Here is a 72,089-nt window from a genome sequence, read left to right on the forward strand (position 1 = left end):
TTTATTTGGGATGTTCTTGATTCCTGTCTCCTGTACAATGTCACGAACCTCCATCTATAATTCATCAGGCACTTTGTCTATCAGATCTAGCCCCTTAAATCTATTTCTTACTTCCACTGTATAGTCTAAGGGATTTGATTTAGGTCACACCTGAATGGTCTAGTGGTTTTCTCTACTTTCTTCAATTTCAGTCTGAATTTGGCAATAAGTCAGGCTTCAGCAATACGTGAACCATGAACTTCCAGATGCTCAAGCTGGTTTTAGAAAAGGCAGAGGAATCAGAGATCAAATTGCCAACATCTGCTGGGTCATCGAAAAAGCAAGAGAGTTCCAGAAAATCATTTATTTCTTCTTTCTTGATTATGCCAAAGCTTTTGACTGTGTAGATCACAATAAACTGTGGAAAATTCTGAACGAGATGGGCATACTAGACCACCTGACCTGCCTATTGAGAAACCTGCATGTAGGTCAGGAAACAACAGTTAGAACTGGACATGGAACAACAGACTGGTTCCAAATAGAAAAAGGAATATGTCAAGGCTGTATATTGTCACCCTGCTTATTTAATTTATATGCAGAGTACATCATGAGAAACGCTGGGCTGGAAGAAGCACAGGCGGGCATCAAGATTGCCAGGAGAAACATCAATAACCTCAGATATGCATATGACATCACCCTTATGGCAGAAAGTGAAGAGGAACTAAAAAGCCTCTTGATGAAAGTGAAAGAGGAGAGCGAAAAAGTTGGCTTAAAGCTCAACATTCAGAAAACTAAGATCATGGCATCTGGTCCCATCACTTAATGGGAAATAGATGGGGAAACAGTGGAAGCAGTGTCAGTCTTTATTTTTGGGGGGCTCCAAAATCACTACAGATGGTGATTGCAGCCATGAAATTAAAGGATACCTACTCCCTGGAAGGAAAGTTATTACCAACCTAAATAGCATATTAAAAAGCAGAGACATTACTTTACCAACAAACGTTCAGTTAGTCAAGGCCATGGTTTTTCCAGTGGTCATGTATGAATGTGAGAGTTGGACTGTGAAGAAAGCTGAGTGCCAAAAAATTGATGCTTTTGAACTATGGTGTTGGAGAAGACTCTTGAGAATAGCTTGGACTGCAAGGAGATCTAGCCAGTCAATCCTAAAGGAGATCAGTCCTGGGTGTTCATTGGAAGGACTGATGCTGAAGCTGAAATTCCAATACTTTGGCCACTTCATCCGAAGTGTTGACTCATTGGAAATGACCCTGATGCTGGGAGGGATTGAGGGCAGGAGGAGAAGGGGGCAGCAGAGGATGAGATGGATGGATGGCATCATCAACTCAATGGACATGAGTTTGTGTAAACCCTGGCAGTTGGCGATTGACAGGGAGGCCTGGCGTGCTGCAATTCACGTGGTCGCAAAGAGTTCGACACAACTGAGTGACTGAACTGAACTTAACTGAACTGAGTTCATGACCTGAGCCACAGTCAGCTCCCGGTCTTGTTTTTGCTGACTGTATAAAGATTTTCCATCTTTGGCTGCAAAGAATATAATCAATCCTATTAACTGGGCAAATTAATCTATTCTCAGTTATTTACATTAACATGCCACTGTTGGCATCTGAGATTTGTCAGCAGTTACAGGATTTTAAGAAAATGTGGGAGTGAGTTGTGGACAATTGAGATTGTCATTGTACCTTTTGAACAAATTGCATCACTCAGTGGCCCTTGAATTAATCAGTGCTTTTGTGCATCTATGTGATGTAATATCTAGGAGAAGGATCTATGTTACAGCCATTGCCAATCTTTTGCTATTCACCACACTTAGGTGTGAGGGGGTGCCCCCTCCTAAGGAGCCCATGAATAATACAGAAGATGTCTTCTAAATTGCTTTACCATGAAGATGACAAGTAGGAGATACATGTTAATTATTTGTTTGCTGGCTCAGTATAACCCTACATGCAGCTTGTGAAGTACTATTACATGCTGGCATTAATCTATTTCTTTTGTAAGCCTTTCTCAGTAACTGATCTGAATGCCTGGGGCACAGATTTCTGTTTTAATGCTAGCAGATGCAGGTATAGAACTGTTTTCCTCCAGACTTTTTGTCTCTTGTATGACTAATCCTGTATTTCAAACCAAGCAAAAGTGGCTTTTGGCATGGCTTAAATTTTTTACTGAAATGTGCCGCTGTGGAATGGAATTAGAAACGTGTGCATCCATTCATTCCGACACCACATATTTGTTTAGTAGGTATTGTGTAAATTCCTAAAGTTATATTGATAATTAAATTTCCTTGATCTCTGCCTTCAAGGAATTAGGGGTCTAATATGTAAACAGATGATTAAAGGAAGTTATAAAAACTGTCATTAAAAGAATGAACAAGATGTTGGACAGATGCAGTAACTTCTAAATTTGATCTATCAGTCAAATTCACACCAGGAAACAGGATGCATTCAAAGAATTAACTGAAAAGAACTTAGTGAAATGACTCTTTTACAGAGATGTGGGCTGCATTTGGAGAAGCAGAATAGAATGGCACATCCAGGGATAGCAACAGTGGAAGCCATGGGGCTTGAAGATGCAGGAGGAGAATGCTGCTAGAACTCACAGACATTGCTGACAAAGGAAAGAGACTTCCCACAGCATCTGAGGTCTTGGGTAGAAGAACAAAAGGAAGGCAACACTGTCCAAACTACGGTCCTGGAGTGGCAGCAAGCAATCTGCAGAATAAATAACCTGACCTTCCCCACTTGCTACATTTGGTTTTGTGTTGCTACTTCTCTTTGACTGTTTTCTAACTAGAAAAGAAAGTATGGTGATATGTTCTCTAGAAATCAGGTTCTTGGTAAACAGGGAAGGAAATAAAGGGAAAGAATGGTGCATCCATTACCTACCAGCAGGATGAGATGAGTGGAGAGGCTGCTGCTGGTTGGGCACAGGCAGCTGAAAGCATTCTGAGAAGGGCTTTGGGCTTTCATCTCACTTCATTTGGTAGAGCTGAGAAGTCACTGGCAAGGTGAAGACAACTGAGTTTCTTCCTTTAATGTTTCCCATTATATAAGGAATTTCAGTGAAAGACCCTGTATATGTGTGTGTGTGCATCTGTATGTGAGTGTGGTTCTGCATTTTGCTTTCTCATTTGCATACAGCAAGAGTTTTCAAAAGTTAAGCTGATCTTAGAAAGTATTTTTAAAGGAAACTTTTAATATTCTATATTAGAAGCAATCATTATAACTAACAAGAAAATATTTTTAATAGGAAAAAATGTAGTTAACCAGGATAAACAAATTCATAGTCATACAGAAAGGCAAAGTATTGCAGTTCTGTTGATCTTGAGGTACCTAGAGAACTCAGAGGAGATTAGTAAGCCTAATATCAATGCAGATCTTAGGTTTTAGTTCCTAACATCACACGTCAGGTTGATCAGAGATGCCCAGACTTTTCAAGTCATCATTAAAATAGAGGTGGCTTACAGTGCTTTGAGATATGCTATTTTGTTCCCACTCATTTCATCTAGGCACCAGACAACTGAGGATTTTTAAAAAGATGCTTAGACTAATTGGCCAAGTACTTATGTATTTCCATCAGTTTTTATAGTTAGGGTAGCTTTTCCCTCAAAGTTTAGTTGGAAAAATCACAAAGGATGAGCTGTTTTTGTTTCATTAATCTGTATATCCTCGTTATCTTAAGTAAGATCTTTAGTCAACAGAACGACATTGGACTAATGATGGTTTCTGTCAGTGTGATTGTCTATCACTCTTTTTGTCATTTTTCACTCTCAACATTCCCTTTATTGAGCCAACTGTGAATATAAGCAATCGATAAAGCTCCAGGTGCCATCGTTCCACACTTCAGTTGCATTTATTATGAAGACAGGAAAAGTGAAACTGTATTTTAATCAATAAAGTTTTTAAGAAAAACAACCAAACCCTTGAATATTTTTAAGCTAACATAACACAGTTGTATTTTGTGGGTACATATTTGTACAGAATTATGACTAAAGTATAATTCATTTCAGAAGCATCAATTCTTCAGCACTCACCTTTCTTTATGGTTCATTTCTCACATCCATACATGACTACTGGAAAAACTATAGCTTTGATGAGTTGGACCTTTGTCAGAAGAATAATTTCTCAGCAATTTAATATTCTGTCTAGGTTGGTCATAGCTTTTCTTCCAAGGAGCAAGTGTCTTTTAATTTCGTGGCTGCAGTCACCATCTGAAGTGATTTTGGAACCCAAGAAAAGAAAGTCTGTCACTATTTCCATTGTTTCCCATCTATTTGCCATGAAGTGATGGGATCTGATGCCACGATCTTTGTTTTTTGAATGTTGAGTTTTATGCCAGGTTTTTCTCTCTACTCTTTCACTTTCATTAAGAGGCTCTTAGTTCCTCTTCTCTTTCTGCCATAAGGGTGGTGTTATTTGCATATCTGAGGTTATTGATATTTCTCCCAGCAATCTTGATTCCAGCTTGTGCTTCATCCAGTCCAGCATTTTGCATGATGTACTCTGCATATAAGTTAAATAAACAGGGTGACAATATACAGTCTTTACGTACTCCTTTCCTGATTTGGAACCAGTCTGTTTTTCCATGTCTGGTTCTAACTGTTGCTTCTTAACCTGCATACAGGTTTTTTAGGAGGTAGGTTAAGTGTCCTGGTATTCCAGTCTCTTGAAGAATTTTCCACAGTTTGTTGTGATCCACAGTTAAAGGCTTTAGCATAGTCAATGAAGAAGAAGTTGATGTTTTTGGAATTCTCTTGCTTTTTCTATGATGCGACAGATGTTGTCAACTTGATATCTGGTTCTTCTGCCTTTTCTAAAATCAGTTTGAACATCTGGAAGTTCTCTGTTCATGTACTTTTGACACATGGCTTGGAGAATTTTGAGAATTATTTTTCTAGCGGGTGAAATGAATGCAATTGTGCAGTACTTTGAACATTCTTTGGCATTGCTTTTCTTTGGGATTGGAATGAAAACTGACCTTTTCCAGTCCTATGGCTACTGCTAGTTTTCCAAATTTGCTGGCATATTGAGTGTTGCACTATAACAGCACTATCTTTTAGGATTTGAAAGAGCTCAGCTGATATTCCATCACCTCCACTAACTTTGTTTGTAGTGATGCTTCCTAAGGCCTACTTGACTTCACACTCCAGGATGTCTGGCTCTAGGTGTGTACTTAGTCACATACAGATTATATAGCCCAGTACATGGTCCATTAGCATCAATTTTGGCTTCCCTGATAGCTCAGTTGGTAAAGGATCTGCCTGCAATGCAGGAGACTCTGGTTTGATTCCTGGGTTGGGAAGATCAGCTGGAGAAGGGATAGGTTACCCACTACAGTACTCTGGGCTTACCTTGTGGCTCAGCTTGCAAAGAATCCACTTACAATGAGGGAGAACTGAGTTTGATCCCTGGGTTTGAAAGGTCCCCTGGAGAAGGGAATGGCTACTCACTCCAGTATTCTGGCCTTGATTGTGTCACAAAGAGTCAGACATGACTGAGTGACTTTCACTTCAGCATCATTTTTACCTATAAATCATGTGCATGTGGGAATTTTTTTCCAATTGACAATTTTTGAAGAATTTCTGTAGATCTTATCCTTTTTTATATATAAGGAGAAAAAAATGGTATTTTTGGTACCTAAGTTATCAATCATCCAGTAAACACTTGGTAGACATATTTTGCATTAGCTTATATGAGATAAAGAGTAATTTTCTAGCATAATTCTCACATCAAAGTAAAATGGATTACAAAGGAAACCTTAACCACTAGACCTATATAAATATATGTCTACTAAAAATTAAAATATATGTTTTAAGTTGTATGTTTTTAAGTTGGATAACATGATTCATATGTACATAGTGAAATGATTTCTTCTGTTAAGCTAATTTATCAATCTCATCAGGTAGGTGCCAATTTTTTGATGAGCTCTCCTGAAATCTACTCTCTTAGAAAATTTCAACATTCCACACAGTACCATTAATTACAGTCATCATATTGTACTTTAGTTCAGTCACTATGTTGTGTCCGACTCTTTGTGACCCCATGTACTGAAGCATGCCAGGCCTCCATGTCCATCACCAACTCCCAGAGTGTACTCAAACTCATGTCCATTGAGTCGGTGATGCCATCCAACCATCTCATCCTCTGTCATCCCCTTCTCCTCCTGCCTTCAATCTTTCCCAGCATCAGGGTCTTTTCAAATGAGTCAGCTCTTTGCATCAGGTGGCCAAAGTATGGGAGTTTCAGCTTCAGCATCAGTCCTTCCAATGAATATTCAGGACTGATTTCCTTAGGATGGACTGGTTGGATCTCCTTGCAGTCCAAGGGACTTGCAAGAGTATGTTGTACATTACTGTAGACCTATTCTTATCATAGTTCTGCAATTTTCTGTCCTATTACCAACATTTTCCCATTTCCTGCACCTCTCCGCCCTGGTAACCACCATTCTATTCTCTGCCTTTATGTATTCATTTTTTAAGATTATACACATGATATGCACTTTCATCCTTTTTGTCTGGTTTATTTTACTTATTATATTGTCTTTCATTTTCATCTATGTTGTTGCAAATGGTGAATATATACAGAGGAATATTTTTCAGCCTTAAAAAAGAAAATGAATTTTCTTAACTTCAAGTATAATACATGTTTTTAAGTATTTTTAAGTGAATGTTAATGAAAAATAATTAATAAAATAAGTGATAAGCCAATAAAAAGAAATTTGCCAAATTTACATAGTGTATGGTGACTATAACAGCTCTTATCCGGTAGTGATTAAATTTTCAGTTCAATTCAGTTCAGCCACTTAGTTGTGTCTGACTCTTTGCGACCCCATGAACCACAGCACGGTCTGGCCTCCCTGTCCATCACCAACTCCCAGAGTCCACCCAAACCCGTGTCCATTGAGTCGATGATGCCATCCAACCATCTCATCCTCTGTCATCCCCTTCTCCTCCTGCCCTCAATCTTGCCCAGCATCAGGGTCTTTTCAGATGAGTCAGCTCTTTGCATCAGGTGGCCATAGTATTGGAGTTGCAGCTTCAAAATCAGTCCTACAGCTCAGCAATTGAAAAACGTCACCAGGGATACCAAAGACATCCTAGACTTTAGATAATTAACAATTTTTCAACCAGTGTGCCTTCATTTTCAGGTATACCTCTTAGATTCAGCATGGAAAAAATTCTTCTGACTTCTTAAGTTAATTAAAAGCCTAAAGTCTGTAGCTGAGCTATGACATAGTCTAGAATAGGTATTTGGAGTCAGGAAGGTTGAGTTTGAGAATTTTTGCTAAATGTGGCCACTCCATGGCACCATGAGGACTTTCGTGCTCCTTTCCCCACCTCATGCTTCAGGGTAGAGTATTAGAATTGAAAGCTGGTATAGATTTTTTTTAGCAGCCCTATTAAACAGGAGCTCTGAGACCTGCTCCTGAGAAGTAACCCTGTCACCATGGCAATGACAAGCAAAATAGAGAGACTCTGAGAAAGCAGATACTGTTGCACTGTACTTGCTGTGTGACTTGGAAGCAGGGAAAACAGCTGAATAACAGTGTCCACTGAACATTTGGAGTCATCTTGCTGACTGTGCCTAAGAATCATTGGCTGATTCTCTCGTTGCTATAATAATTGTGATAGAACAAATCCAAGCAGCTCACTTCCCAGTCAGTTCTGCTTTAATGGGTTCAGTGGGGAGCCACCTGGAGTTTTGTTTCCTGTTTCTTATAGAACTCCAAATGTAGACTTGTCAAGATTGTGCAAAAAGCTTTTAATCATATGAATTCTTCCTTTCTTCCTTTCTCTCATTACCTTCTTGCTTTCTTCCCCCCTACCTTTCTTTCTTCTCTTTTTCCTTTCCTTTTCCTCCTTTCTTTATTCTTTATACATTCAAATTATGAATCATTCCCATGAATTACATAATGTTGAAGCATCAGGGATACAGTAGTGAATAAAAATAAGCAAACTCCCCTCCAGTCTGAAGCTAGTGAGAGGCAATAAAGTACATAACAAAAACAAGGTATAAAATATATTATAATATATGTACTAGGCACAAATAAAAGAGATGAGAAAATAGAAAGTACTATTTTATATAGGGTGGTTGTAACGGTTTCTTAAGGCTGCTATAACAAATAACCAAAATCTAGGTGGCTTACAACAACGTAAACTTATGCTATAGCAGTTCAAAGGCTAGAAATCCTAAATCAGAGTGTAGGTAAGGTTATGCTCTCTCAAAACGCTCTAGGGGGCTTCTCTGGCTATCCAGAGTTTAAGACTTCACCTTCCAATGCAAAGGGTACATGTTCAATACCTGGTTAGGGAGCTAAGATCTCACATGCCTCACAGATAAAAAACCCAAAATCTAAAACAGAAGTAATATTGTTACAAATTCAATGAAGACTTTAAAAGTGGTCCATATCCAAAAAGAAGAACAGATCTTTAAAAAAGACTCTACAGGAGCATCTTTCCCTGTTTATTTTGGTATCTGATGGTTCCATATATCCAAGGCTTGTCATTGAAAACCCCAGTCTCTATTTTCATCTCCTGTTTCTTATAAGTACATTGTAATTGGGCTCAACTGGGTCATTCAGAATGATGCCATCTCAATACTCTTAACTGAATTACATTTGCAAAGAATTTTTTCCAAATAAGTTCACATTTGTAGTTTCTGATGATTAGACCATTGGCTTGTCTTTTTTGGGGAGACAGATAGCATTCAATCCATTACAGTGGTTAAGAAGAACCTTTCTGATAACTTGGTCAAGAAAGGGCTTTCAGATGGAATAGTATTTGCACTGAGCCAAGGAAAATGTAAAGAAATGAGCCAAAATGGAAAATTAAGCAATTGAAAACATATTGTTTCCATAATTCCTCCCAATGCAATAATCAGTATGCCAAAAGTAAAGGGGAACTTTGGTTTCCTCCCATTTATTATGTTTTCTTTACCAGCTAACACAGACCATTAAAGCCAGAAGGCATCTTTTATATTATATATTGAAGAAAAACAAGCTATGCGTTCAAGAGTCAAAAAGCCTGATTTCTAAATGTCTTTCTGAAATTCCATTTTCTCATCTAAAATATAGCTAAAAGATTGTTTTCATAAGATATGCACAAATATTTTTCTTTTAAAATTCTAAATATTAAGTAGAATTAAGGATAACCATCTGAATAAACTTTAGCTTTCTTAAGAATCCACTATATGTTGAAATAAGTCCTCTCAACCCTTTTCTTTCATAATTTTTCTTTCTCCATAATTCCTGGATGCCACAAGCATAATTTGGGTTCTTTTTGATATATTCTAACTAAGTTAATATCCTTAATATTGATTGGAACCTGTGATTGCCAAGGTGAACTAGGTGGGTTGTAGATATAATGGTTATCACAAGGAAATGAGTTGTTGACACCTTTAATGCTGTTAAATCAACCACCAAAGGCATCCTGATGTTGAAGTCAGAGGGGCTATGTCCCTTGGAAGACTATTATAGTCAAATGAATACTATATAACATCATTAACTATAGTAAAGATGCTATACATTAACTCATTCATTTTAAAACTGAAAGTTTGTATTTGACCAATATTTCTCCATTTCCCCCAACCTCGAGATCTTGGGAACCACTGTTCTACACTATAACCACTTTGGCTGTTATTGTTAGATCCCACATATATTTGATACCTTACAGTATTTGTCTTTCTCTGTCTGATCTCATTTAACATAATACCCTTAAGATTCCTTCATACTGTCGCAAATGGATGAATTTCATTCTTTATTGTGGCTTAATAATATTCCATTATATATATATTTATATCATTCTATATCCATAAAATATATATTTACATCTGTATTATCTAGCTACATAATTCTATGTATCTATGTTAGATATCTACATCTACAGACCACATTCTATATCCATTTACCTGTTGACAGAAACTTAGGTTGTTTCCATGTCTTGGCTATTGTGAATGATGGTGAAATAAACATCATAGTATAGATATTGCTTTCAGATAGTGATTTCATTTACTCATGATACATATCAATACTAAGAAGCAAATTGCTAGGTCATATGGCAGTTATTTTTAATTTTTGTTTTTAATTGGAGGATAGTTACTTTAAAATATTGTGTTAGTTTCTTCTGTATAACAATATGAATCAGCTATAAGTGTATATATACTATATATATGTGTGTATATATATGTACATATTTCCTCCCTCTTGGCTCTCTCTCCCACTCATCCCCCCATTTCACCCCTTTAAGTCAATACAGAGAAGCAGGCTGAACTCTCTGTGTTATATGGCAACTACATCCCTGTTATGTATTTTACATGTGGTAGTATATATTTCAATGCTACTTTCTTAATTTTCCCCACTCTCCCTCCCCCTGCTGTGTCCAAAAGTCTGTTCTCTACATCTGTGTTTCTATTCCTGCCCTACTAATAGGGTCATCAGTACCATTTTTCTAGATTCCATATATATGTGTTAATATATGATATTTGTTTTTCTCTGTTTGACTTACTTTATATAACAGACTCTACCTCCATCCATGTCACTACAACTGACTCAAACTCATTCATTTTTATGGCTGAGTAAAATTCCATTGTATATCTATACCACTGTAAATTATTTATCCATTCATGTTGATGGACATCTAGGTTGCTTTCATGTCCTGGGTAGTGTAAATAGTGCTGCAATGGACATTGGGGTACATGTGTCTTTTTGAATTATGGTTTTCTCAGGGTATATGCCCAGTAGTGGGAGTGCTGGGTCATATGCTAGTTTTATTCTTAGTTTTTTAAGGAATCCCCATAATGTTCTCTATAGTGGCTATCTCAATTTACATTGCCACCAATAGTTCAAGAGCATTTCCTGTCTCCACATCCTCTCCAGCATTTGTTGTTTGTACATTTTTTGATGATGACCTTTCTGATTTTTGTATAAAGTGATACCTGATCATAGTTTTTATTTGCTTTTTTCTAATAATGACCAATGTTGAGCACCTTTCTATGTGTTTGTTGGCCATCTTCATGTGTTCTTTGGAGAAATGTCTGTTTAGGTCTTCTGCTCATTTTTTGATTAGCTTGCTTGTTTTTCTGACATTGAATGCATGAGCTGCTTATACATATCTTGGAAATTAATCCTTTGTCAGTTGCTTCATTTGCAACTATTTTCTCTAGAACAATTTTTCTTTCTTTCTTTTTTTCTTTTTCTTTTTTTACTATTTGAATGGAAACATTAAAAAAAAAAAAAAAAAGAGTATCCAAAGCAATCTTGAGAAAGAAAAATAAAGCTGGAGGAATCAATCTTTCTGACTTCAGACTGTACCACAAAGCTACAGTCATCAAGACAGTAGGGTACTGGCACAAAAACAGAAATATAGATCAATGGAACAAGCTAGAAAGCCCAGAGATAAGCTTACAGAACTATGGGCACCTTATCTTTGACAAAGAAAGCAAGAATACACAATGGGGGGAAAGAACAGCCTCTTCCATAAGAGGTGCTGGAAAATTGGACAGCTACATGTAAAATAATTAAATTAGAACACTTTCTAACACCATACACAAACTCACAGTGGATTAAAGACCTAAATGTAAGGCCAGAAACTATAAAACTCTTGGAGGAAAACATAGGCAGAACACTCTTTGACATAAATGGCAGTAAGATTCCCTTTGACCCACGTCCTAGAGTAATGCAATAAAAGTAAAAGTAAACAAATGAGACTTAATTAAACTTAAAAGCTTTTGCACAGCAAGCTATAAACAGCATGTGTCCATGCATGCTAAGTTTCTTCAGTCATGTCTGATTCTTTGTGACCCTGTAGACTGTAGCCTGCCACACTGCTCTATCCATGGTATTCTCCAGGCAAGAATACTGGAGTGGGTTGCCATGCCCTCCTCCATATTCCCAACACAGTGTTTGAACTTGTGTCTCCTGCAACTGCTGCATTGCAACTGGATTCTTTACTGCTGAGCCACCAGGGAAGCCCATAAACAACATATGGTAGATTTAAAAAAAAAATTGTTTTCATGGATTCTCCCTACTCTTTTCTATTGTTGCTATACCAATTTACATTCAAACCAACAATGCACAACTGTTTTATTTTCTCCATATCCTCATTAACACTTGTTACCTCTTGTCTTTTTTGGTAATGGACACTAAAAGGTATGAGGTAATATCTCATTATGGTTTTGATTTGCCTTTCCCTGATAATTACTGATGTTGAGCACCTTAGTCCATTTGATAACTTGTCAAATATTAGTTGATCATATATACATGAGTTTATATCTAGACTTCCTATTCTATTCAATCAGTCTATGTGTCTATTTCTATGTCAGGGCATACTGCTTTGATTACTAAAGCTTTGCAATACTTCCTGAAAGCATGGAGCATGACTGCCTCCAGCTTTGCTCTTCCTTTTCAAGACTGCTTTGGCTATTAAGGATCTTTTCTGAGGTCATATGAATTTTAACATTGTTTATTGTATTTTTTCTTTCTTTTTTTGTTTATTGTTTTATTTCTGTAAAAAGTCATTGAAATTTTTATGGAAATTGCATATAGTCTATAAATTGCTTTGAGTAGTATAGACATTTTAACAATAACAAAAATTATTAATTATTTCGGTACATGAACATGAGATATCTTTTCCTTTTATGTCTTCAGTTTGTTTCATCAATGTCTCATAGTCTTTATTGTATTGTATACTTGAGTTTAGTACAAGAGCAGATTTTGAATGCTCCCCACCAACATAAAACAGAGCTATGTACAAGGTGATTGATCTGTTAACTGACTTTATTGTGATAACCAATTCTTAATCATCATCCTTTATACCTTACATTTATATAATTTCATTTATATACCTTAATAAAATAGGGGGGAAAGTCAGATGTAAAAAATCATTGGTAAATAAACATAGCCATTAAGTTGAAAGGAACAGATGAAAGATAGGAGCTGAGTGAACAGTATAATACAACATGAGCAAGAGGCACAAAGAAACTTATATCATCATCAATGCAGCACTGGAATAGCTCTGCATGTGGGTGGGGATTCTGGCTAATATTCCCAATTTATAAAGAAAAAGAATATTTCACTCCCAATAGATGCTTATTTTACTTTCTCGGATTTACCTTAAATCAGCCATATTGATTATAAATTGATAAAGAGAAACTCAATTAAAATAGAGTTAGGAAGTCAGAAGGAGATGCTCTCATGACCTATACAATGGCAGAACCCAAAAGAAAAGAAATTTTTTTTCTTGCCTGACAACAGCTCAGTCAATAAGTCAAAATTACAATGAGGCATCATCTTAGACCAATCATAATTCAGTTCAGGCAGTTCAGTCACTCAGTCATGTCTGACTCTTTGCGAGCTCATGAACCGCAGCACACCAGGCCTCCCTGTCAATCACCAATTGCCGGAGTCTACCCAAACCCATGTCCATTGAGTCGGTGATGCCATCCAACCATCTTATACTCTGTCATTCACTTCTCCTCCTGCCCTCAATCTTTCCCAGCATCAGGGTCTTTTCAAATGAGTCAGCTCTTCCCATCATGTGGCCAAAGTATTGTAGTTTCAGCTTCAACATCAAGCCTTCCATTGAACACCCAAGACTGATCTTCTTTAGGATGAACTGGTTGGATCTCCTTGCAATCCAAGGGACTCTCAAGAGTCTTCTCCAACACCACAGTTTAAAAGCATCAATTTTTCAGTGCTCAACTTTCTTTATAGTCCAACTCTTACATCCATACATGACCACTGGAAAAACCATAGCCTTGACTAGATGGACCTTCGTTGACAAAGTTAATGTCTCTGCTAATTAATATGCTGTCTAGGTTGGTCATAACTTTCTTTCCAAGGAGTAAGCATCTTTTAATTTCATGGCGGCAATCACCATCTGCAGTGATTTTGGAGCCCCCCAAAATAAATCCAGCCACTGTTTCCACTGTTTCCCCATCTATTTGCCATGAAGTGATGGACCTGATACCATGATCTTAGTTTTCTGAATGTTGAGCTTTAAGCCAACTTTCTCACTCTCCTCTTTCACTTTCATCAAGAGGCTCTTCAGTTCTTCACTTTCTGGTGGTGACATCTGCATATCTGAGGTTATTGATATTTCTCCTGGTAATCTTGATTTCAGCTTGTGCTTCCTCCAGGCCAGAATTTCTCACGATGCACCCTGCATATAAGTTAAATAACCAGGGTGACCATATACAGCCTTGATGTATTCCTTATGACTACACAGTGGAAGTGAGAAATATATTTAAGGGACTAGATCTGACAGAGTGCCTGAAGAACTATGGACAGAGGTTCATGACATTGTACAGGAGACAGGAATCAAGACAAGAGAAAGAAATGCAAAAAAGCAAAATAGCTGTCTGAGAAGGCCTTACAAATAGCTGTGAAAAGAAGAGAAGCAAAAAGCAAAGGAGAAAAGGAAAGATACACCCACTTGAATGTAGAGTTCCAAAGAATAGAAAGAAGCCATATGAAAACCTTCCTCAGGGATCAATGCAAAGAAATAAAGGAAAACAATAGAATGGGAAAGGCTAGAGATCTCTTCAAGAAAATTAGAGATACCAAGGGAACATTTCATGCAAAAATGGGCACAGTAAAGGACAGAAATGGTAGGGACCTAACAGAAGTAGAAGATATAAGAAGAGTTGGAAAGAATACACAGATGAACTGTACAAAAAAGATCTTCAGGACCCAGATAATCATGATGGTGTGATCACTCACATTCACCTAGAGCCAGACATCCTGGAATGTGAAGTCAAGTGGGCCTTAGGAAGCATCACTATGAACAAAGTTAGTGGAGGTGGAATTCCAGTTGAGCTATTTCAAATCCTAAATGATGATGCTGTGAAAGTGCTGCAGTCAATATGTCAGCAAATTAGGAAAACTCAGCTGTGGCCACAGGACTGGAAAAGGTCAGTTTTCATTCTAATCCCAAAGAATGCTCAAACTACCGCACAATTGCACTCATCTCACACGCTAGTAAGGTAATGCTCAAAATTCTCCAAGCCAGGCTTCAGCAAAACATGAACTGTGAACTTCCAGAGGTACAAGCTGGATTTAGAAAAGACAGAGGAACCAGAGATCAATTTGCCAACTTTCACTGGATCATTGAAAAATCAAGAGAGTTCCAAAAAAACATCTATTTCTGCTTTATTGACTATGCCAAAGCCTTTGACTGTGTGGATCACAAGAAACTGTGGAAAATTCTGAAGGAGATGGGAATACCAGACCACCTGACTTACCTCTTGAGAAACCTGTATGCAGGTCAGGAAGCAAGAGTTAGAACTGGACATGGAACAACAGACTGGTTCCAGTCAGAATGGCCATCACCAAAAAACCTAAAAACAAACGGTGGAGAGAATTTGGAGAAAAGGAAATCCTCTTGCACTATTGGTAGGAATGTAAATTGCTACAGCCACTATGGAGAACAGTATGAATATCCCTTAAAAACTAGGAATAAAACTGCCATAAGCTCAGCAATCTCACCACTGGGCATATAGCCTGAAAAAAAAAATATGATTCAAAAAGACACACGTACCCCTATGTTCACTGCGGCACTATTTACAGAAGTTATGGTACATATATAAAATAGAATGGAATGGAATATTACATGTCTGCCTGTTCAGATGCTTAAGTCATAACTACCTCTTTGTAACCCTATCGACTGTAGCCCTCCAGGCTTTTCAGTCCATGGATTTCTCTAGGCAAGAATACTGGATTGGGTTGCCATGCTCTCCTCCAGGAGATCATTCTGACACAGGGACTGAATCTGTGTCTCCTGTGTCTCTGCATTGTAGGCAGATACTTTTCCACTGAGCCACCAGGGAAGCCCACAAGTAAATGTTACTTAGCCATAAAAATGAACATTGGAGTGAGGTGGCTGAACCTAGAGCAGGGTGAAGTAAGTCAGAAAGAGAAAAAGAAATATCATGTACTGATGCATACATATGTAATCTACAAGAAAGGTACTGATGAACCTGTTTACAGGACAGGAATGAGGATGCAGACATAGAAAATGTTCTTGAGGACACTGTGCGGGAAGGAGAGGGTGGATGAATTGAGAGACTAGCATTGATATATCTACACTACCATGTGTAAAACAGATAACTAGAAGTAAACTGTGGCATAACACAGGGAGCCCAGCTTCACGCTCAGTGAAGGCCTAAAGGGGTGGGATGGCGGGATAAGGAGGAGGCTCACAATGGAGGAGGTATATGTATACTTGTAGCTGATTCACTTTGCAGTATGGCAGAAACCAACACAACATAGTGGCAATTGTCTTCCAATTTAAAATTTTTCTTAAATTAAAATTTTTAAAAAGGCACTACTTTTTTTTGAATCTCTACTCTTTCAATGAGCTCTGTTTACTTCAGCCCTCCTAATTTCCTTTTCTCCTCTTTAAAAGAATTATTTTCTCCTTGCTGTGCTGGGACTTACACGTCGCTCACCATGGTTGCAGGCCCTGAATTGCAATTCTTTGCTGATACTGAAAAGCCTGTTTGTACTGGAGAAATAACTGGAAATATATTTATTTTCGGTAATTTCTGTGGCATGCATGGGGGTCCAGAGAAGACATTCAGTGACTCTGAGGCTGGTGAGTACAGAGGTCAACATTTAGTCCATTAGTGCACACTGCTTTTCTGTCAACCCTGGGGTTTGAAGGTAAGTCTTTTTTGAATCTGAGCTTCTGCCTTCTTTATGTTTTGAAGTTCTCCTAGGTTTTGTTTGGGATACATTTTAAGGCTCCATGTTTTTTGTTTAAGCTTTGTTCTGTCTGCAAGTAGTTGTTTGGCACTTCAGCCTGATAGTATTTTGAAACCAGGCTGTTTCAATTGGAACTCTGCTAGCTTTCGGGCCAATTTCTTTTGGAACAGGGGCTGTTTCACTGAAAGGGTGCCAGTGCAGGCTTTCGCTTGGTTCCTTTCAGAATAAGGGCTGTTCTATTGGAACTGCACTGTTAAGCCTTTGGCCTGACTCCCTGGGAACTGGGCTGTTCGTTATAGCTGTGCTGTCCTAATTGACACTGGATCCACTCTAAGAGCTCAACCCACTAACATAAAGCAGCCCTTGCCTCAGAGTACTGCAAGTTCAAATAGTGGGATCTTTAATGGACCTCAAAAGGTTTCTGTCTCTGAACCTAGCTCCTTTTATTAAACCCTTTGAAACATATGAATCCTTTTGTCTTTTGCTCCTCAGCCACTGTCCATTTATTAGGCAAAGACTTCTTAGGAAAGTATCATACTGGAATTTCTTATTCTTGAAAGGGGGATATAATTCTAAAATTTTGCAATGCACTTGACCCTTGAACAACACTGGTCTGTACTGCCTGGGCCCACTTACATGCTGAAGTTTTCCTAAATAAGCACTGTAGCGGTGATTCTGAGTTGGTTAACTCTGACTGTAAAGTTTGTCTCAATTTTTTAGCAGTTCAGAAATTCACAGCCCCTAGCCACTATGTTGTTCAAGGGTCAACTGTAGCAAAGCGACCAACCAGGTGCATCAAATGACCTTTCGACATCTTTTATTTTCTCTGTCCCTGAGTATAGTAGAGCTGATTCTGGAAACACTGATTATTTGGCTCTATTGATTCAGCCACCATCCTTCTTATGGATAAAATCTCCAACTGATATTGACAAAATTCAGTGTACTTCTCATCAGTGTTGAAATAGATCTCTCAAAATCTCTTCCTAGAACCAATCACTATCCCATAAATGAGGAAGAACTTCAAGATTTAAAGCCCGTAATAGATTATAAGGCTCAAGGACTTAATATCTGCAATAGTTTTATTTTAACAATGTCTGGTAAAATAGTCCTATTAAACCAGTAAGAAAACCTAAGGACTGAAGGTAGAGTTTGTTCAGGACCTCTGAGTAATAAACAACATTGTAATAACAACAACAAAAAAAAACATTGTTATCTCTCAATGCATTACTAGTGTCCACTTCTATCAGAAGTGAATTCTTTACTGCAATAGATTTATATGGTGCATTCTTCAGTATTCCAGTTGAGGAAGCTAACAGATGTTTTTTTTGCCTTCACTTGGGAAGAAAAATAATTCACTGGGACAATAATGACTCAAGATTTTACTTGGAGTTCTTATTTCTTATAAATCTTGAAGGCTGAGCTTGGTGTTAATAAGTGCCCTATAAGTTCTACTGTGTTGCAGTATGTGGATGATTTGCTTCTTTGCTCACCTCATCTCCTAACCTGAAGACAGCATCCACTTGCTAAAGCTTTTGGTCTTCAGTGGATACGATTGTCCCCAAAACTGCTGTTTTCCCAAAACCAAGTTCAATGTTTAGGGAATCTGATGTCAAAACAAGGGCTTCACCTAGGTTCAGATATACTTCATGGTGTCCTAAGTTTCTCCAAACCCCAAACAAAGCACCAACTCTTAGTTTTTCTCAGGTGAGTTGGTTATTGCAAAAAATAGATTCCAAATTTCTCTTGTAGCTAAATTTATGCATTTTTCACTAAATAATAACAATACCAATCCAATGTTTATAGAGAGAACTGGATGACACAGCCTATAACAACTTAAAGGAGAATTTAATGAACCCACCTGCCCTTGAGTATCCAAATTATCAGATTTCCTTTTGCCTTTCTATATATAAAAAAGTGTTTGTCCCCAGGATATTCACTCAAAAACAGAGGTCACCAATTACCTATATACGGTGTTATAGCCAAAAAGTTATTATAGCAACTGGACTCCGGCATGGATTTACTTGCCTTGTTAGAACCATTACTTCCACTGCCTTTTTGTTTAAAGCTATTGAGCAAATGATTGTGGGATTCCCATTTACCAAATCTGAACCAAATAACAACTCAGTCCTGCCACAGACTTTAAAAATTCCCACTCTCCTGCGGTCGTGCAGCCGGCGTCCGGGCAAAGGGGACGGTGCGGGGCCTGAGACGCTCGCTCAACACGCAGAACGACGCTGGTGAGTTCGTGGACCTGTATGTGCCGCGGAAATGCTCCACCAGCAACCGTATCATCGGAGCCAAGGACCACACGTCCATCCAGATGAACATGGCCAAGGTTGACAAGGTGACAGGCAGGTTCAACGGCCAGTTTAAAACCTACACTATCTGCGGGGCCATTCGCAGGATGGGCGAGTCAGATGACTCCATTTTCCGGCTGGCCAAGGCTGACGGCATCGTCTCAAAGAACTTCTGACTGAAGAGGATCCAGGACATGGAATATTTGTTATAAATAAAGAATGAAAACCTAAAAAAAAAAAAAAAAAAAAAAACCCACTCTTCCCCACTGTACATGCATTGAACTATTTGTCTATTGACAAAATGAAGGCATTCATGAGTCAAATTGGTGGGAAAATGTTAACAAGGTTGCAAAAAGTGCCTACCTTACTTGTCCCATTTGTTAAACAGACAAACCAAGGAAGTCTGTTACTACATTTACTGGGCATTTTAATGGCCTAATTTAAGTTCTGGCAGATAGATTTCATACAGTATTCTTTGTCTATATAAATATGTTTTTGGATATAAAAATCAAAGAATATTTATGTTTTTGTCATGGTCTGTGTTTCACATACAGAAATTTTTCTTTTGCACAGGCTACTGCCTCTTCTGTGGCTAAAGAGAAGTATCAACAACTTCAGATATGCAGGTGGTGTCACTCTGTTGGCAGAAAATGGAAAGGAACTGAAGAGCCTACTGATGAGGGTGAAAGGGGGAAGTGAAAAAGCTGACTTGAAACTCAGCATTAAAAAAAGTAAGATCATCACATCTGGTCTCATCAATTCATGGCAAATAGAAGGGGAAAAAATGGAAGGACTGACAGATTTTATTTTCTTGGTCTCTAAAATCACTGCAGACAGTGACTGTAGCCATAAAATTAAAAGACACTTGCTCCTTGGAAGAAAATCTATAACAAACGTAGACAGCATATTAAAAAGCAAAGACATCACTTTGCTGACAAAGGTTCAGAAAGTCAAAGCTACGGTTTTTCCAGTAGTTATGTATGGATGGACTATAAAGAAGAGTTGGACCATTAAGAAATTTGAATACCAAACAGTTGCTGCTTTCAAATTGTGATGCAAGAGAAGATTCTTAAGAGTCCCTTCAGACTGCAAGGACTCAAACCCATCAACCCTAAAGGAAATCAACCTTGAACATTCATTGGAAAGACTGTTGCTGAAGCTGAAGCTCCAACACTTTGGCCACCTGATGCGAAGAGATGTGTCATTGGAAAAGACTCTGATGCTGGGAAAGGTTGACAGCAAAAGGAGAAAGGGGCAGAAGAGGATTGGATGGTTAGATAGCATCACTGACTCAATGATCATGAATCTGAGCAAACTTTGGCAGTTAGTGGAGGACAGAGAAACTGTCATGCTGCAGTCCGTGGGGTTGCAGAGTCAGATATGACTTAACAACTAAATAACAACCACCTCCTTGTACCTTGCACCATGAAGATCTCATATATTAAAAAAAAAATTACATGTATATACAAAAGGATTCCCTTCAACCTTCCTGAAAAGGCCCCGTCTGGTACTGCTAACCAACATTTGTACCACCGCTTTCCAGGGAATAGACACTTTCTGGATTCATAGGACACTCCTAAATACCCATACCCAACACTGACTGTACCCTCACATCAACTGGTGATCTAAAGTAAAGACTTCCCAGAATTGAAGTGGCTGACATGTTGAGACAGCTTTCCTAAGACATCTGAGCCAGGTGCATTGGAAGTTTGCCTGCCAAACCTTTGATGACGACAAAGCTTTGAGTGATCTCCAATGTCTATAATTTAAAACATATGGACTTTAGATAGAAAGTGCTGTGAGTTCTTCTTCCTACTCCTCTTTGTTACTCAAGTATGATCTCAATAGTTTTCAGTGTGCTTTCCCTCTGACATGGGATACTACATCCAGAAAGGTTCTTCCTGACTTTGAGGGTAAAATAAGCTGCTGAAACCAGAAAACCTGACTCTTGATCAGAGGGACTTTCAGAGAAAGATCTTGATCAAAGATGGAGAAATATAAAGATTAATAAGTAGAAGTCATTAAAATAGTCAGGAGGCCAGAAAGGGGAACTCTCAGGCCATATGACAATAGCAAAGCCCAACAGGAAAGGACTTTCTTTTCTTTCTTGGCAGACTCAATCCATGAAAGACAGTGACAACTCAGACAATCAAAATGCTCTCAATTCTTCTAATGGACTCTTTGCTTACTATAGTCCTCCCAATATCCTTTACCCACCTTTAAAAGAGTTTTCCTGTCTTTGCTGTACTGAGACTTATACATAGCTGGCCATCATTGCAGACCCCAAATTGCAATCTGCTGCTGATACCAATAGACTTATTTTTATTGGAAAAATAATCAGCAGTCTATTTGTTTTAAGTCAACATGATCTCCCAGTTAGTGGTTCTTGTTAGAGGAAATAGCATCAGGAATTCTCCTATTAAAAGCACAGGTGCTTTTTTTTAAAGCAATCTATGAAGAAAATTATAAAGATCCTACTACTGTCTATAAAAACTATTACCAATAGAAGATTGTTCATAATGAATATGTTTATTAATACACTGCAGAATCACATCACCTGTACTTAACAAGGTTTAAAATTGCAGGCCCTTGTCATTTGTCAAATGTTTCTTTAAGAAACAATAATGCATATTTAATAATATGAAATAAGCATTTATTACTGAATTTAATGTAGAAAATATTCTTGAAATTTTCTAGGAAGTAAAAGGCTTAATAATACATATCTGACTGCCACCTCAGGCGTTAGTTCCTACTTAAGAAATGTGAAGATAAAGGGAAAAATCTATTTGTGATAGAAGCCAATTGAGAATGTTATCCAAACAGTGGCAACTTTCTGAAATTGTTTATTGTTGACATAAACAGATTTTAGAAGGTCTCTCATGGCTTTAAATGTGATTAATCTTCTTGAGAAGAAGTATAACTTTAAGCAAAGTAAATGGAAGCAATCTTGACCAGTGACTTGATCTTCACCCTAATCTCATCCATTTTAACCCCAAGAGTTTTATAAGATATGAGTCTAGAAAAAAGAAGTTGGATCATATTTCTCTTTTAAAATACTAGGGAATAAAAGGTAATGAACCATCAGAAAATTTGAAAAGAATTTGTGACTTCAGAATTCCACATCTTGCCAAGTTATCATTTACGTGTGAAGACAACTAAATGGAATTTTCAGATATTCAAGTCTCAAAGTATAAATAGCTGTCCTGTATTCTTTGAAAAACAAGTCTTATAATTACTCCAGTTAAGCAAGAGACTAATAAAAATAAAGAAAACAAAAATAAGAAAGTCATGTTATAAAAGCCCAAGTCCTGAGAAATAAGAATTTACATAAAAAATAATAACAAGCCTTGTGTGAGAGAAAATAAAAGCACTATTTTCCTCAAATTACATAGAAAATAAAACTTATAATTTCTTACTTGAACTTGACAAAAATTTATTCATTTTTTTTTGAACAATGATAAAAATAGAATTAATAACAGAAAGATAACAAATTCAATTTATTGATATTAGGTACAAACTATAATAAAGTTTTGGGATCCTTTGAATATTTTAAATAAAATTAAATGCATATATGAAAGATGTTTATAAGAACATTTGGAGATGGGTGATTTTAATGAAAACACTCATGTTCCATGAAAAAAAATCATCCTTGTGGAAATGTTTCCTTCATAATTTTTATATACCATATAAAAATATCAGAAAACATAAAGATTAATGGAGAATATAATAATAGAGGTAGAGGAAGAAACTGGGTAACTTTTATGCCATGTTTTTGTGGTTTAGTGGCTAAGCCATGTCCAAATCTTCTGCAACCCTATGGACTGTGGCCTGCCAGGCTTCTCTGTCCATGGAATCCTCCAGGCAAGAATACTAGAGTGGGTAGCCATTCTCTTCTCCAGGGGGTTTTCTTGACTCAGAAATAGAACCAAGATCTCCTGTATTGAGGTAGGTTTTTCTACCTTCAGCCACAAGGGAAGACCACAATAACATAAAAGGCCACAACTAAGCACATGAAAATACTCAAAGAAAATCTCATCAGTAAAGGCAAATATACAGTAAAAATAGTAAATCACCCATTTACAAAGGTAGTGAGAACATTAAAAGGCAAAGGTAATAAAATCATCTTTATTCACAATAAGCAGTTGAGGGATAGACAAAATAATTAGATGTAAAACATGGTGTCAGCATCAGTAACTACAAGAGGAAGAAGGTAAAAATGTAGGTGCATTAAAATATGTTTGAAATTAAGAGACCACCAATTGAAAATAACCCTGTATAGGTTGATCACCTATATAAACTTCATGATAGCCACAAATAAAAGAAAAACAGTAAATATACCCACAAAATACAGAAGGAATTCAAAGATGCTAATAAAGATAGACATCAAATCATAAGAGACAAAAAGAAGAAAAAGGAATAAAGAATAACCTCAAAACTAATCCAAAAGACAGCTAGCATAATGGCAATAAGTACATATATATCAATGATTACTTTAAATATAAATGTTCTAAATGCTCCAAACAAAAGACAGAGTGGCTGAATGGACTCAAAAACAAGATCCCGGGGTTTTCTTGGTGGCTCAGTGATAAAGAATCTGCTTACCAATGCAGGAGACATAGGTTTGATACCTGATCTGGAAGGATCCCACAAGCCATGGAACATCTAAGTCTGTGCACCACAACTATTGATCCTATGCCCTAGAGCCTGAAAGCTGCAACTACTTATCTCATGTGCCACACCTACTGAAGTCTGAGCACCCTAGAGCCTATGCTCTGCAACAAGAGACACCATGGCAACAGGATGCCCACTTGCTGCAACTAAACAGCAGCTCCCACTTGCCACAATAAGGGAAAAGCCTGTGTTGCAATGAAGACTCAGCACAGTCAAAAATAAATAAATAAAGTTTTAAAAAGAATTCCTACAATTGAATAATAAAGTCATAGTTTATTTGATACAAAATAGATAAACAAAAGACATATATATACTACCTACAGGAGACTCACTTTAGATCTAAAACAATGCAGACTGAAATAGATGGGATGGAAAAAGTTATTTCATTCAAATAGAGATTTTAAAGGCCAATTTATCAATAATTATACCAAATGAAATAGACTTTAAAATAGACTATTACAAAAGACAAGAAGGACATTATATAACGATCAAGGAATCATTCCAAGAAGAAGAAAGATCAATTGTAAATATCTGTGCACCCAACATAGAACCACCTAAGTACATAAAGAAAACATAAACAGACATAAAAAGAGAAGTTGGCTATAACACAAAAATAGTAGTAGACTTTAAAAGCCCACTTACATTAATAGATCGATCATCCAGTCAGAAAATTAATAAGGAAACACTGATCTTAAATGACACATTAGACCAGATGTACTTAATTGATATATAGAACACTGCCTTCAAAAGGAGAACACACATTATTTTTCAGGTGCACATGAAACATATTGCAGTATAAGTCACATGTGCTATGCTGTGCAGTACTAGGTTGTATCAGTCATGTCTGACTCTTTGCAACCGTATGAACCATAGTGCACCAGGCTTCTCTGTCCATGGGATTCTCTCATCCAAGTACTAACCAGGCACAACCCTGCTTAGCTTCCAAGATGAAGTCAGGTGTGTTCAGGGTGGTATGGCGATAGAATGTTCATGGGATTCTCTAGGCAAGAATACTGGAGTGGATAGCTGTGCTCTCCTCCAGGGGAATCTTCCTGACCCAGGGAACAACCTGCATTTCTAAAGTCTCCTGTGTTGGCACACAGGCTCTTTACCACAAGCTCCACCTGGGAAACCACATGAAGTCTTCAAAGTGAAAGTCAATCAATCATGTCTGACTGTGACCCCATGGACTACACAGTTCATGGAATTCTCCAGACCAGAATGCTGGAGTGGGTAGCCTTTCCCTTCTCCAGGGGATCTTCCCAACCCAGGAATTGAACCCAGATCTCCCGCATTGCAGGCAGATTCTTTACCAGCTGAGCCACAAGGGACAGCCCTGCTGCTGCTGCTGCTGCTGCTGAGTCGCTTCAGTCGTGTCCGACTCTGTGTGACCCCATAGACGGCAGCCCACCAGGCTCCCCCGTCCCTGGGATTCTCCAGGCAAGAACACTGGAGTGGGTTGCCATTTCCCTCTCCAAGGGAAGCCCTACTAGGCCACAAAACAAACATCTGTAAATTTAAGAAAATTGAAATAATATCAAGCTTCATTAGTGACTAGAACACTAAGAGACTAGAAACCAATTACAAAGAAACCTGCAAAAAATGCTAACACATGAAGGCTAAAAATAATATACTATACGTGATCAATGGTTCACTGAAGAAATCCAATAGAAAATCAAATATAAATGAAGACAACTGAAAACAAAACACCATGATCCAAAATCTATGGGACACAGCAAAACCAGATTTAAGAGGAAAGTTTAGAGTAATACAAGCTCACTTTAGGAAACAAGAAAAATCTCACATAACAACCTAACCTTACACCTAAAGATGTTAGAAAAACAAGAACAAAGCTAAGATTTAGTAGAAGAAAATAAATCATTAAGATCAGAGCTGAAATAAATGAAATAGAGACAAAGAAAACAGAAAAGATCAATGAAACTAACAGTTGGTTCATTAAAAAGAGAAACAAAATTGATAAAACTTTAGCCAGACTAATCAATCAATAGAGAGGGCCCATATCAATAAAATAAAAAATTACGAAGGAGAAAAGTACAAGTAACAACTGACGCTATAGGAAACAAAGGATCATGAGATTACTAGAAACAATTAAATATCAATACAATGGACTATCTAAAAGAAATAGACAAATTCTACAAATGAACAATCTCCCAATACTGAAACAGGAAGAAATAAAAAATATGAATGAACCATATGCCAGCAATGAAAATTAATCAGTAATTAAAAAAACTCCCAAGAAACAAAAGTTCAGAGCTAGATGGTTTCACAGGTGAATTCTACCAAATATTTAGAGTACAAATAATACCCATCATTCTCAAATTATTCCAGAAAATTACAGAGGAAGAAAGACTTCCACACTCATTCTATGAAAATAAAACTACCCTGATTACGAAACTGGAGAAAAATATCATAATAAAGATAATTGCTGGCCAGTATCACTGATGAACATAGACCCTCAACAAAATATTAACAAATTTAATTCAATAATACATTAAAATAATCATACATGATAATCAAGTGGGATTTATCCCAGGGACACAAAGATGGTTCACTATCTGAAGCTCAATCAATGTGATGCACCACATGAACAAATTGAAGAATGAAAACCATATGATCATCTCTGTAGATTCAGAAAAAGGTTTTGACAAAATTCAGCATTTATTTATGATAGAGACCTTCCAGAAAGTGGATATAGTGGGTATACTTCAACATGGTAAGGGCCAAATATGTTAATCCCACAGATAACTGTGAAAAAAACTGAAAGCATTTCCCCTAAGATCAGGAGCAAGACAAAGATGCCTATTCTGGCCACTTTTATTCAACACAGTATTGGATGTTCTAGTCAGAACAATTAGACAAGAAAAATAAATAAAATGCATCCAAATTGGGAAGGAAGAAATAAACCATTACTGTTTATAGATGACATGATACTATACTTAGAAAATCCTAAATACATCTCAAAAAATTATTACTGATTACCCAATTACTAACTAAGTAAAGTTACAGGATACAGAATTAATATACAGAACCCTGTTGTATTTCTATACACTAAAAATGAACTATCAGAAAGTGAAATAAAGAAGACAATTACAATTCCAATTATATAATAAAGGATAAAATACTCAGGAATAAACCTACCTGAGGAGATAAAAGATTCATACTCAAAAAACTATAAGTCACTGATGAAAGTAATTCAAGACAACACATATGGAAAGATATACTATTCACTAAATGGAAAAAATTATGTTGTTAAAATAGCCATACTACTTGAGGCAATACAGTCTCTATCAAAATACAAAAGGCATTTTCCAAAGAGCTTTAATAAGTCCTAAAATCTGTATGGAAACACAATTCCAAAGAGGGAACAACCTTGAACAAGAAGAACAGAATTGGAGGAATCTTACTCCCTGACCAGATTATGCTACAAAGGTACAATTAAAAATAAAAAAAAAGTATACACTGGCACAGAAATAGACATGTATATCATTGGAGAGCTCAGAAATAAAACCACACACAATTAATTACTGACAAAGGAAGCAAGATTATAAAACAGAAAAGATAGTGTCTTCAATAAGTGATACTGGGAAAACTTGACTGTTATATTTAAACCAATGATATTAGGGCATTTCCTCATAACCAATTCAAAAATTAAAATATTGATAGATTAAAGGCCTAAATGTAAGATGTGAAACATGAAAACTCCTAGAAGGAAACATAGGCAGAATGCATAAATCATACAAATTTGTTGTTGCTGTTGTTGTTGTTTGTTTGTTTTTTGGATCTGTGTAAGACAAAAGGAACAAAAGCAAAATTTAGCAAATGGGATTTAATTAAACTTAGAGATTTTCCAGAGCAAAGTAAACCATTGACATGAAAACACAAGCTACTGAATGGGAAAAAAATATTTAAAAGCAATATGACTGATAAGGAATTACATATCCAAAGTATATGAACAGTTCATACACCTCATGATATTGAGTAAAAATATCAAACAATTCATTAAAAAATTTGTCGAAGACCTGGAGAGGCATTTCTCCAAAGAAGACATGCAGATGGCCAATGGGCACTTTAAAAAATGCTCAACATTGCTAATCATCAGAGAAATGGAAATCAAAACCACAATGAGTTATCACATCACTCCTGTCAGAATAGCTATCATCAAAAAGACCACAAACAACAAATATTACAGAGGATGTGCAGAATAAGGGTCCCTTTTACACTGTTGATGGAAATGTAAATTGGTGCAACCACTGTGGAAAATTTATGAAGGATACTCAAAAGACTAAAATTAGAACTACTATAACATGCAGCAGTTCCACTCTTGAGAATATATCTAAAGAAAATGAAAGCACTGATTTGAAAATATATATATGTATATGTATATATATATATATATCCCAATATCCATATCAGTATTATTTACTATAGCCAAGGTGTGGAAGAAGGCTAGGTATACATCAATAAATGAATGGATAAAGAGAATGTGGTATGCGTGCACATATATACACATATGTGTATATGTGTATGGGGTTTCCCTGGTGGCTCAGATGGTAAAGAATCTGACAGCAATGCCACAGACCTGGGTTCAATCCCTGGATTGGGAAGATTCCCTGGAGAAGGGAATGGCAACCCACTCCAGTATTCTTTCCTAGAGAATTCCATGAGCAGAGGAGCCTGGTGAGTCACAGTCCATGAGGTCACAAAGAGTCAGACATGACTGAGCGACTAACACACACACACACACACACATGTGTATATATATATGAGTAGTATGAGAGTAGATGTATTATATATGCATATATAATAATATGATATATAATTGAATACAATATAGACATAATCAATAATACAATATTTATAATATAAATAATCTAATACTAATATATCTGAGAAGGCAATGGCAACCCACTCCAGTACTCTTGCCTGGAAAATCCCATGGATGGAGGAGCCTGGTGGGCTAAAGTCTATGGGGTTGCTACAAGGCGGACACAACTGAGGGACTTCACTTTCACTTTTCACTTGCATGCATTGGAGAGGGAAATGGCAACCCACTCCAGTGTTCTTGCCTGGAGAATCCCAGGGATGGGGGAGCCTGGTGGTCTGCCGTCTATGGGGTCACACAGAGTCGGACACGACTGAAGCGACTTAGCAGCAGCAGCAGCAATAATATATACATATACATATATACACATATATAGGGGAATAGGCTTATATACACCAGTACCACTAGTGGCTCAGACAGCAAAGAAACTCCCTGCAATGCAGGAAACATTAGTTCCATCACGGTGTCAGGAAGATCCCCTGTAGAAGGGAATGCTACCCACTCCAGTATTCTTGCCTGGAAAATTCCATGGACAGAGGAGAGGAGCCTGGCAGGCTACTGTCCATGTGGCCACAAAGTGTCAGACACAACTGACTAACCAGTACCAGTACCATACATACACACACACACACACACACACACACACACACACACACATAGGGGAATAATATATTATTATGTACATGCATATATACATATGTGATACACACATTATATGTGTGTGTAGATATATATATATGTATGTGTATATATATAGAGAGAGACAGAAGTATTAGCCTTAAAAAGATGACATTTTACTATTTGCAACAACATGGGTAAACCTAGAATATATTATGCTTAGTGAAATAAATCTGACAGAGAAAGAGAAATACTATATATTATCACTTATATGTGGAGCCTAAATAATAAAAAAGCTAGTGAAAGTAGAAAAATAAATAGACACAGATTTAGAGGATGAACTAGTGATTACCAGCAGGTAGAGGGAAAGAGGCAAGGGCAATAAAGGGATAGGGGAGTAAGAGTTAAAAACTACTGGGTATAAAATAAGCTACAAGGATGTATTGTATTACACAGGTAATAGAGCCAATGTTTTATAATAAATATACTTGAAATGTAACCTTTAAAAATTGTAAATCACTATATTGTTCACCTGTAGCATAATTGTGTAGCAATAATATCTCCTTAAAAATGAAAAATAATAAAAATTAGAAATATAATTACTCATTGATTTCTTAACATTTTCCTTCTTATGTTGCATTATCAATACCAACTTTCTGTTTCCCATATGTTCTTTATAAAATTATTTTTCACATCTGGATACCAAGTATTAAATACAAAAATTTACTTCTATATCCAGAATCATATGTACTACATGTTGTGTCCTCTGTTCTGTGATTTTTAGATATTTGATGTTTGAAATATGTCAGATTTATCAAAAGTAGTGGAAAACTTTTATGTATATTAATGGAGATTTTAAGTTAATAACATTTATTTAGTTTATATTTAAAGATTTAAAATTGAATAAGAGGAGGGTCTTCAACCCTGGTACTGGTCCATGGCCTGTTAGGAACTGGACCACACAGCAGGAGGTGAGCAGTGGGTGAGTGAGTGAAGCTTCAGCTGATATTCCCCATTGCTTGCATTACCACTTGAGCTCCACCTCCTGTCAGATCAGTGGTGGCATTAGATTCTCATAGGAGTGCAAACACTACTGTGAACTGAGCATGCTCAGGATCTAAGTTGTGCACTTCTTATGAAAATCTAAGGCCTGAGGAACTGCGTGGAGCTGAGGCAGTGATGCAAGAACTAGGGAGTGGCTGCAAAAACAAATCATCATTAGCAGAGAGGTTTGATTGCACAGAGGCAATAATAAATCAATTGTTTACAGACATATCAAAACTCTTATCAGTGAGGGCAAATGACAATAAAGCTGCATCCGGTGGCAGGCTTTAAGTTAGAATCTGACACCTTAATCTGCTCATGACCTGCCCATTATTTTATTGACCACTTCCATCTGTGCCTCTTTTTTGCACTGAGCACTTGTCTCGATCACATTTTTGTTAAGCCCACAAGTTAACCCTAACCAAAATGAGTAAAAAATAAATGTCACAGGAGAGCATTTTTGAAAAGGGGGAAAGGTTCAACAGGAAGAATACAGAAGACTCTGACTGCCAAATAAAAAAGAAAGCTGTATTTAAAATAAAATATCAAGAATCCCACTTTAATTATGGGTCCATTGCAAGAAGTGATTCACATTCTTCAAGTCTGCTTTGTAAAATATGTGGCAACTGGCTATCCAATGAAGCCATGAAACCTTCAAAACTGCTTTGCCATATGGAGACAAGCACCCTGTATTAAAAGACAAGTCTTTGGATTTTAAAAACAAAAATGTGAATGTGAAGAATAGAAGCGATTTTGAAGGCCACCACTTCATTAAATGTGTCTGCATTGACAGCGTTATTCTTAGCAGATAATCACATTGCTGAAACTAAGAAATCCTTTGCTATTGGTGAAGAGTTGATCCTGTCTGCTGCTAAGGAGATTTGCCATGAACTTTAAGGAGAGGCTGCAGTTCAAAAGATGGCATGGGTTCCTCTTTCAGCTAGGACCATAACTAGATGAACTGATGAAATAGCAGAGGATATTGAGACACAGTTGCTAGAGAGGATTGGGCCACTGTGGTGTGCAGTCCAGGCTGATGAGTCTACCAGTGTTGACAACAGCACAATAATGCTTTGTTTTGTGTGATGTATCTTCAGGAGAATGTGCAAAAGGATATGTCACGTGCATTTTTGTTGCCAACCAATACCACAGCTGCGGAACCATTCAAGTCTTGAATATTTACATATCAGGAAAACTGAAATGGTCATTCTATGTCGATATATGTATGAACAGAATGGTTGTGATGACTGGGTGGCTTTCTGGTTTTGCTACTCAGGTCAAAAAGGTAGCTTCTGAATGGGAATCGACACTCTGTGTCATCCATAGAGAAATGCTGGCTAACTGAAAAATGTCACCTGAACTTTACAATATTTTGTTGGATATGATTAAAATCATAAGCCACATTATGGTGCATGCTCAAAACTCATGTCTTTGTGCAGCTCTGTTAGGAGATGGACACAGAGCACATATGTCTTCTCATACATAGAAAGGCCAGAGTTTTTGAGTTATGAGAGCTGCTCCAGAGATTCCTTTTAGAAAAACAGTCACCATTGGCAGGGTATTTCAGTGACACAGAATGGATAGCAAAATTTACTTGTGTGACATATTCAACCTGTTCAACTAACTCAGTCTGTCACATCATGGGAAGATGACAACTGTATTCAAATCTGAGATAAAGTGGCTGCATTCAAAGCCAAACCAGAATTATGGGGGTGATAAGTGAACATTCTGAATTTTGACATGATTCAGACATTGGTGGAGATTTTAAAAGGGACTGAGCCAAGGGCCTTCTTTCTTCCAGCTGGTTCATGATCACCTACCTCAGCTTTCAAAAGAGTTTGAGCATTACTTCCCAATCACAAAAGATCCCCAAACTGGGAAGGAATGGATCCATGACCTATTTGTGAATAAGCCAGGTGAATCAACTTTGTCCATGCTAGAAGAGGATCAACTGCTTGAGGTCACAAATGACAGTATCCTTAAAAGTGTGTTTGAGACAACTTCAAATCTCCATATGTTCTAGATTAAAGCTAAGTCAGAATATCCTGAGACTGCCACAAAAGCACTAAGTCTACTTCCATTTCCAACATCCTATCTTTGAGAAGCAGAGCTTTCTGTAGTGACAGCAGCCAAATCCAGATAATATACTAGACCAACACACTCTGGGTGTCACTGTCTCCAGTCATTCCTGTTTGGGATTGTCTAGTTCCAGAAAAACAAGGTCAAGCCTGGCACTGACTCTGCATTATAGTGAGTTATATAATTAGTTCATTATATATCACAATGTAATAATAATAGAAAAAAGTACACAATGAAAGTAATGTGCTTGAATCATCCTGAAACCATCCCCCTCCTCCCCCAGGTCTGGGAAAAATTGTCATCCACAAAGTTGGTCCCTTGAGCCAGAAAGGTTAGAGACCACTGAAATAAGAGATTTGGGGTAAATAATAGCTTCTACTTGAAAAGAAACATAAGAAATGCATTTTGTTGTTGTTTTTCAGTCACTAAGTCATGTCTGACTCTTTGCAACCCCATGGACTCCACACGCCAGGCTCCTCTGTCCTCCACTATCTTCTGGAGTTTTCTCAAATCCATGTCCATCAAGTTGGCAATGCTATCTAACCATCTCATCCTCTGTCACTCTCTTCTTTTGCCTTCATTCTCTCCCAGCATCAGAGTCTTTTCTGAATATTCATATGACTAAAGAAATACAAGTACAAACACACAAAAATGTCACTAACATTTCCATTACTTGGAAGAGAAAACAAAGCTATTTTTATCATTATAGGAATATTTTTCTAGATGTTTCTTTTCTTTTTTTTTTTGCAAGTATGGATATGGTGTAGATGTAGAAATGGTGAGAGAAATTGCCTAAACAACAGAGAGAGAAATTGATGGAATTTTGTAGACATAGCTGTACTACAGTGAATATAGTATTACACACATTTCCATAAGTTACTTTAAATTCTCTGTTGTTTAAATTGTTCATAGTAAACAAATTGGAGTTAAATGAAAGAAGTACATATATATGTGTATATATATATACATATGCTTGGTAAATCTATGCAAATATTTCTAAAAATTATGAAAGTATTTAAAAGACATGAATCAATATGGTTTTAATTGTTCAACTTCACATTTCACAGTTACAGTATTATTAATCACCTTTTCCCACCCTTCTTCCCATCTAGCAATTTTGACTTTTGCATCATTTTTGTTTTTTAATGATTATACCTTTTTACATTCCACTCTGCAATCATAATTAAGACAGATATTTAGCCAACTAAATATTGAACTATATCTAATTATTTCTGATTATTTCCAGTTCTAGCTCTTCTGTTTTTAAGTTTATTACCTCAAGTTTTGATTCATTATTTGATTATCTGTATTTTATTGTTAATATTTTTGAGGAGTTTATAATTATTATATCCTTTATTACATGCTAAATAATTCCTATGTGGTACTTTACATAAGTAAGAAAAATCTCTTACTTTTCTTTATTTAAGCTTAAAGACATGGTTACAGTGACTCCTGTCATTAATTTTGTCCCCAGCTTGTCAGTTCATATTTCTATTGTTGAATTTTATTTGATGATTGGTTATATTAAGATGAATACTTTAATCACTGAATATTTATAATTTGCTTCTGTTTTTATTTAACTTAAAAAATAACTTGGCTTGTATAATATTGTTGATTACATTTTCTTTCCATCAGCACTTTGTATATAGCACTCTATTTTCATCTGACTTAGGAGTTGATCTGGAGAGGCCTGTGTTGCAATTATTCTCCTTGGATGATAACTTGATTTTCAGCCTAGATGCCTAATGCCTTTCATTTTTCCCTTTTGGTATTTTAATAAATTAACCAGGAATTCATCAGCACAAATTGATCTGTATTAAGTTTCATGATATTTGAAATGTCCTATTTAGCTGAATCTACTTTTATTTTTAATTTCTGGGAATTTTTTGCAGTTATATAGTAATACTTTTTAAGAGTCAATTGGGTATTAATTTATGCATACTTAATTTTCTTTTGCTGTTCTTATGCATATTAATGTAATTTCTCATGTCTTTCACTGTGATTTCATATCTATTATAATCTCAATTATAATGCTTACTCTACTGAGTAATTTCCATTCCTAAACCATGGCAAATCCATTCTCAAGTGATTATAATGTGTTTACTGTTTCCATTATGGTGTTATTGTGTCATTCAATTTAATTCTGTATTTTTGTAATCTCCCAGTCAACTCTTACTGTCGTTTTCTCACTTTAAATTTATTTATTAAAAATTATTCAGAATTTTATTACTTTCTACAAAAAAATGAAACTCTTGCAATGATATATCTCTTTCCCTTGGGCTATCATATATTCCAGAATGCATTATTTATCACATTATTTTACTGCTTCTTACTTATTTTCATCCTTTCTTCAATTTCCTAAATGCCTTCTCTTGTATAAATTCCAAATCTTAAATTTCCATATTTATTTCTTTTCTCTGTAAAAGATATGCTAAAACTCTGTTTTATTGATTTGATCAAAGTATTAGATCTTAGATATACTTACTTTTTTATCTCCCACTCCCAATCCCACCTGTGGTCATCTCTCTTTTCTATCTGATCTTTCACAATTTCAGACTTTGAAGACACTACAACTTCCTTATTCTCTTCATACTGTCTATTTTTCTTCCTTCCTTTCTTTCCATAAAAAGATTTATTGATTTCATGGGAAGTGAAATGAGTACCTTGAAGAGATTATTGCACTTCCATGTTCACTGTGGCATTGTTCATAATAGCCAGGGCTTGGAGACAACCTAAATATCAGTTGATAGATAAGTGGATAAAGAAATATATGTATATATATTATACATATAATATATATTATATTTATTACATACAATGCATGTTTATACAATATTTTATAATTATATATATGACAACACATTATATATATGATGTGATATATATATATATATATATATATATATATATATATAATGAAATAGCCTACACATCAGTTCAGTTCAGTTTAGTTGCTCAGTTGTGTCCGACTCTTTGCGACTCCATGAATTGCAGCACACCAGGCCTCCCTGTCCATCACCAACCCCTGGAGTTTACTCAAACTCATGTCCATCGAGTCAGTGATGCCATCCAGCCATCTTATCTTCTGTCGTCCCCTTCTCCTCCTGCCCCCAGTCCCTCCCAGCATCAGGGTCTTTTCCAATGAGTCAGCTCTTCATATCAGGTGGCCAAAATATTGGAACTTTCAGCTTCAGCATCAGTCCTTCCAATGAATACCCAGGACTGATCTCCTTTAGGATGGACTGGTTGGATCTCCTTGCAGTCCAAGGGACTCTCAAGAGTTTTCTCCAACACCACAGATACACACATAATAAATGAAATATGTATACATAAATAGAATATATTTATGAACATATCTGTAATGAAATATTATTCAGCCTTAAAGAAGAAGATTCTGACATTTGGAACACTGTCAAGATTTTGACATTTGGAACGTTTGCAAGATATTGTTGTTCAATCACTCAGTTGTGTCCGACTCTTTGCAGCCCCATGGACTGTAGCATAATGCTATATAAAATAAACCAGACACAAAGAAAATTACTGCATGATCTCACTTATATGTAGAATCTAAAAAAGTTGAATTGTAGACACAAAGAGTAGAAATGTGGTTACTAAGCATGGGGAAGTAGGGAAGATAAGAAGATGTTGGTCAAAGTGTACAAAATTACAGTTGTGTAAAATGAATAAGGTATCGAGATACAAACTATAGGATGATGACTGATAATGATACTATATTATATACTATTAATTTACTCAGAGTAGATTCAGGTGCTCTTAGCACCTGCAAATAAAGTAACTTTGTGAACATATGGATGTATTAATTAACTTGACCATAGTAATCATTTCACTGTGTATACATATATCAAAACATCATGTTGTACACTTTAAATATATAAATTTTATAAATAAATCAATAAAATATTTAAAAATTTCTTTTGTATATCACTCTCACTGTCATACAGAAGCTATCAGATGTGGAATGTTTCTTCTTTACATTGAGAAACAAACTTGCTTATATTTCTATTGCAATGGACTTGATGAGCTTTCATATATCTCTCCATTCTCTCACTGTTGTACCTCCCTATCATCTCAAATGTTTTCCTTATGCATCCTTGCTCTTACCTGTAGAGTAAACCACATTCTTTTTCTCCAAAATCTCTGTATTATCCTTGAAGAATGTTCTATTGATTTCCACCTTTAAAATAAAACAGAAACATTCATTGTATCAGTCACATTCTTCCCTTAACTTTATCATTTGACCCTGACTTTCTCTTCTAGTTTCAATCCTACCTACTTCTTTTAAAGTCAAATTTTCTTGAAAGAAATGTCTACATACATTACATATTTTTCACAATTTTCTGCCCATCATTAAGCAACAGGTATCTGACTTCTGCCTTCAATGATTCAACTGAAATTACCACTTTCAGTATTACCAACAATTTTCATGTTTCAAGTTCAACAGGAAGAATTTAAATCATTGTTCATTCTCCCTTTCCTAAAACATGTCCTTTGATTTCTCTGATATCATACCTCTTGTTCCTTACTGCCTCTCTTGGTCCTATTCCTCTAGTCATTATCTTTAACATCTTCCATTGAGTCCTTAAATAACAGAGTTTATCATTGCTTTGCCCTTGGCCTTCTTCTCTTTTAATTTTACAGTTGTCCTTGGACATTGCATTAATTCCCAAGTTGGAGGTTATTTGGGCCATGGTTCGAATTCTAAAACTTGAATTAGGCCCATTCATCTTTTCCTAACTTGAAGATCCTTAATCTAATCTCTACTGATGCCCCTAGTTTTATGAGAAAAGGTATCTCAAGTGCTACATAAGTAAAACAAATTTAATAACATATCTTTCTAAACCACATTTTTCTTTATGTTATTCATTAATGTTTTCTGTCATCTATTCAATTTCTTCCATTGATGTAGTAGTGACCATCCTCTGCCTGTCTGATACATAACAAAATCTTCTTGTCTCTAACTCTAGAATAATTCATCTCTGACTCTGGAATAACTCTAGACTGTATATATATATATATACATATATACATATATGTATATATATATATATAAATACACACTATCAAAACTCCAATTTAAGTCTGCATAATATTTTACCTGGAAAATTGCAATAGTCCCCTAATTTGATTCCCTTCAGACCCAATGTCTTTGTAAAGTTCATCCTCCTTATTGAAAATAGAGAGATGTTCCCAAAATGGAAGTTATGTCATATCTTATTTGGGTTTTCCTTTGGCCTTCAAGTAAAACCACAAGCCCTTAACAGGCCCACAAGATGTTGGCTGACCTGAACCATTAATTTGTCTCTGGAACTGCAACAATTACAACAAGTTCTTTCCCCTCTAGAGATCTTCACATAGATTCTCCTTTTTGCTTACAGGTCTCTTAAACCAGCTGCACCTAACACACAGCAAATCAAACCCCTTTGTCACTCCCATTCACCAAGTTAAGGTCAATACACTTGTCAAATCTTCAGCTGACCCTCACATATTCATACAGCACTTTTCTGACCATCCTAACTAGTGAGGTCTTCTCATTCATTATTTCCTTCCATAGAAGACACTGTGGCTCTGATAACATCACAATTCTACTTAGATGTAATGCAAATGTACTTATTTAGTGTCTGTTTCTCAATTTATACTATGAGCTACATAAAAGCAGAAAAAATGTTACCTTCCTGGATATACTCTCAGTACAAATAATAACATTTTGAAAACAGCCATGCCATATGAATTATAGAATGAAGAAATAAAAATCCAGTGGTTTGAGAGAGAGCCATCACTTTCTCACTTCTAGGAACTAGACATGCCAGCAGTATCTCTCTAACTTCTGGAAACTACGCTCTCCTCTTACCCCAGTAAAAGGTCTAGCTCGTCAATGAGTGTGAAATTCAATTATTAAGGTGAAAATCTTGTGTTCTTTATCATAACATTTTACTGTTATTTTAACAAATCAGTAGAGTTTGGTATTTATAAAAAGGAGCTCTGGATTAATTAATTTTCTGTATAGACTTAAACAGTACAAGAAGACAATGTCCTGTAGTTAAAAAATATCATCATGAATATGGAAAGCTAGAAATATGTCACTTCAACAGCTGAGTAGTTTAGTTTTAAGCAAATGAAAGCCTACTGCCTTGATTACTTAAAATACTTAGGCAATTTCATTACTTCTCTAATTCATTTATAATCAAGTTATTTTCAATCCAATTTTATTTAAAAGAAACAGATCCAGAATTTTTCTTCTATTTAGTTCTAAGCTTTATGAGATTTCATCTAGAGAAGATTCAGTGTTAGTAGATGTACATTTACATATTAAATCACAATTACTTCTACTTTCTCTCACTAATCATTTTTAGTTAAAAGCCACTTTTTGTTTTAATTTGATCAAATTGTTAACATTGGCTTCACCTTCTCCAAATAGATTAGTTTGGCATAAATAATATGTCTTGTAAATTGGTGTTGTTTCAGTTAAGGACAGAGACTTTCAACGGTTTCAGTTTCAAGAAAAGCCATTAGATAATGAATTGATCTTTTTCATGGTTTTATAAACAGCCTTGGGAAGGCTTATCATAATGAAGTCAGTGATATCCTCTTATAATGAGAATTGAAAAAGTGGTGACAATCTTTAATAAGAATAAAAATACAGAAAAGAATTTACTTATAGAGATATTAGAAATGTGAAGAACAGCAGAAACCCCAAATGGTATACAGTCATAAGAAAGTGCAACAATAGGTATATTAGAGGAAAAAAATCAGAGTGTTTCTCAGGGCCTTTTAGTATATCATTTAAGCTGAACTTAAGACACCCTAGACTCCACTACATACTTTTTAGAAGACAGAGTAGTTTTCTTATTAAATTTGGGGCAAATTTGCATTTTTCAAAGTTTAAATTTAAATTTGTTTTCTCCTCTGACTTTTGTTTAACTAATAAAGGTAAAGATAAGTAAATTGTCAATTTGTCCAACCTTATATATACAAATTCTTAAGGATGTGAATGTACTAGATTTCATATGGCTTTTCCATCTGAATATGATACTACTTATTCAAATAAGCACTAATTAATCTATGAAAGATAACTGTATTATTGTATGCTAATTTGCTTTAGTCGTGTCCGACTCTGGGCGACCCTATGGACAGCAGCCCACCAGGCTCCACTGTCCACAGGATTCTCTAAGCAAGAACACTGGAGTGGTTTGCCATTTCCTTCTCTATTAGGATGATAATAATATTAACCTTTAATAAGCACATACTGATATTAAATCACTTAATTTTCATAACTCCTCTATGGTGAAGGTACCATTATTATGCTCTTTTAGGATAAACACAAAATTTCAGTGACTTGCCATGGGACAAGCAGTTGGTAAATATACTTGCAAAGCATTCATGCTCAAGTATTTGGAGTACCTATGTTGTGTCAGGCAACATGCCATAAAAGTTCACACACCATTTCATTTTGCTACAGCAATACAAAAAAGAGGGAAATAACATTCCATTGTGAATTTTCTAAAGAAGAGACTGAGATACAGAAACACTTAAACACCTTATCTAAGAAAGATTAGAACATGAACACAGCATCCAGTTTCCAAATCTGAATTCCTGTTACTATGCTATGTTTGCTCCCTGAATATCTTAACAGTACTGAGATTTCCAAAGTGATGAAACAATAATTTCCATATTATTGTTATTCTGAGGTCATAGTCAGCAGTATTTAAAGGCCAAAAGCAGTATTTAAAGGTGATCTTCTGTTCAACAAATGCTGAAAAAAGAAAGCAAAGATTTTAGTTCTCTTCATCGGGAAGACTCATTGCTATATGAACTAAAGTTTAAGAAGAAAAACAAAACCTCAAACTGTGGTTTGTGCATTTTATTTTTCAATATGCCAAGTGAATCGGCCTTATTAAATCTTAGTTTTACAGAAAAAAGTCAAAATGCTTTCTATTAATATTTTGTTCATTTTTCATTTAGGCTTCAGATAGCTTTTGCTATGTAGCCAGATAAGAGAATGGTGCTACCTCAGAATAAAGTTACTGAGATGTGCAAACTACAACCCTGTTTTACTGATGAGCTATATAGTCCCAAGTGAGCCTAATATTTTTTGGAATTAAAAAGGCCAGTTAACGGGATCATGTACTGATAGAGTCATGGAGCAGAACAAACACTTGACTGAGAATTCCGTTCTCAATCATTCTCCCTCTAAGACAGTTTTGTGACCTCTCCAGTCTAAAGTTTCTCAAATGCTCACATACAGGAATCAGAGCAGACTATATTTAAGGTCACTTCCTGTTTAAAAGATTATGTTTCAACAGTTAAGATGAAATGGCTAATTTCTTTCCCTCCAGCTTTAAATAAAAGTGAACCAGTAACTGAATAAATCTATTCCTCAGTTTTCTTGTATGGAACATGAGAATTAAACCCATTTTTTCCTCATGCTTCTAAATCAATGCTGTCCAGTAGAAATATGAGTTATACACATGAGTTGAAATTTTCTAGAGATTACATTTAAACAGGTGAAATTAATTCTTATTAGCTGCTGAATTCAATATTGTAATTTCAGCATATAATCACCATAAAATATTTCTATATATTTCATGTTATTTTTGTGATACTAAGTCTTTGAAATCTGATATATATTTTACCTTTCAACACATCATAATGCAGATCAGCCACATCTGAAATGTTCATTAGCTACATGTATCTAGTGGCTACTAGAGGAAGAGTTAATTACATATATCTATTATAGGATGTTACACAGATAATACAGATAATGTTACACAGATAACACAGATAATCCTATATTATAGGATGTTACACATATAATACTGCAGTCAGCATTATACTTATTTTTATTATCTATCTCACTTTGTTTATACCATATACTATTGCAGTGGCACAGTGACTTCCCAGGTGGTGTCGTGGTAAAGAATCCACCTGCCAAGGCAGGAGGTGCGAAAGATGCAAATTCAATCTCTGGGTCAGAAACATACCTTGGAGTAGGAAATGGCAACTCTCTCCAGTATTCTTGCCTGGAGAATTCCATGGACAGAGGAGCCTTCTCAGCTACAATCCACAGTCAGACACTACTTAGTGACTAAAACTACATATGTATGATGTCATTTCCTGAAAGTGAGAACCAATATGGCAGAGATGATGGAAGTTAGGCTTTACAATCTGAAAAACTTGAATCAAGGCCAGCATTCCTTACATAGGTTTGTGTATGCATTTGCAATGCATGTATGTTTCCTTTCATACAATGTTCGCTCTCTGAACTACATTTCTCTCATATATATGATGAGAAAAACAATACTTCACAGGCTAATAGCTATGGTGATTGCCTGGCATATAAGTTTCTCAACTATGATCCCCTTTGCTCACCAAACTCTCCCATCTCTTGCATTTGAAAGATGATCTTTGCCACTCTCCAGGATCTTATAGCTGAATATAGAAATGTTGAGCATGGTTACATAAGTATTATATCTCATAATTTAAATACATTGAAAACTTGTTTCATAGAATTTAAGAGCTGATTGCTATCATTTATTTATAAATAAAATCCATATAACTCCTTTAGCCAGATAATTTCATGAACTGCCATAGAATTAATCATATCAATATTGACGTTGAGTTCAGTTCAGTATCTCAGTCATGTCCGACTCCTTGCGACCCCATGAATCGCAGCACGCCAGGCCTCCCTGTCCATCACCGACTCCTGGAGTTTACCCAAACTCATGTCCATCGAGTCAGTGATGCCATCCAGCAATCTCATCCTCTGTTGTCCCCTTCTCCTCCTGCCCTCAATCCTTCCCAGCATCAGGGTCTTTTCCAATGAGTCAACTCTTTGCATGAGGTGGCCAAAGTATTGGAGTTTCAGTTTCAGCATCAGTTCTTCCAGTGAACACCCAGGACTGATCTCCTTTAGGATGGACTGGTTGGATCTCCTTGCAGTCCAAGGGGCTCTCAAGAGTCTTCTCCAACACCACAGTTCAAAAGCATCAATTTTTCGGGACCCAGCTTTCTTCACAGTCCAACTCTCACATCCATACATGACCACTGGAAAAACAATAGCCTTGACTAGATGGACCTTTGTTGGCAAAGTAATGTTTCTGCTTTTTAATTTGCTATCTAGGTTGGTCATAACTTTCCTTCCAAGGAGCAAGTGTCTTTTAATTTCATGGAGGCAATCCCCATCTGCAGTGACTTTGGAGCCCCCCCAAAATAAGTCTGATACTGCTTCCACTGTTTCCCCATCTATTTCCCAGAAGTGATGGGACCAGATGCCATGATTTTAGTTTTCTGAATGTTGAGCTTTAAGCCAACTTTTTCACTCTTCTCTTTCACTTTCATCAAGTTTTTTTAGTTCCTCTTCACTTTCTGCCATAGACATTAATCATTACTAATTATTCAAGGTGTACATCTATATCCATTTGTGATTCCATACTTGGAATTTTGTAGACACTGCATTTGATTCATAAAAATCATTTGCTAGTATGACTATTGCTTTTACATTTTATTTAGATCTTTGCACACATATTGTGAATTAAGTATAAAATCCTTGGACCTCTAACCTTGTGAAGTTTAAATATTGTCACATAGCCTCTCACTGTCTAGAGAAGAATTGCATCAAAGTATCCTACTTCTTCCTAGAATCATAAATTGCCTGGGGGAAATGGTACCAAACTTGCTCTTCCTTTAATGACTTATTCAAAAGTAGCATCTACTCTTCAACATTCTGGATATTTGGTGATCTAAGAATAGACTAAAAATATTTTGAAAACAAATAGGTATACACATATATAATGGTTATAATCGTTTAAATACTATGCTTGACAGTGATACATAGAAACATTTTTAATATAATTAATAACCAAGAAACAAGCCCAAGGAATCTATGAATTTAATATTATATATCTTGAAGTTGAGCCTATGAGAATAAAAATGAATTTTTGATACCTGTCATCTCTTGCTGGAATAGCGAGCATTATTTAGACACTCATGCTCAGTTCCTGGTATTTTCTATGTATTGTCTCATTCTATTATCACTCTGATGATAAGATTTAGATACAAATATTATTTAAAATTTATGGCTCAGGAGAAAAGCTGAGAGAGGTTTAGTGACTCCCTCATTCTCAGACAGAAAATTGCAGAGCCCAAATCTCTTTGATGCTAACTTTTTTTCACAAAAGTCAGTAAGATATTTTCGTAATGTCTTGAAGAGACAGACCTTTTTAAAGGCCACTTAATTTTCTGCTCCTTTTTTAAGATATCATTTTGCTTCCTCTTCCCTTGTCACTCCATCTGCCTTCTTTTGTTTCTTCTCCTCCTCCTTGACCGCCTCCTGCTGGATCTCCTTCCTGAACAAGACTGACTCCCACAGACAGCATCATTCTGTTTCTTTTATGGAATTTAGGGGTTTGGGGGAGGGGAAGAATGTTAGCTGGTGTCCATTCCTGATGACCTGGATGTGCTTTTCCTTTGTGAAAGAAAGTGAAAGTGAAAAGATATGCAGACCCTATTTACCAAAAATGGCCACATTTTATTTTCTGGTTCACATGCACTTTAAGAGTATTGGTTATCCCTCTAAAGGGGGGTAGTTTATTTCCCTCCCAGCAAATCTGGTTGGGTTTTTATGATCTTTGAATAAAATGGGGCAGAAGTGATTCTGTGTGAAAAATGAGCTTTAGTTACAAAATGTGATAAAGTTTCTGCTAGGCTCTCTCTCTATTGGGTTATTAGCCTCTGAAGCCTTGAACCACCACATAAAAGTCCAGCTGCTCCAAAGCTGCTGTCCTGAGAGGAACATGTGAAAAGAAAATCTCCGTGGAAGGATGTTTCTGAAGGTCCCCAGCTTTTCCAGTTTAACCAGCTGATTGCCTTCCCAGCCCAAGTGCCAGATGCATGTGTGAGGGAGCCTTCAAATGAGTCCATCTGACAGTTTATCATAACTATCACATAATCTAATGTTCCGTGAGTATTGTTTGACAATACTCTGTATTTACCAAAAAATGGTCACATGTTATTTTCTGATTCACTGCACTTCCAGAGTATTGGCTATCTCCCTAAAGGGGAGTAGTTTATTTCCCTCCCAGCAAATCTGGATGGGTTTGACAGCAAACATATGAAACCCTGTGTGGGAACTATCTAGCTGAGTTCAGTCCACTCCAGACATATGAGCAATAAAAATGGTTGGTATTGCTTTGAACCATGAAGTTTGGAGTTGATATTTTATTAACTAATAGGTAACTGGAATATACGGTAACTTCTTAATGTTTGCATAGGAATACAATTTCCTTTTATAAATTTATTTATTTATTTATATTTGGCTGGGCTGGGCCTCATTGGTGCGCTGGCTTTTCTCTAATTTCAGCAAATGGGGGCTACCCTCTAGTCGCAGTGGGCAGGTTTCTCATTGTGGTGGCTCCTCGTGTTGCTGAGCTTGGGCTCTAGGGTGCACGAACTTCAGTACTCATGTCATAGGCTGAATAGTTGTGGTTCTCTGATCCTGGAGCACAGACGCAATAGTTGTGGCCCACAGGGTTAGTTGCTCTGTGACATGTGGGATCTTCCTGGATCATGGATTGAGCCCATGTCTCCTGCATTGGCAGGTGAGTTCTTTACCACTGAGTCACTAGAGAAGCCAAGGGATGCAATTAAAAAATAAATAAATAGATAAAAAGAAAATTCCTATTACTATTTCCATGATAATTTAGGAAAAGTAGAGTTGTTTTATTTAGAGTACACAGTTTGTACTATAAATCTCTCTAGTTTATTTGGCTAATTAGGTTAAAAAAAAAGCTCTACTGATGCATTTTTCACTGCACTGTCATTGAATGGTACTTTACAGACTTTGCACAGCACTCATGTGGCTTCATAATTAAGCTTTTCAAATTAATTAGGCCAATAAAAACAGTTAAATCACAGAAAGACTTCTTGGGTCACTTGATCCAAGTTCCATCCCACATTAAATAAAGTTTTCAGAGAGAAGCCAATGACCACCAAGGGTCAGTATGTTCCTTGAAGTAAGGAGACTTCAAGGTCTGGGAAAGAATGAGGATCCTAAATTATGCCAATTAAACTTATGAATGCCTCACTGTTTGGGAGGCCTGCCATGTATATTGTTTCATTAAAAAATAATAGCATAGAACAATGAAGACGAAAGGTGATTTCTATACACATGTGTTGTGTTCATGAAATCTAAAGCAGTTATAAATTTATGTATAAATTCAAGGAGTTTAAGAGAGGAAAAAACTTATTATTTTTATTTTGTTTGTTGCAAGTCATTTTAAATGTTTTCTGATGCTGACTAAAGAATGACAGGACTTCAAGCTCTCACACCCAGCATCTATGCTCTCACTTCTGTCCCTAATCTTCAACACCAGCTCTGTATTTCCTGTTGGACACTCACATATAGAAGCCTAGCAGTTTTATTTATGCTCTGTCTTCTCTGTTCATACAAATCTAGCACAAAATCTATCAAACAATAATCAGGGAATGTTAGATTATGTGATAGTTATGATAATGGTTATGATGATGGAAGGGTATATTTTCTTAAATCTTCAGAATTTTAAAGATCATTTATCAGCTTTTTTGTGTGTTTGTTTTAATGGTGCAGAAATTTGGAAATTTTAGAAAAGTCTCAAGCTGACAGAGTCTCAGATATTCAATTTATTATATGCATTATAGATGCTATATATACATACAAATTCATACATTAAAATATAATAAATTATATGATATATAAATATTCTGGTTATAGATGTATAGTGGAATATCTTGTGTTTCTTATGTACTTTTATTCATCATCCAAATAATAAAGACATTCTTCTATTCATCTAGCCTGAGATTTTAAGGTTTCAACTAAGAAGACATATGCACTAAGTTTCCCAAGAATCAAGCATTAATGGACTGAAACAGACTACAGTTCTATGGGTCCCAGCAATTTCTGAAGTATGTATAATGGATGCTAAGACTAAGAGACTATCTTCTGCCTTAAATAAACCTAAAACATTAATTCTAGTGGGAATTTCCACTAAAAATAAAAGCAATAAAATAAAGAATGAATGTGGCTTTCTTTAACTGTTAAGAAATTATAACTAAGTAATGCAGTCCAAATCACACAGACAAAAATACATTTTCCCAAGAAGAAAAAAAATATCTATGAACTGAAATAAGTATAGGTATTGTTCTCAGGAGTGTTGAGGCAAAATTTCTGTCTATAATTGCAACCTTAGCAAATGATGACTGTCATCTTTTTACCTATCATTTCTATAGATCTATAAATTTTATAGATGTAAAATTTATAATTTTTATAGTTTACTAACAATTTAGATAATTAGATGGTTCAGTTCACTTTCTTAACCACATTTTATTTATACCACTATCCATTCTAACACTAAATAGGCAGTATTAAAAGTATACAAATATTTTAAAAGCCAACTACATTTTTTCCTAAGCCAACCACATTTTTTTCCTATTGTAAGTACAATATACATTATCAATTTTTTTGATGAAAAAAAGATTATAAAGATTCCATCTGTTCTATTTTTTATGGAAGAATATCAAACATACAAATAAAATCTTTATGGTCAGTTGTGTCTATCCACTTCAGTTTCAGATTAAGATTTATGTAATGAAAATTCAACCATTGATTTGGAGATTTACACATGCTTGTACATGTATTTTCTATTTAAATCTTCCTACTGTGAAGGCAATGTATTTACTCATATATTGCTTAAAAGGAAATTGAGGAATTGTGATGGTTTGGGGCCCAGGGTAGGCCACTCCCAAAAATGCCACAAAAGCAAAACTGATTATTTCAAATTAAAGTTACTTTAGAAATGGAAAATGCAAGAGTGACATTTTGATCCTTCTCTTAGTCTTCCTTAAAGCAGTAAATATATCTCCCATGTGAAAGGTGCCCTCTTTATACCAGGAGTTGAATGACATCCTTATCACCAGACAAAGGGAATTCAGGGTTAAGATGATTATAGAAACAAACCTTGTTACTTCTTTACTATTTACTACTCAAGTCCAAACTTCAATTCCTTACTAAATTAGCATCCAAAGCCTAAGCTTCTTTGTCCTGTCAATTCTTTTGTTTAAAAAGTATAAAAGCTGTCTGTTTTGGCCACTTCTTAGGTCCCATTTGTATGAGACCTCTGTGGGTGCAAATTAAATTTGTTTCTTTTCCTTCTGCTAATCTACCTTGTGACAATTTTATTAGTAGCCTATCCACAAGAACTCAAGAAGGGTAGAGGGAGAAATTTCCCCCTCCATGATGGGTTGGCAAGCCAGGCAGGAGGCTGGATGGACCCTGGACCAACGCTGCTACTGCTGAGAATTCCTGCAACATCTGACAACTGCAAGCAGATGGTAAAATTTCTTACCACATCAACCTCCTGGATCTCTGCCTGAAAGACGTAGTGGAAGGAAAAGTGGAGAAAGTCCTTTTTCACTTTTGCTTTGGATTTAGAAAGAGGGAGAACCTATTTGTAGAGCTAATTCCTTATGACACAGCAACTCTGATATTTGATCAATGAGTACTGCTGGTTTGTATTGATCCTTTTCTTCCAAGACAGTAACTGTTTTTCTTTGTCTCTGCTTGTTGTGCTGTCATAATGAGGAAGAACCATAGAGCGGAACAGTGGCAAAGGCCCTTTGGAAGGTTGCTGTTTAAGCCACCCTCACAGACTGGTGTTAATGTCTCTCACCAGATCAACATCTATTTAGACACATTTTGCTGTGGGTCCTCTATACAGAAACCAGATGAAGTTTTTCAGCTTCCACCTTGTTCTGTGTCTTGAAAAATTGGCTTTTGTTCAGTGAGAATATTTTCTCTGGTCTTCAATATATGGAAGGTGCATTCACCATAATGCACCTGGTGAATCATCCATAGACTGGAGTTAAGACATAATCGCTTTTTCCTGCTGTGCCAGATCTCAAGGGAATTTGTCAGAAGAGGTCCCAGTCCATAAGGGTCCTTTGATATCTCAAGCTTTGTTGCCTTTTTAGTGCTGAAAAAGTCCCGTTCCAGCAGTGTCACGTGCCTGGTGTTATTGCTGATCTTGTTCGTGACACCAGTTGTCTTGCTGTTCACACTGCGTACCCTGTTCGCTGAACCCATGGTAGACTAAAACATGAGCTAAGGGGCTGGAAGAAAAGGCAAGGAGCCGCAGAAATTGCAGGCTCATTTATTCTCTCCTGGTTGGCACAGCCAGCTGTGGCAGTAGACATGGCATAACATGACATAATCGCACACAACCCTTCAGGGCTTTTTCCAGGTGAAGCTTATATAGGCATACCACGCAGAGTAACCTGTGACCAAGCGAGTACCTCATGACTTACACTGCGCAATGCTACAAGTGATCTCAACTGTTACATGACTGTGCCGTCATTGTTCGCAGAACATGGGGCAAAAGAGCATGAGAGCCTGGACTGAGAGAGTGTGAATGGCGCCTCTTGTTAATTTCCCCACACTTGGTCTGTGGCTCAGTTCAGTTCAGTTCAGTCGCTCAGTCGTGTCCAACTCTTTGCGATCCCATGAATCGCAGCACGCCAGGCCTCCCTGTCCATCACCAACTCCCGGAGTTTACTCAAACACATGTCCGTCGAGTTGGTGATGCCATCCAGCCATCTCATCCTCTGTTGTCCTCTTCTCCTCCTGCCCCCAATCCCTCCCAGCATCAGGGTCTTTTCCAATGAGTCAACTCTTCGCATGAGGTGGCCAAAGTATTGGAGTTTCAGCTTCAGCATCTGGAGGTATGCATATTCATGGGAAACTGAAGACACTATTTTCGCTACATTCTTACCTCCTGTAGCAGCAAAGGACTTTTATTTTCTTTGGCTAACTCTGAAAGTGAACTTTCTGGGTCTAATGAAGGCAACATCTTCTCTTGTGGAATACCTCGTGTGTCTTTGGTTAAGCCATAAAAAGAACTTACTTGTTTGAGTTTTTGTTTGAAATTATGTAAGATCCTAATTCTCAATGGCCAGACAATGGATCCTTTAATCTATATTTAATAGAAAATTTTTTTGAGAGTGCTTATCATAAACAGCTGTCAAATTGGTATTGCTAGAGGAATAAAATTAAAGTGAAAAAAAGGATAATGGCTAGACATTAGACTTAAAACATCAAACCTAAATTCCACTTCTAAATTGCCACTTTTCCTCAACAATTCCCTAGGCCCTCTTACAAATAATTAGGAAATAAATCTGTTAGAGGCCAATAATCAAGGGTTAATAATAACAGTTGTCTTTATCTTGGAATCTCTACAAAACTGGAATTATAGCTCTAAAAGCAAATCAAAACCCACCTAACTTTACCAATGTCAACTTCTCAGCTATTTCTCCCCAATTGCTTGCAGATATTATAAAAGATCAGGGTATAGCAGCAAAATTGTACTATTCTTAAGAAGACACAATTTTTTTGAATAATAATTATCCCAAGATTTATGTTAAGAGAGAGTCCAACTCTCAGGATAAAATTTATATTTTCATTCTCTGTACCTTTATTTATAAATTTTATCATGTCTTTGAAATGTAAATATAGCCTGCATCACCTGAGACTGAGCCTGGATTAGGTCAATTGGTAGAAACTAAAACAAACAAACAAATAAACCAAAAAAAAAAAAGAGAGAAAGACTTTTTTCCCCTTTCAGTTTTAATAAGATATAAATGACAGACAGCACTGTGTAAAGTGTACTGCATAATGCTTTGACTTATATACATCATGAAATGATTATTAGAGCAAGTTTAGTGAACATCCACATAGACGTAAAATTAAAGAAATAGAAATTTTTTTCTTTTAATGAGATATTTTAAGATTTAACCTTTTAACAACTTTCATATATAACATATAGCAGTATTAATTGTGTCTATTATAACACATTGTATCTTTAGTTCTTATATTTCTTATAACTGGAACTTTATACCTTTTTACTGTTTTTATCCAATTCACTCAGTCCCCAACACCCTCTTTCTGGTAACTGCAAATATGATCTTTTTCTATTAGCTTATTTACTTTGAAGTATTATTGGTCTACAACAACAGCATGATAGTTCCTTTTATACAACATAGTAATTCAATATTTCTATACATTTCAAAATGATCACCATGATAAATCTAGTTACTCTCTGTGAACATACAAATATATTACATAATTATTGACCATATTCTCTCCACTACATTTCATTCCTGAGACACATTTAGTTTTCAACTGGAAGTTTGTACCTCTTAATTTCCCTCCCATCTCACCTACCTTCTGGCAATCACATGTCTGTTTTTTGTATCTATACCTCTGCTTCTCTCTTGTTATTTTGATATTGTTTATTTGTTTTGGTTTTCTGATTCCACAAGTAAGTGAAATTATACAGTATTCTTTTTTCTCTGTCTGATACCCAGTAGGTCCATTTATGTTGTCCCAAATGACAAGAATTCATTCTTTTTTATAGGTGAGTAATATCTCACTGCATAGTTTTCCACAAATTCTTTAATGATTCATCTATTGTTGTGCACTTAGGTTGCTCCCTTATTTTGGCCATTGCAAGTAATGTTGCAGTGAACAAAGGGATGCATATATGTTTTCAAATTAGAGTTTTTGTTTACTTTGGATGGATACCCAGAAGTGACATTGCTGAATTGTATGGGGTTCTGTTTTTAATTTGTTGAGGCTTATTTGTACTGTTTCTCATAGTGGCTGCATCAATTTACATCTCCATCAACAGCGCACAAGTTTTGTCTCTGCATCCTTGGCAACAATTACATTTTTTTTTTTATAATGACAATTCTGACAACTGTGAGGTGATATCTCATTGTAGTTTTGATTTGCATTTCCTGATGATTAGTGATGTCGAACATCTCTTCATATGCCTGTTCGCTATCTGCATGTATCGATTCAGTTCAGTTCAGTTCAGTCACTCAGTCATGTCCAACTCATTGCAACCCCATGTACTGCAGCACGCCAGGCCTCCCTGTCCATCAACAACTCTTGGAGCTTACTCAAACTCATGTCCATTGAGTTGGTGATGCCATCCAACCATCTCATCCTCTGTTGTCCCCTTCTCCTGCCTTCAATCTTTCCAAGCATCAGGGTCTTTTCAAATGAGTCAGTTCTTCACATCAGGTGGCCAAAGTATTGGAATTTCAGTTTCAGCATCAGTCCTTCCAATGACTATTCATTCAATGTATGGATTAGTGCAATTGAAATTAAAGAAGAAAAAAAAAAAGAAAGAGGGAGATAATCCTTTTAAAACACAAACTTCTAAGACATTCTTGACCAGCAGTAAAGGTGTAGAATGATCAAGATAGTAAATTAGGAGAATATGGAACTCATCTCCCTCCACAAACACATAAAAAATTCATCTACTTGTGGAGCAATCTTGACTTAAAATGAGTTGGAAACTGGCATATAGGTTGTAAGAAAGATCTGCATAAAATTGGGTAGGAAAGAAAAAGAAGCAATCAGGTCAGGACATATTTCCCCAGGAATATGATGACTCAGAGGGAAAGAAAACACAGAGGAGAAGATCTACCCTAGGAAGAGTGTCCTGTGATGGACTAAAGGAACAGACCTGAAACTCTATCTGAGGAGGTTGGGGGCTGCCACTACTGGTGGTAACACAGGTGGCAAACCAGATGCAGCTTGGTCATCTGTCTATGGCATCTCACTGAAATGTGCATGAGACTTTCTTGCTTCAGCACAGCTCCCCTCTGAGTCAAAGGTACCAATGCTGGCAGATGGGAGAGCACACATTTAAAATGGACAGAGGAAAATTGGACCCAACCCCTCAGGGATTCTGCTCCAGAAACTTAGGATCCAACCCCATATTTGGGTGGTGATGGCCAGTGAGCAGAGGGAGAGTCCTGACTCAAGCCTGGCCCCAGCATGTGTATTTCAACCTGCTACAAAGGTGAGAGCTGCCAGAACACCCTGAGGAAAGGTGTGGCTTGTAATTGTATCAAACCCAGCTCTCCCAACAAAGGTGCTGGATACACACAGACTGCACACAGATGTTTAAGGGTACAACTTTAAAACCACAATAGGGAACTGGTTCACTTAATTCAAAGAGGAATTCATCAAAAGAATACAAAGGTACTACTTTTAACTGAAATAGTATGAGAAACAACTGAAAAAATAAATAACGATACAAATGATTTACCAGAGAAATAATTAAAAGCATTAGTAATAAGCATGCTAATGAAATAAAGGAAAATAGGTGAACAAAATGACAATTATTTATATTACAATAAGTTACCAAAAAAAAAAAAAAAAAAAAGGAATAAAGAATCTGTCAGAACTGAAGAATACAGTAACTCAAATAAAACACAAAAACAAAAAGAACACTAGAAAGAATTAATAGGTGACTAAATGATACACTAGAACTCATAAGTGATCTGAAGACAGGAGAATGCAAATCACACAAGCAGAATAGTAGAGAGAAAAACAAAAAAATACAAACAGTTTAAACAAACTCTGGGACAACATCACATGTATGAACAAGGGTATAATAGTGGTGACAGAAGGAGAAAAACAAAGAGAGGGAGGTTAAAATATATTTAATGAAATTATGGCTGAAAACTTCCCAAATCAGAAGAAGGAAACAGATAACCAGATATAGGAAACAGAGAGGGTCCCAAACAAAATGAACTCAAACAGATCCACACCAAGACATACCATAATTAAAATAGCAAAAGTTAAAGATAAAGAGACAATTCTAAAGGCAGCAAGAGAAAACCAAAGAGTCATATACAAGGGAATTTTTATATGGCCATAAGCTGATTTTTCTGCAAGAATATTGCAGGTCAGAGGAGTGAAGCATGATATATTTAAAGTGCTGAAAGTGAAAACAAACAAACAAACAAACAAAAAAAACATTCAAATTAGAATGTTATGCCCAGCAAGATTATTATTTAAAATTGAATAAGAGATAAAGAGCTTCTCATACAACCAAACACTAATATTTCATCAATACTGAAATATTCTTAAATGGAATATTAAACGGGCATTCTTTAAGTGAAAATGCTATCTCAAGAAATATCTGTAGGAAAGGAAAAATCCCAGTAGTAATGGTAAATATATAGCAAATGTTGAGTATAAACCACTTAAGTAAGCTAACATGAAGATAAAAAGTGAAAAAAAAAAGTAAAACCAAATATAACTACAATAAACAGTGAAGGAACAAGCATCAAGATCTGAAATATGGCATCAAAAACATGAAATCCCTAGGGGAAGAGAGTAAAAAGTTTAGCTCTTTTAAAATATGATTGAGTTTAAGTGACTAACAGATTAAAACAAATAAACATAGACATAGGCAACATATATGAATGACATAGTAACCACAGATTAGTTTGTTATTTTTTTGTCAAATCAGTGCGTCATTTTTTCTTTTTTGTCCAGCCACAAGAATTCAAGAGGGATAGAGGGGAAAATTTCCATGCCCTAACAAGATTATGTGATTCACCCATTGCTATTTACTCAATGAAGGCTTGAATCATTATTAAGACCTATACTTACATTCTAACTCCGTTGCTGTTTTATACTATCTAAATTAAAATGCATCTTTGATAGCTAATTACACTAATCATTTTTTCCAGCTTTAGAATTTTCAGATCTTTGTTTCAATGCACTTATAAGAATTCTTTGAAAAGTTGAAGTAATTATAATGAAGAAAATTACACACACACAAAACAATACATTAGTTTTGACAAATGATGAATGTAACTAGCTGAATACTTTGGTTTGACTCATACCTTATCACATATAATATGTTTTATTGTAATAAAAGAATTCCTTGTTCTTTTCACCTATTCCTCATCCCCACAATTTTCATCTAGGCAATGCCTCTTTTAAAGGTCATTTTAGAATTCCGAAATTATTTTCTCATAAGATTTTGAATCATATATCTGAACTCTAAATGTTTCTGATAGTATTTAAGCATTATCTTTGAACAATAGCTTAATTTAATTAAGTTATCTTAAAAACACATACAATTTATTAAGGTTAATTTATGGACCATTTGAATATTCAAGTGGTTTTTCAAAATTGAAGGACCTACAATAAAGAATCATTGAATTTTTGATAGTTTCTAATTATTTGCCAAAGAATGAAAGATAAAAAGAAAAAAATCATCAGATGGTTGGAATAAATAATTTTCTAATTTTATAAGAAGGAAAATTGAGAAAGAAGATTTAAATATAATGACTTGGTCTCATGATTAAGAACAGTAATACATTAGATACAATATAAGGTATTATAACTTTCAGCTTCATGAGAAGGTTGAAAAGGGTAAATTGCTAATGTTTACAGATGACAAAACTCAGTAACAGACTGTGTGAAGATATAATCGCTTACCAGTAAAAATATGAAAATCAGTGTAGTTAATTCTAAAATTTATAAAGTCTAAATTCTAACTGCTATATTGCTCAGTATTTCCTGTTAATGGAAATAGGTATGTAGTGAAGAAGGAGATAGAAATATGAGGTACCTAATATGGAGAATGTTTAATTAATATCTACAGAACCCATATATCATTCACTAATTTAACAAAGATTATTGAAAAACACAGGCAAAAACTGTTTCAAAGCCTATGGGAAATGCTTCTCTACATTAACTTAAACTAAACATCCTAAAACACGTAACTTTTAATCTAGGAAATATCTAATAGAGATTATTCTTTCATTACCCCTCCTTCATCCCCTAGAACTAAGACAGAACTTGCTTTTTTTTGTGTGACGTGTCAATTCAGAAGACTATTGTTGACCATTCTGCCCTCTTTTCAAACAGAGGCTACCTTTTATTTATTCTAACTGGTGTTCTCAACAAATTTAGTAAATAACCACAATGACCTTTCTGTTTTCCTCTCCATCCTATTAATAATTTCCTCAGCAACACATTGGTAACTTACTCACATCTTGACCCCATCATTATTTGGGTTGAAAATTCAGTAGCATCTTGACCTCACTGTTCTTTGCCAACCCCGTGTTATTTCTGCTTCACCTCAGCAAAAAGTGGATCTACTCAAAATGACTATTTCTTATAAAACAGTCTGTTTTCCTTTCTCTCATCACATAGATTTACTGGAATCAGTTTTAATATCACTGAACTCTTTATTTTTTTCAATCCATCAGTCAAAATAAAACTACAAAAATCCTTATATTCCAACAATGTCTTGAACTCTCATTTCATTTATACCAATGTAGGTACTCAGAATGCACTAAATCATAAAATTTCACAACACATATCTTGATAATCTTCAGGTCTAGCACAAGATCACTTCTCATTTCAAGGTCAAGTAGCAATGCTTAAGGGCACAAAACTTCTAAAAATTTTACTCTAAAGTCATAATTTAAATTTATCTTCTCCTCTTCTTAATTAATGCTTAGTTCAGTTCAGTTCAGTCATTCAGTCGTGTCCGACTCTTGCAACCCCATGAACCGCAGCACGCCAGGCCTCCCTGTCCATCACCAACTCCCGGAGTTCACACAAACCCATGGCCATTGAGTCGGTGATGCCATCCAACCATCTCATCCTCTGTTGTCCCCTTCTCCTCCTGCCCTCAATCTTTCCCAGTATCAGATTTTTTTCAAATGAGTCAGTTCTTTGCATCAAGTGGCCAAAGTATTAGAATTTCAGCTTCAACATCACTCCTTCCAATGAACACCCAGGACTTATCTCTTTAAGGATGGACTGGTTGCATCTCCTTGCAGTCCAAGGGACTCTCAAGAGTCTTCTCCAACACCACAGTTCAAAAGCATCAATTCTTCAGCACAAATCTTTCTTTATAGTCCAACTCACACATCCATAGATGACTACTGGAAAAACCATAGCCTTGACTAGACAGACCTTTGTTGGGAAAGCAATGTCTTTGCTTTTTAATGTGCTGTCTAGGTTGGTCATAACTTTCCTTCCAAGGAGTAAGTGTCTTTTAATTTCATGGAAGCAATCACCATCTGCAGTGATTTTGGAGCCCCCCAAAATAAAGTCAGCCACTGTTTCCACTGTTTCCCCATCTATTTGCCATGCAGTGATGGGACAAGATGCCATGATCTTAGTTTTCTGAATGTTGAGCTTTAAGCCAAATTTTTCACTCTCCTCTTTCACTTTCATCAAGAGGCTCTTTAGTTCTTCTATTTCTGCCATAAGGGTGGTGTCATCTGCATATCTGAGCTTACTGATATTTCTCCCGGTAATTTTGATTCCAGTTTGTGCTTCTTCCAGCCCAGTGTTTCTCATGGTGTACTCTGCATATAAGTTAAATAAGCAGGATGACAGACAATATACAGCCTTGACATACTCCTTTTCCTATTTGTAACCAGTCTGTTGTCCCATGTCCAGTTCTAACTGTTGCTTCCTGACCTGCACACAGGTTTCTCAAGAGACAGGTCAGATGGTCTGGTATTCCCATCTCTTTCAGAATTTTCCAAAGTTTATTGTGATACATGTAGTCAAAGGCTTTGGGATAGTCAATAAAGTAGAAATAGATGTTTTTCTGGAACTCATTTGCTTTTTTGATGATCCAGAGGATGTTGGCAATTTGATCTCTGGTTCATCTGCCTTTTCTAAAACCAGCTTCAACATCTGGAAATTCACGGTTCACATATTGTTGAAGACTGGCTTGGAGAATTTTGAGCATCACTTTAGTAGTGTGTGAGATGAGTGCAATTGTGCGATATTTTAAGCATTCTTTGGCATTGCCTTTCTTTGGGACTGGAGTGAAAACCGACCCTTTCCAGTCCTGTGGCCACTGAGTTTTCTAAATTTGCTGACATATTGAGTGCAGCACTTTCACAGCATCATCTTTTAGGATTTGAAATAGCTCTACTGGAATTTCATCATCTCCACTAGCTTTGTTTGTAGTGATGCTTCCTAAGGCCCACTTGACTTTACATTCAGGATGCCTGGCTCTAGGTGAGTTATCACACCATCATTTTTATCTGGGTAGTAAAGATCTTTTTCTTACAGTTTCTGTGTATTCTTGCCACCTTTTCTTAATATCTTTTGCTTCTGTTATGTCCATACAATTTCTGTCCTTTTATTATGCCCATCTTTGCATGAAATGTTTCCTTGGTATCTCTAATTTTCTTGAAGAGATCTTTAGTCTTTCCCATTCTATTGTTTTCCTCTATTTCATTGCATTGATCACTGAGGAAGGCTTTTTTATCTTTCCTTACTATTCTTTAGAACTCTGCATTCAGATGGGTGTATCTTTCCTTTTCTCCTTTGCTTTTCACTTCCCTTCATTTCACAGCTATTTGTAAGGTTTCCTCAGACAGCCATTTTGCCTTTTTGCATTTCCTTTCCTTGGGCATGGTCTTGATCCCTGTCTCCTGTACAGTGAGTGTCATGAACCTCCATCCATAGTTCATCAGGCACTCTGTCTATCAGATCTAGTCCCTAAATCTGTTTCTCACTTCCACTGTATAGTCATAAGGGATTTGATTTAGGTTAATTTTTATTGTTTCAAATTAATTAATTATCAACTACCTTACATATATAATATTGTGAGTGTTATACATCATGACAAGTAAAGTTTGTTTTGGGAAATTAAGAATAGACAAAATTTATCAATATAATTCTCCACCAATAAAATATATCAAAACATATGGAAATTTAAACTGATTCAACCAATTAGTTCAGTAAAATGCAACATTAACATGATTTAAAGCAGGACACAATGCTTTCTTATCACAGCTACTATGTCATGCACCCTAATTTTAAAGGTGGTATAATGAGAAAAAACAGAAAGGACTCAGAACTGATCAAATTCATTATTTAGGTAAATTCCCTTCTTCTTTTTCTTTCTAAGTTATACTAAAAATTGGCAATAAAATTATTGATGCAATAAAATATACTCAAATAAATGGAATATTATTAGATAGGAAATACTCCTATTTTAATTATATCAATAATTCCTAATTTTTCTAAAAATATTCAGTGCAATCTTAAAAACTATCAAAACAAGAAATTTCCTGAAAAATTCTAAGTGATCCTGAAATCCACATGAAAGAGAGTTCTTAAATGAGCTAAGTTAATTTTAAAGAATATATTGAGACTGTGTACCTTATCAATAGCAATACTAATGTTAACTTATGCAATACTAACAATATTTGACATTGTCATGGTGATAGACAAATAGATCAGTGGAATAGAATTGTGAAAAAAGAAACAGATCCACATACATATGGAAATTATATATGACAGGGGTGATGTTATAAATCATTGGAGAAGGGAAGCATAACTATGTCTTCCAGAAAGCATCATACTTATGATTGAAATGTTCAATTCCTACTAAAATTAGAAATGAGATAAGATGCCTGCTAGAAGAGATTTTATTTAAATATGTATCACAAGATTTAAGAAAAGTAAATAAAGGATAAAGATAAAATGAAACAGAAGAATGAATCTCATTTAACAGCAAATTATATGATTTGTTGTACAAATATCTTGAAAATATGTGAATGACTTTTTAGTATGAGTAATAAAATTCAGCAAATTTGCTGCTTATCAACATAAAACAAAATTTTAATACTAACAAAAGTATTATACAGCACCTTGGAATAAATATGATAATACATGTGCAAGACTTACATGGAAAGTTATTAAACTTTATTAAAAGATTTTAAAAGATAAATCTCACAGAAATATTTACTGTGTCAATGTTTGAGAAGCCTCAATATGATAAAAAGATTATCTCCAAGTTTTAATGTGATTTCATTCACAACCTATGGAAAGTTTTCATGAAAGTTGATAAGCCAATTCTACAATGTGTGGTAGGTGCCAAAGGGCAGAATGAGTTTTTGTTTGGAGAGAAAAATGAGTTAAAGACACATGCCCTCTCAGATATCGGAAATCTTACAAAAGTAATTTAATAAAGACTGTGGCATTAATTTAAGCAATATACTTTAGAAATATATTGGAAAATAATGGGGTAGATAAATATATACATGTATTATACATACACACATATATAGATTTTTATTATTATTTCATTTAAAATAATAAGAAATGGAAAATATCTAAATTGATGTCTGATTTAATGAAAATAAATATGTGATAAACAGGTCAATAAAATCAAAATTTAGAAGGCAAGTTTTAATCTTAATAGCAGCCATTTATATACTTTCATGAAAACATGAGGCTTACTTACTGGATGATCCGTTTTGTTTTTGAAATATTAAATGGTCCCATATCTCTCTATATAGCTATTAGTTATGCATATAAATGGCTGAAGATAGACAAACCAGATATGTGCCTGTTTTTATTTCTGTGTGGTGGGACTGAGGTGTTGTATGGGCTTTGACTGTATTAGTTTGTAATGATTCTTTAAGGTGTATACTTTTAAAAATAAATTAATGAAAATTCTATTATTTTGATAAAACATTGAGTTTCATGGAAAAATGCTCACACTTCAAAGCTTTTGAAATACTTCAAAACAATACAAAGCCTATCATTTGAAATTTAAATACAAGCAATATATATATATATATATATATATATATATATATATAAAACTTGCTTATATATATAAGCATTTAAGTTTACGAGAGTAAATATTTAACTTTAACTTACACATTTAAAAAATTCTCACTATTACCACAAGTGAATATTGCAGCAACTTTGCTCAAGAATATCTGTTGACTGCTTGACTAAGTGAGCAAGGTGCATTTGTTCCCTTTGGGTACATCATTCAGGTATCTATTGTATGGTTAGTTTCTGAGAGGAGAGGCAAAATGCAAAAAGAAGGAGCAAAGACAAAGATAATAATCGAATTAGAAATGCCTAATAAACACTATCACATAATTATGAGATCTTCCTTTTACAACAATGAAGAAGAAAAAGCTGTTACATATAGACTGGCTTGACCTCAAGATTTTCCTTTATACTTGCAACCATGAATATCTTAAATCTTAATAACCCTCGCAATGTAGTCTCTCAGGCTGTCTTTTTTAACACTTTAATGCTGTTACATTTTTATAGTTGAAAAATAAATTTAAAACAATGTAAAATGCATCTATTTTGAGGGGGCATAATGAAGAGAACTCATGGAATTGCTCTGGAGCTGTTGCAGGCAGTGTGAAAGAGACACGTGTACCCCAATGTTCATTGCAGCACTGTTTATAATAGCCAGGACATGGAAGCAACCCAGATGCCCATCAGCAGACGAATGGATAAGAGAGCTGTGGTACATATACACAATAGAATATTCTCATCCATTCAAAATAATACATTTGAATCAGTTTTAATGAGATGGATGAAATTGAAGCCCATTATACAGAGTGGAGTAAGACAGAAAGATAAACACCAATACAGTATACTAATGCATATATATGGAATTTAGAAAGATGGTAATGATAACCCTATATTCAAGACAGAAAAAGAGACACAAATGCATAGAACAGAATTTTGGACTCTATGGGAGAAGGTGAGGGTGGGATGATCTGAGAAAAGCATTGAAACATATATATTATCAAGTGTGAAACAGATCGCCAGCCCAGGTTGGATGCATGAGACAAGTGCTCGGGGCTGGTGCACTGGGATGACCCAGAGGATTGGATGGGGAGGAAGGTGGGAGGGGGGTTCAGGATAGGGAACACATGTAAATCCATGGCTGATTCATGTCGATGTATGGCAAAACCATTACAAAATTGTAATTAGGCTCCAACTAATAAAAATAAATGAAAATAATAATAATAATAAAGAGAACTCATGGAAGCTGAGTCGTATTTCTCCATTTTGTGATCTCTGACCAGTTTTACCTAATGATCGTTCAAGCTTACTTTAGAGACTGTAACAAGATTTCCAGAGAAACTCTTGCTTTCCACTTTGTAGAGGAATATAATGTGGACTGTGACTTAGATGAGTAAATAGACTTCAAGGGAAAATCTTGACAATATTTCGAGCTGTTCTACATCACATGCCATAAATCTTTTCTCAATATTGGAAGGGAAAATTTTCCAGACTAGTTTTTTCTACTTGGAATCATCCTATGTAAGTTTAGAGAAAGAGGTATAGCTCACTGGAAAAACAAAAAGCAAATAAAAAATTCTAAAAAAAAAGTTAAGTCTCTTGTTTGCAATGAAAACCCTAAAGAATCCAAATCCTTAAAAATATACCACCACGTTGCTTATCACCATCATACAGGCATGAGTCTTTCATCTCATTTTCCAAGACTATTGATTTATTTTCTGCCACCAGCTTTAGGAGATCCGTACATTATACTCTTCAGCATCTGCCAGGTTTTTTGCTGATCATTTAATTATATCACTGTGCTGCAGCCATAGTAGTTCAAAGTCATTTAATGTTCTGCACATATCAGTTAGTTTTGCAGCTCTTGGAAGTTAGAAAAATATTCATGGTCATTGCATCCTTTTAAAATTATTTTCAAGGTTCTTCTTTGAAGACAAAAACAAAACACAGAAATGTCCTCTTCCTTATCCTTCCCAAATTTATGTAATATGATTAAATTCCATTTGCTATAAATCATAAATTTTACCTGGCAATCCATATAGGTAGACTATATCCTTGGAAGAAAGATGGGGACATAAGTAGCAGAAATATATCAATTTTAAAAATTAATCTAATTCTTGATTCAATACTAATGAGAGGGTAACAGACAGAAAGGCCAGGGGTCTCCAAACAGAGGAAATAGGCTGCAAGTGTCAGACATTTTTTTATCTCTCCCTTAAGCAGCAGAAGGAAACAAATTACAAGTGTCAGATTTTTTTCTCTTAAAATTCTGTGTTGTCATGATGACACCTGGTTCCACCTGAACTTAATTTTTCTCAAACTTTGAGCTAACCAATGCATTTTTCTTATGGAAATGTTTTTCTTAAGTTATGTTAATGAAACCATGTATTTGCTTTGGAATTTGCTTTTCTTCAAAATCGGTACACCTAAGACTAACATTTTTTCTTTTCTCAAATCTTGGGTTGATAATAGTTCAACAAGCCAGTATTCATATCAGTTGTTTTATGGCTGGGGGATGACACACCTCATGCCATCCTATCTCAAAAATGCATATTGTGGGAGAGGAGCCTGGTGAAACTCCGTCAGTCTTGAGGTGTCTTATCTGATTAATAGCTTTCAGCAAATACAAAACATCAGACGAAAGACTAGCAGGGGGGGCACTCTTTCTGCCCCATTCTGATGTCTGTATCAGAAGCTTTCTCTATCTTTTTTCTACTTTAACAAAATTTTATGACACAAAAGCTCTGAGCAACCATGCCTTGTCACTGGCCCTGGATTGAATTCCTCTCCTCTGTAGGCCAAGAATCCCGGAGTCTTTCACTTCTCAATGACAACTTTCACTCATCAATCTAAATACTAATATTATCAATCTAATGCTGTGACATATGTAATAACATTCATATTTCATAGATAAGAAAACTGAGACTTAGACTTAATAAATTGACCAAGATGGCAAATGGCAGAGCTGAAACTCAAAATTTTTTCATAATCATGAATTGGTGATTACAATCATTAAGTGAAATAATGGATATTTGGTGTCAGCAGCTTTAATGAAGAGTGTTTGACACCATGCTAGGTGGACTCACCTATCACTCTTTCCCCAGCAGGGAGTGTAACTCAAAATGTTTTTTATAGACAGGGTCATAAGGGGCTGTATCAGCATGGGTGGACGACAAACTCACCCCAACTCAGACACACAAGGCTTCTAGTATTCTTCCAGGACCCTCTTCTGGAACATACCCCAGAGTACATCCAGCAACCCTGACCTCAGCGCAATGCCAGCTATGGGGACTAAATGTTCTACTTTGCTGAATCTCTGCTTTTGGTTTCTTCAATAAAGTCCATTTCTTTTTCATCCATTCTTTCCATGAGTTAGGATTTTTGGCTTCAGTCCAAGCACATGGCATGTGGAGAACTTGGTGAATGCTTGATGAATGTTGGAAGTCAGGGTAATTTTTAAAAAATTGTTAGTATTGTCAAAATGAATTATTAACTGGTATTTTTAAATCTCTGTTTTACCTTTGCTAAGATTCTAAGTATTTTCTTGAACTCTTTTCTGTGGTGAGAAAGTCTTCCTTACCTCTCTCTCTCCCCAGAAAACTCTTACAACATTATTAAAACCCAGCTGAAATTTCCTCTTTAACTTTCCCTCGGGTGAATTTAAGTGCCCATTTTTCTGTGTGACTATTGTATGCACTACATGGTAATATCTCACAATGTTCTATGTAAATACAATGACTCCCCTAGGCTGTGAATGTCCTCTGGTAGATGTAGACTTTCTGGATTAAAAGTAGAAAGGTAGCCTCTAACCAATATAATGCATTTTTTTTCTTTTAACCTTTTAGTAATTTTATTTAAATCTTCATTTAATTGGAATTGTTAATCCCGTATGTTACATAAAGGGAATCAAAGCATTTATGACAAAACTCATTGATGTGTGAAACTTTTCTTACCAATGTTTTGAATTGTCCTTAAAAATAGTGTTTTGTAGTTACTTTAAAGACTCCTCATGAAATTGTATTTAGTGATCTTTTAGAAAGAATGTATTTTGTCTAAAAATACAAGAGTCAAGTTACTTTCTCTAGACTGCTAGCATTTTGCAATAATAAATATGGAATGTTTAACTCTGGGTATACATTATGCTCTTTGCCATGGCTCTAGCATAGTATGTGTTATCATATTGATTTTCTTCAAATCCACCCATAATTCCAGTATTGTCTGAAATATATTCCACCTCTTTGGAAGAACAATTTAGTTTTAACTTATGGCAATAGGTGGGATAGCATTTGTCTTTTCATTATTTGAATAAGCAAATAATTATTTTGAGCAAATACTTGAGGTTGCCAAATAAAAGTAAGAAAATAAAAACAGTGGGTGAGCACTGAGTACATATACACAAGATAAACAGATGATAGAGAACTTGATTCAGGTTTTGATATTTCAAATATCATGGTCATAGTTATCACTGGAACATGATTTGTTGAAATGCTGAAAGATTCTTTAAAATTTTTTCAAAAACCAAAGTACAGTATTCCCTAGATTTACAGGCAGCTGGGGCTCCCTGGTAGCTCAGCTGGTAAAGAATCCACCTGCAATGCAGGAGACCCCAGTTCGATTTCCTGGGTCCAGAAAATTCCCTGGAAAAGGGATATTCATTGGCTTCCCTGGTGACTCAGATGGTACAGAATCTGCCTGCAATGCAGGAAACCTGGACTCGATCCCTGGATTGGGACAATTCCCTGGAGGAGGGCATGGCAACCCAGTCCAGTACTTTTTGCTGGAGAATCCCCATGGACAGAGTAGCCTGGTGGGCTAGAGTCCATGGGATTGCAAAGAGCTGGACATGACTGAGTGACTAAGCCCAGCACAGCACAGGCAGTTGCCTTTCTGAAAATTCATTGTATATTAAAACAATTCCAAAAATATTAATTGTATATATAACAGAGTTAGATTACATATGTACTTTTTAGAGAATTTTTAAAAGACATTTCTTCCTTTTGGATACAGCCCTGAGCCAGGACACATTGCTTGGCTGGACTAAGGCCTTACATGGCCTTATAGCCAGGAATCCTTGTGCAGGGGACAAACATTGCAGAGGCCTTTGTGTTTATTGTAAACAGATTTTTCACCTAAATCAAGACATTTTAAAGTCTTTCTTTGCTGTTGTTCAGTTGCTAAGTTGTGTCCAACTCTTTGTGACGCTGTCACCTGCAGCATGCCAGGCTTCCCTGTTCTTCATTATCTCCCGGAGTTAGTAAAGTCTTTCCATAGGTTGAAGAATTTTTCATTATTTATAATTTGCCATAGAAGAGAAAATTCTTTATAATGCTGGAATTTTCTGCTCACTGCAGTGTTACTTGCATCTCTGTTCACTGCACATTTAACTTCAATACCCCTTCTCATTGCCAATTAAAAAATACACAGATCTCTAAAACATTCTATATGATGGTAGCACACCCATTAAGAACCATTGGTTTAACCCTCACTTCACTGGAGATCTCTTGGTAATGAAGTCTTTAAACAGGAGAAACAATGTCATCAAGTGCTACACCTTGGACTTGTCTTGCTCTCACTTGAGCTTCACAACATCCCAGGCAATTGAAAGAAGGAATGTTGTTATTACTATTAAAGATGAGAATGACTTAGCAAACATCATGTCGTCAGAGAGTTTCAGAGCCCTGATAAGATCCCTATCATCCTGAAAGGAAGTTAGGTCTTATAGTGTTTCCTTATACAGTACATCATTTTAGGCATAAACTACTCCAATCTAAACACCTTAGCCAAGGACCCCACTCAGTTCCTAGCTGTCCAGACTCACTCTACTAAGGAACGTTTTTAATTCAACTGTTCTCTTGTTTTAAGATTTGTTTATGTGTTTTAATATAATCACTTAGCTTGCTTGTTTATAAACTGATATTCCCAATTATTAATAATTGTTAGTACAGTAAACCAGTGCAGTGAAAACAGTTCTTATCTTTGTATTTCAAAGAAAAGGCAGCTGTGGCTCTTGCTGTGAATTTTGGCTGATGGCAAGTGAGAACACTAATGATTTGATTCAGTTAGTATAAGATTTATGATCACATCCTTGTTTTAATTTCACACTCCCCTTATGCCAAATATTACTTTAAAATGTTTTCTCCCCCATATTTGGATTGGCTTATTGCTTACTCACTCTCCAGCAAGAACTAATTAATGTAATCATTTTTCATTCACTCAACAGCTTTTCTTTTTTTCTTTTAAATTGCACACATCCTAGAGAAATTAGGATGCACACATAGCTCTGAAGACACATCCCACCCCACAAGGAAAGTGTGGTCTTGAAGAGAAGATAAAAGAATAAACAATAACATGCACACAATGGGCACTTGAAACTAGTTTGAAAAGTTTCAAAAAGGCTTCTTGGAGGAAATGACATCTACTGAGATCATAACAATGGGTAGGATTATCCTGATGAAGAAAGAATTATGAAGGATTTATTTAAACAGACAAATTATTTGCAAAGATGCAGAATATGCATCTGATGGATTCCAGGAAGTTCAGCAGAACTGAAGGGGAAGACGTTGAGAGATGAAGCTAGGGTGACAAAGTGAATTCATCATCACTCGTTTTATGTGGTATGTCAAAAAGAACACTGGGATTTGTTTGTAAGCTGTGATGACATGAATATGAAGCAGTCAGATTTTTGTTTCATTATTCTCAGTTTGGCTGGATTGAGGAGATTGTAATGCAGAAGTTTGTGCTGGAGACAAGGTATTGACAATTATACTTATGAAAATAATACAAATAAGGAATGAGAGCAGCCCAATTTGCAAGAGCCTCAGCAGATATTAGGAAGACAGAAGCAACAGGATCTGGTGTTTGACTAGATGAAGGCTTTGCTGTGCTTAAGGGAGAGGGAAGGAAGGAAAGAAGAAAAGTAGATTTTTTTATATAACCAGCAAGATCGAGAGGACTGTCTTTCCCTGATGTAGGAAGCCCAGGCAAAGTTGGGAAGAATTGTTGTCAGTTCAGCTCAGTCTCTCAGTCATGTCTGACCCCATGAACTGCAGCACGCCATGCTTCTATGTCCATCATGAACTCCCAAAGCTTGCTCAAACTCATGTCCATCGAGTTGGTGATGCAATCCAACCATCTCATCCACTGTCATCCACTTCTCCTCCTGCCTTCAACTTTCCCAGCATCAGGGTCTTTTCCAATGAGTTAGTTCTTTTCCTCAGGTGGCCAAAGTATTGGAGCTTTAGCTTCAGCACCAGTTCTTCCAATGAATATTCAGGACTGATTTCCTTTAGGGTAGACTGGTTAGATCCCCTTGCAGCCCAGGGACTCTCAAGAGTCTTCTCCAACACCACAGTTCAAAAGCATCAATTCTTTGGTGCTCAGCTTTCTTTATTGTCCAGCTCTCACATTCATACATGACCACTGGAAAAACCATAGCTTTGACTATATGGACATTTGTTGGCAAAGTAATGTCTCTACTTTTTAATACACTGTCTAGGTTGGTCATGGCTTTTCTTCAAAGAAGCAAGTGTCTTTTAATTTCATGGCAGCAATCACCATCTGCAGTAATTTTAGAGTCAAAAAAATAAAGCCTTTCACTGTTTCCATTGTTGCCCCATCTATTTTCTGTAAAGTGATGGGACCAGATGCCATGATCTTAGTTTCCTGAACGTTGAGTTTTAAGCCAACTTTTGCACTCTGCTCTTTCACTCTCATCAAGCGGCTCTTTAGTTCTTCTTAGCTTTCTTCCATAAGGGTGGTGTCATCTGCATATCTGAGGTTATTGATATTTCTCCCAGCCACCTTGATTCCAGCTTGTGCTTCATCCAGCCCAGGATTTAGTATGATATAGTCTGCATATAAGTTAAATAAGCAGGGTGACAATATACAGCCTTGATGTACTCCTTTTCCTGTTTGGAACCAGTCTGTTGTTTCATGTCCAGTTCTAACTGTTGCTTCCTGACCTGCATGCATGTTTCTCAAGAACCAGGTCAGGTGGTCTGGCATTCCCATCTCTTTCAGAATTTTCCACAATTTATTGTGACCCAAACAGTCAAAGGCTTTGGCATAGTCAGTAAAGCAGAAATAGATGTTTTTCTGGAACTCTCTTGCTTTTTTGATGATCCAGCAGATGTTGGCAATTTGATCTCTGGTTCCTCTGCCTTTTCTAAATCCAGTTTGAACATCTGGAGGTTCTCAGTTCACATCCTGTTGAAGCCTGGCTTGGAGAATTTTGAGCATTACTCTACTAGCGTGTAAGATGAGTGCAATTGTGAGGTAGTGTGAACACTCTTTTGCATTGCCTTTTTTTGGGATTGGAATGAAAACTGACCTTTTCCAGTCCTGTGGCCACTGCTGAGTTTTCCAAATTTGCTGGCATATTGAGTGCAACACTTTCACAGCATCATCTTTTAGGATTTGAAATAGTTCAGCTGGAATTCCATCCCCTCCACTAGCTTTGTTCATAATGATGCTTTCCAAGGCCCACTTGACCTCACATTCCAGGATGTCTGCTTCTAGGTAAGTGATCACACTATGGACAGAAGTTCATAACCATGTACCAGGGGCAGTGATCAGACCAGCCCCAAGAAAAAGAAATGCAAAAAGGCAAAATGGCTGTCTGAGGAGGCCTTACAAATAACTGAGAAATAAAGAGAAGTCAAAGGCAAAGGAGAAAAGGAAAGATATTTCCCATTGGAATGCAGAGTTCCAAAGAATAGCACAGAGATATAAGAAAGCCTTCCCCAGTGATCAATGCAAAAAATTGTGGTGAATTCGTGTAAATTGAATCTGAGTTGCCTGAGTTGGAGATATCCAGTAAGCAATTGGATGTAGGGATGTGGAGCCCAAGCAAGAGGTCCTGAGTACAGGTGTGCTTTTCAGGTGTTGTTTCTTTACATTAGGATGTAAAAAATTTAATCTCAGCTCACAAACTCATAGTTAAGAGTATAGAATTGAAGCTTGAGTGCATTTGGGTTCAAATTATGAATCCACACTTCGTGATTTTATGACCTTGTTAAAGTGCTTAACTTTTCTCTGGTTTTGTTTTATCATCTGTAAAAAGTTTGTTATCATAATATATACCTGAATGTTCTTTTGAGATATTACTTATAACACATTTATTAATACCTGACCTATAATATCCCATGGGTGGAGAAGCCCTGGAGGGCTACAGTCCAATGGGTCACAAAAGAGTTGGACATGACTTAGTGACTAAGCGACAACAATGACTTATAATCATGACTAAAAATATTACTTATGTACAAGAAATGTAGCTTTATGTTTCTATAAACTCTACTCTGGTTTATTGACAACTACCTAGTACTTAGAATAGCATCTGGCACATAAGAGGACTTAATAAATAATTGCTGAAGAATAAACGAGCTACATTCTAGTATGAAATTCTACTCTGGAAGTGGGGCAAATTCTTCATCTCCATCACACTTCCCTCCAGTTTCTCTGAAGATATATTGGAATTCCTTGCTGTGTATAGTGTGTGCATATGTGCTAAAGTCATTCCAGTCATGTTTGACTCTTTGCAGCCCTATGACTCCTCTGTCCATAGAATTCTCCAGGCAAGAATATTGGAATAGGTTGCCATGTCCTCATCCAGCAGATCTTCCTGACCCAGGTATCAAACCTGCCTGGTTGGTCCTTTACCACTAGTGCCACCTGGGAATCCCAGTGAACATTGTATTGGGGCATCAAAGCAAGGGTGGATACAAGATGAAACTAATCCTCAAAAAAATGTGCCAGATGCAATGCACTGCCAGGTCTAGCTAGCTTCCTTTTGCCCTTTATTCTACTGGGTTGCCATGAGGCATAGCTAGTTCTCACTTATACTTATTCATTTGTTTATAATGAAGTAAAGAAAAAAAAAATTGACTGCCTTGTGCAGTTTGCAGGACCTTAGTACCCTGACCAGGGATGGGATCCATGCCACCTGAAATGGAAGCCCAGAGTTTTAACCACTGGATAGCCAGGGAAGTCCTTTTTGTTGTTCAGTCGTGTCCAACTCTTTTGTGATCCCACAGAATGCAGCACACCAGGCTTCCCTGTCACTCTGTCACTTAACTGTGCATCTATAATGTGATTGGCATGTTCTGTAACTGGAGAAATAGAGGAAAGAGAAAGTGCCTGTCCTTGTGGAATCCACATTCACGTTCTCTCTTCTGTTCACATGCTCACTTTAGATTCAGACACTCCATCTAGTATCACTTTTCTGTGGTGTGGGGTACCTTGGCTGCTACTGGAACATTCTGACATAGAGGAATCTTGCTGAATTTGTCCATGGACCTTCTCACTGGAGGAGTCAGGCAGACTATTTCTCCTTTTGGATTTTACCACTGCCTTTGGCCTCAAGTCGGGTTCTCTGCTCTTTCACTTACCTTTCTTTTCCTCACTTTAACTGAGAAGACATTTTTTTGTCTGAGTTGGATAGAAGCACTAGTCTTTTCCCACTTGTTCTTCCAGATGTTTCTGTGTATACTGAAAATGCTAAGTTTCCTGAAGCTCTTGAAACAGAAAAAGCAAAGGCTTGCAGGCATTTCTGTGGCCTGCCTACCATGTCTCTTTCTAGAGTAAACACACTCAAGGCCACTCTCTTCCTGGAAGGACATGGGAAGAAAAGAAACATACACACTTACTGCTTTATGCTTCAGAACATTATTCTGTGTCAGTATAGATAACAACCTGAAGTATGAATGTAGATGAGATTATTACTTCATTAGAAATCAAGTTCAGGTTTACCAAACCTCTAATGGAATTGATTTAATTGTATTTTTTTTCCCTAAAGACTTGTTTCCTCTATGTTTTGTTTTCTTTTTGTGTCAAATGTCAATATTTCACCACTGTAATTTTCGCTTATGTATTTTGCCACTCACCTTTGTTCCCTCTTAGGAGTTTTACTAGCTGCAGGAGAATCCTGGAATGAGAAACTCCTAGGGGCTGCAGGTGCCAGGGTCCTCATATCTCAGATTCTGTCCTAAAGAGTCTGGCTCCTGCCTCCTATCAGGGCATTCCAGGCCTCCTCAGTAACACCTCCTCACTCAGAGTCACTGTGTGGTGATGCCTCACCCCAAGGACCTGCAAGGTGTGACAGTCAGAGCACTGGCCCAAAGGCTGTGTGGCACCATCAAAGTGGGGAGTGGACTGTTCATGTACAGGTTGGAGGTCACCACCTTCCCAGAGGTCCAGGGCCATTAATTATTTTGAATAAATTCAAATCCCCTATTCCTTTGATCGTGAATGATTTTTTTTAATGCATTTTCTTTCCCCACCCCCACCTCCATTTTTTGTAATCACCAATATCTTTGAGTAAATTCAGTCACCTTGTAGATGATTTCTTAAAGGCATTTTAGATTGATTTTTTAAAAGTTTTTGTTTTATATTTGAGTAGAGTATATTTAGGCAAACTCTGGGAGATGGTGAGGGGCAGGGAGGCTTGGTGTGCTGTAGTCCATTGGGTTGCAAAGAGTTGGACACAGCTGGGCAATAGAACAGCAACAACAATAACAAGAGTTGATTTGCAATGTAGTGTTAATTTCAGGTGCATGGCAAAGTGGTTCAGATATACATATATCTATTCTTTACCCAATTCTTTTCCTATATGGATTATTACAGAATATTGATTAGAGTTCCCTGCACTATACAAGAGATCCTTGTTGATTATTTTATGTGTAGCAATATGTATATGCTAATTGTAAACTCTTAACTTATCCACCCACCACCACCTTTCCTGAAGGTATTTTAAATTCTTAATCTGTCACTATCCACTATTAGTCAAGCAGATTTTGACACTCTGTTACAGGCATACCTCAGAGATGTGGATTCAGTTCTAGACCACTGCAATAAAGTAAATACCAAAATATAGTGAGTCATATGAATTTCTTTGTTTCCCAGTGCATGTAAAGGTTATGCTTTTACTATATTCTAATCTATTAAGGAACTCCCCTGTAGCTCACACTGTAAAAAATCCTCTTGCAATGCAGGAGACCTGGGTTTGATCCCTAAGTCAGGAAGATTCTCTGGAGAAAGGGATGGCAACCCGCTCCAGTATTCTTGCCTGGAGAATCCTATGGACAGAGGAGCTTGGCAGGCTACAGCCCATGGGCTTGCAAACAGTCAGACATGACTGAGCGACTAAGCACACAATCTATTTAAGTGTGCAATAGCGTTATATCTAAAAAAATGTACATAGATTAATTTAAAATACTTTGTCGCTAAAAAATGCTAGCAATCATCTGAGCCTTCAGAGAGCTTAATGGTCAGGGTGATAGATGCTGAAAGTTGGGGTAGTTGTGGCAATTTCTTAAAATACAGTAAAATTTGCAGATCGATTAACTCCTTTCACAAATGACTTCTCTGTAGCATGCGG

General features: G+C 36.2%; 1 pseudogene; it reads left to right on the top strand.

The window, feature by feature from the left end:
* Positions 1 to 16,437: 16,437 nt before the first annotated feature.
* Positions 16,438 to 19,177, top strand: LOC110138273 (small ribosomal subunit protein eS21 pseudogene; annotated as a pseudogene).
* The last annotated feature ends 52,912 nt before the right edge of the window (positions 19,178 to 72,089 follow it).

This window comes from Odocoileus virginianus, chromosome 2 (assembly GCF_023699985.2).
Source record: "Odocoileus virginianus isolate 20LAN1187 ecotype Illinois chromosome 2, Ovbor_1.2, whole genome shotgun sequence".
NCBI classification, from domain to species: domain Eukaryota; kingdom Metazoa; phylum Chordata; class Mammalia; order Artiodactyla; family Cervidae; genus Odocoileus; species Odocoileus virginianus.